Source organism: Castanea sativa, chromosome 5 (assembly GCF_040712315.1).
Source record: "Castanea sativa cultivar Marrone di Chiusa Pesio chromosome 5, ASM4071231v1".
NCBI lineage: Eukaryota > Viridiplantae > Streptophyta > Magnoliopsida > Fagales > Fagaceae > Castanea > Castanea sativa.
The window spans coordinates 374,242-443,304 of NC_134017.1; the positions used below are offsets into that span (position 1 = coordinate 374,242).

Below are 69,063 nucleotides of genomic sequence, written 5' to 3' on the forward strand. Positions count from 1 at the left end.
TATTTTAACATGGTATCAAAGCCAAACTTCGTTGTTGGCATCAAACAAACATCTCTACACAGCAAACAAGATTCCCACACGCGCAACACAGATCCACAATAGTGCCCACGCCTTCTTTCAGATTTGGGCCTACAGCATCACGCAGCTTCCACGGAAACTCTGTTGTTGCCTTGTCGTTGGGTCTTTGATCTCTCAAGAAAGCGTGCCACTCACCTTTCAGATCTGTACATATCAAGCCTTCACCTGATGAAACCAATAAGACATAAGTGCTCCACGGCATATCTCGACCAAAATCGAGGAACTAGGAATCCAATGGCCGCTGCACGCACCTCCACGCGCTGACAAAGCCTCCAGTTACTCCTCCCATGTGCCGCCAAAAATACTCGGATACCAGACTGGATTATGGCACACACGCCGCTCTATCAGTCTCCTAGCCCTCCGATCTACAAAACCCGAGAATCCCGGAAGCCGAACTAAAGATATGTGCCTACACACGCCGCCTATGTTTCTGGTATCTCCTGCACGCACCAGTGGATAACTCACGCGCCGAAAAACTACATCAGCTTAATATGACGTTAGCAAAAAGCCACGTCAGCCCTAGACACGTCGTCAGCCATGTCAGCAATGTCATCTCGTCAACACCATGTCACCTAGCTGATTGTTGACCCAGACCGACCCAACCTGGACCACCCAGATCTGACCCATGAGCACTAACCGTTAAGTTTGACCAGGATCCGTTGACTTTCATTGACTTTGACTTTTGCGTTGACCTTTGACCAAAAGTTAAAATTTTCGAAAAAGGCCTATCTTGCTCAGTTTTTCGCGTAGATTCCAATTTTGGACTTTGTTTCTTCATTTGAAGATCCAAAATTGGTGAATTGGCATATTATTCATTGTGATTTCTTTAAAAGCATTCTTCAAGGCATCTCCAAGGGATCTTCTCATGCTTATCCAACCTCAAGCCTTCATCGAGCTTCCGCCTTGAGTTTGAGGGAGGGTGTTAAAGATATATTAGACATATTAGCCCCATGTAATAGGCCCAAACTCAGTCCTGCTTGTACTAGTAGTCTAGGGTTTAGTCCCCTATATATACTCATGTTAGGGTTCATTGTAACACAGGTTATTATACTACACTCTTTTACAATAAAAATGTAACCCTTAAGGGATTCCTCCATGGATGTAGGCCGACAAGGCTGAACCACGTAGCCCTTGTGTTCTCGATGTTCATATTTTATGCTTCCCCTTCCGCATTCACTCTAGCATACACAACATAGTATAACACATTTGTTACTAATAATAACGTATTTTAACAAATACAAAGCGTGGAGTGTTTTTTTTTTAGGCCGTTGAAGTAATTTTTACCAATTTAAAAGGACAAAATACAAGAGAAGAATGCTTAAACTACTCTAAGTTACTGTGTACATGCTAATAAATTAATTTTAAAATTTTTTTTTATAGGTGACACTTAAACAATAAAATTTGTATTATTTCTAGCATTATTTAATGTAGAAGAAAAAAAGATCATGAAATTTGGTTTGCAATATGCAAATTGAACCATGTGCTAACAATTTTGTATTTGTATTATTTCTAGCATCATTTAATGTAAAAAGGGACCATGAAATTTGGTTTACAATTTGCAAATCGAACCATGTGTTTACAGTTGGTAAGGCTCGGATACTTTGTCTAACCCGCTTAGGTTGAACTCCCACCACTAGCAGTTCTTCGTTAGTGGGCATCTATAAGGATTGGCTTGCAAATCTTAACCTGAGTGTCCTATCCTTGGGCTAGCATAACTTAGCTAACCCTCATTTTTTTTCTTTTTTTCTTTTTTAAAAAGAGACAATTTTTACATTATTGACTTTTGAGGTTTAATAACAGTCCAAATTAACTCCAATTATCCATATTTATCTAATTATACTTGATAGAATATAACCATATACAATACACATATTGTTTTTTTTTAAAACATTATTTTTATAGTAGAGTGGTTACACACCATGTGACTCTTTTGTTATTAGTTATAATTTATAGTTAACAAAATTAAAATAAGGATTCAATTTAAACAATTTTTAAATCTCATAGTCAATAATACGAATATTTTTTAGAAAAGTCAATAATTGATAAAGTTGATTTTTGGGATGGTAAAATAGGATAGAATGATATTTTTTTATTGTGAATGCTCTTAACATAAAGTCAAATTCATTTAGCTAAGATGAAATTTCCTTCTCTCCCTCCAAATTTGACTATGTTCTTAAATCACCACAAACTTCTTCCGGCAAATGTATCATCCAAATTATGGAAATTAGACTTTAGTTAAACTTACAAGTTCTTATATATATATATATATATATATATATATATATATATATATATTGATAAGGATGATTTTATAATTAACTCGTGAACATAATGCAAGGCGACGGATACAACATTCCTGTCAGTTTTTGCCCATTAAACCCCTTCTTGTAAACGTCTACAGCCCCATCTCATACGCTGATGACACTAGGCTAAAGGGAGAAAACTGACGACATGAAGCTGAAGGTCGTAAGCCGACGACCTTTACTGGGATCAATGATATACGCTGACGACCTTATGAAAAGGACGACTCAGCAGGTTGACGGGAACGAAGGCTGAAGAAGACAAGTGAACCCGTCCATAACATTGCATGGTTCCCACGCATACGTGTGTAAGAAGAGTTCTTGCGTCACACGTTTAATCCTAATTAAAAATACTCCTATAAGGAAAAGAGCTCTAAGAGATACACAAAATCTACGAGTTACTCTTCTAGAAGGAAAGTACTTCTTGACTAAGGCGTAGATTTCGGCCTTACACTACTATAAATACCCCAAAGCCCTCATAAGCCAAGGTACGCATAATTCATCCCAGCTCTGGCACTCTAGAGTTACGAACAAGAGATTTTCTCTAACTTGACCGTCAAAGGGTATTTGGCCAGTACCACACTGGTACTCCTCTTAAGGTCTTCAGCTTTTGTGTTGTGCAAGTCTTCTATCGGGAGCACGTGAGGGTCGTATGACTTACTGACGATTTTTGGCATCATCAGTTGGCGCCGTTTGTGAGAACAATAACGACTTGCAAAGCTATGTTATCGCTTCCCGGACAAAGAGTTGCATGGTACTCACTCGCTCGATGGCAACCACCAACAACATTCAAGGAGACGGACCGCACACGACGGCGCTCGAGAGGCAAGTCCAAACTCTGGCCGCCGCTGTGGAACGCCTCACCAAGCAAAACCAAGATTTGGAAGAACAATTGTGCCAAAGGAACGCGGGTGCTAACACCTAGGAGGAGGATCAAGAAGGAACTAGTGCGGAGAGAAGGAACCAGGAAGGGCCGAAAGGTAGCAATGCCCCTAGCAGGCCGGGGCAACAAGACATGAGCCGGCCGTCTGTCACCGATACTGTCCCACCTCACATAGTCATTGATATGCATATGATGAAAGAGCAAATGGACTGCATGATGAACGCCTTCAAGGGATGGGTGTCCAACGATCTTGATGATCTAGTCCAACGAACTGACTTGCCATTCATAGCGTCCATTAGTTCATTCCCCCTTTCGCAAAAATTTCACATGCCGCAGGTAGAAAGCTACAATGGGTCCAAGGACCCCTTAGATCACTTGGAGTCTTTCAAGACCCTAATGCACCTTCAAGGGGTGCCGGACGCGATCATGTGCAGAGCCCTCCCCACCACGCTGAAGGGACCTGCGAGGATCTGGTTCGGTAGACTGACGCTCAACTCCATTAGTACCTTCAAAGAGTTAAGCGCCCAATTCGCCTCGCACTTCATTGGAGGCCACAGGTACAAGAAAACCACCGCATGCCTGATGAATATTAAGCAGCGGGAAAACGAGACGTTGAGGACTTACATAGCTCGTTTCAACAAGGAGGCCCTCTCAATTGATGAAGTAGACGACAAGATACTCGTAGCAGCGTTCACCAACGGGCTGCAGAAGGGTAAGTTCCTATTTTCCCTATACAAGAACGACCCGAAGACCATGTCAGATGTGCTCTACTAAGCGACCAAGTACATGAACGCGGAAGATGCGCTACTGGCCCGAGAAGAGAAGCCCAAGAAAAGAGAGAGGTAGGAAGATGTACGATCAAATAGGGGGCAAAAGATGGCTAGAATTGGAGAACGACGGGAGGACTAATGCTCCAAGCCACCCGAGGGAAAGTTCACGAGCTTCACCCCGCTGACGGCCCCTATCAACCAGGTGCTGATGCAAATCAAAGATGAAGGAGCTCTGACTTTCCCTGGCAAGCTGAAGGGAGACCCCAACAAGAGGTCAAGGGACAAATATTGCCGCTTTCATCATGATGATGGCCACGACACAACTGATTGCTATGACTTGAAACAACAAATAGAAGCTCTTATTAGACAAGGAAGGTTGCAAAGGTTCATTAGTAAGGAAAGAACGGACCCGCCGCAAGAACAAGCTCCCTGATGGGAGAATGAGCGCCCCAAGCCGCCAATAGGAGATATAAGGATGATTGTAGGGGGCACCGCAGCTGCAGCGTCATCAAAGAAAGCTCGGAAGACTTACCTTAGGATGGTTCAGAACATCTAGCTGACGAGTTCCGTACCCAAAATGGCGTGGATTGACAACCCCTTCATTGGATTCTCAGAAGAAGATGCACGACGTCTTCACCACCCCCATGACAACGCACTCATCGTCACCATACAGGCAGGAGACTACAACATGCACCAAGTTCTCGTCGACAACGGCAACTCGGCAGACATCCTCTACTACCCCGCATTCCAACAGATGGGGATTGATAGGGAGTAGCTAGTTCCGACTAACGCCCCGCTAGTCGGCTTTGGAGGGATGAGGCTGTTTCCTCTTGGCATCGTCACTTTGACTGTAACCGTCAGAGACTACCCTCAGCAAGTCACCAAGAATGTAGCATTCCTAGTGGTTGATTGCTCGTTAGCCTACAATGCCATCATAGGACATCCCACCCTCAACTCGTGGAAGGCTGTAACCTCAACCTACCATTTGATGATAAAATTCCCCACTGATTATGGAGTAGGAGAATTAAGAGGAGATCAGGTGGCCACACGCAAATGTTACGTAGCTATAGTGGAGATGGATGACCACCTCTAGGCCATGACATAGAAGAGCGTCGGGCAGCAACGGAGCTCGTTGAAAAACTCAAGGACGTAACTCTTGACGACTCCCAACCAGAGCGGACAACCAAGATCGACACCCTTGCAGACCTGACAGTATGCCAAGTGCTCACGACCTTCCTCAAAGAAAATCAGGACGTATTCGCTTGGAGCCATGAAGACATGCTAGGAATTGACCTGTCAGTCATAGTGCACATGTTGAATGTGTCACCCACCTTTCTGCCTGTTTTCCAAAAGAAAAGAGTGTTCTCCCAAGAGAGAGATCGGGTGGTAGCAGAAGAAGTCCGCAAGTTACAAGAGGCAGGATTCATTAGGGAAGTTTACTACCCTGATTGGCTGGCGAACGTCGTGATGGTCAAAAAGAGCAACAGAAAATGGAGGATGTGTGTCGACTTCACGGACCTAAACAAAGCATGCCCTAAAGATAGCTACCCCTTCCTACAGGTCGACCTCCTAGTGGACTCTACAGCTTAACACTAGCTATTGAGCTTTATGGACGCATTTTCAAGATACAACCAAATCCAAATAGATGAAGTTGATCAGGAGAAGACTTTGTTCATAACAAGCCAAGGCCTTTTTTGTTATAAGGTCATGCCGTTCGGCCTAAAAAACGCAGGTGCAACGTACTAGAGGCTTATGAACAAAATGTTCACACGGCAGATTGGGAGAAATGTCGAGGTATATGTCGACGACATGTTAGTAAAAAGCCAGGGGGAAGACGATCATTTGGAGGACCTCAGGGAAACCTTCGACACTTTTGCTCTTATAACATGAAGCTTAACCCAGGCAAGTGTGCCTTTGGAGTGACAGCAGGAAAATTCTTGGGATACATGGTATCCTAGAGGGGAATTAAGGCTAACCCAGACAAGATCTGGGCTATAATAGAGATGGCACCTCCTAAGAACATAAAAGAAGTGCAAAGCCTCAACAGCAAGATTGCCGTGCTTAATAGATTCGTGTCCAGAGCAACAGATAAGTGCCTACCATTCTTTCGCACACTGAAAAAGTCTTTTGAGTGGATAGCAGAATGTCAGCAAGCTTTCAAGGACCTGAAGGCTTACCTCTTGTCACCACCACAACTAAGTCCCTTACAACCAAGAGAAGAATTGTTCCTTTACTTGGCTGTCTCTCCGGCTGTCTTCAATGCGGCCCTAGTCAGAAAAGATGACAAGGTGCAAAGGCCCGTATACTTCGCCTGCCGGGCACTTCATGGTGTAGAAGAAAGATACCCTCTGATGGAAAAGCTTTCCTTCGCTTTAGTCATAGCAACCCGTAAACTCAAGCCGTACTTCCAAGCGCATACGGTGGTCGTCCTAACTGACAAACCCTTATGGCGAGCAATGAGCAGTTTGAAAGCTGCCGGACGTATGGCCTTGTGGGAAATAGAGTTGAGTGAATTCGACATACAATATCGCCTACGCACCACCATCAAGGGGCAAGTGGTTGCTGACTTCATCGCGGAGTTCATTAACGCAGAAAGCTAAGGGGCAAAGGACCCCCTATGGAGTGTGTTCATGGATGGATCATCCAACAGGAAGGCTGGTGGAGTAGGGGTTGTACTCCAATCTCTAGAGGGTGACGAGATTGAATGCATGGTTCGTTTGGATTTTCCCACAACGAACAACGAAGCAGAGTATGAAGCCTTCATAGTAGGGTTAGACTTCACCAAAGTAGTAGGGGCCACGAACATGGTGATCCACTATGATTCCCAAGTCGTCATGAACCAGGTAAACGGCGATTATGAATGCAAAGGCGAAAGAATGAAAAGGTACCTGGAGCAAGCAAGAAGGAGGGTAAATGAACTACAGGAAAAAGTTGTTCAAATTCCAAGGGGAGAAAATGAGCAAGCCAACCGCCTTGCTAAAGCCGCATCAGCAGAATGCACGACCACCCTCGACAAGGTACTATCCTTTATTTAGCTCTCACCACTAATAGACGTCATCAACATGCAGGAGGTAGGATCCGAAAGCAATTGGACCACCCCTTTAGCTTCTTACCTGAAAGACGGTACCCTGCTTGAAAGGAAGAAGCTGCAAGAATGCTGAAGGCGTAGGTGGCACGGTTTGTCTTGATAAGGGACGTCTTGTACAAAAGGGGTTTCTCCCGACCATACCTGAGATGCTTAGGACCCGAAGAAGCAGATTATGTCATGAGAGAAGTACACGAAGGGATTTGCGGCAATCATTTAGGGTCAAGGTCGCTGGTGCATAAATTAATCCGGGTTGGATATTACTAGCCGACCATGCAGAAGGACGCTTAGACGTTTGTCAAAACCTGCAACAAGTGCCAAAGGTTTAGCAACATTATCAAGTAACCGACGGAAGAGCTGACCCCAATAAACGCCCCGTGGCCATTCGTCAAATGGGGACTGGACATCATGGGCCCATTCCCAATAGCAGTGAAGTAGCTGAAGTTCTTAATAGTCGGCATCGACTACTTCACCAAATGGGTGGAAGCTGAAGCCCTGGCCACAATCACTGAGAAGAACGTACGAAACTTTGTTTGGAGGAACATCATTTATAGGTAAGGGATTCCAAGGGTCTTGATCTCGGACAACGGTAAGCAATTTGAAAATAACTCATTCCGAGACTTCTGCTCACAGTTAGGAGTCAAGAACCACTACTTCTCCCTTGCCCATCCCTAAGCCAACAGACAAGTTGAGGTCACAAACCGATCCTTGATTTGAATCATTAAAACTCGGCTCGAGGGGGCAAAGGGTATATGGCCAAAGGAGCTACCCAGCGTACTATGGGAATATAGGACGACAATCAGGGCTCCTACAGGAGAAACTCCATTTTGACTAACTTACAGGAGCGAAGCGTTTATCCCAGCTGAGATTGGACTCACAAGCTATAGGGTGGACAATCACGACGAGGGAAGAAATGACAAAGCCATACATCTACAGCTTGATCTAGTTGACGTGATCAGGGCGATGGCTAAATAGAGACTCGCAAGATACTAAGACCTCATAGCCAAACACTATAACTTCCGAGTTAAACACCGAGATTTCAAAGTTGAAGACCTCGTCTTGAGGAAAGTGATGGGCGCTGCCAGAAACCCTGAGCAAGGAAAGCTTGGCCCAAACTGGGAAAGACCCTACAGAATAACGTCGTGGCTAAGGAAGGGCACCTACCACTTAGAGACACTCGACGGGTAGAAGCTATACCACCCATGGAACGCCGAACATCTCAGGAAGTACTACCAATAGAAGAAAGCATAGAGAATGCCACTCCTCATTCCCAGTCTATTTTTGTTTAGTCATTTATGTTAGTTTACTTTCATCTACAGAACATTTAAGCCCAAAGGGCTGAAGCTTATTCTTTTTTGAACAATTTTCTACTTATGCATGCATTTATCATAATAAGAGGAGTTCATTTGAAAACGACTGATGTATTTGATGTGTGGACGGATCTACTGCCAAGTAGACGACTTTATCTTTAAGTCCTAAATGGACGACCTTATTATTAAATTTCCACAAAGTGGAAGAACCTACTGCTCGGACCACAAGGTGGACGAAAATTATCACTAAGTCCACGAAATGGACAAGCCTATACTAAGTCCACAAAATGGACGGGTCTACTACGAAGTAGACGACCTTGCTAAGTCCAAGTGGAAGGCCTTACTACCAAGTCCACAAAATGGACGGGTCTACTACGAAGTAGACGACCTTATTAAGTCCGAGTGGACAACCTTACTACTAAGTCCACAAATTGGACGAGTCTGCTACGAAGTAGACGACCTTACTAAGTCCAAGTGGACAACCTTACTACTAAGTCCACAAAATGGACGGGCCTACTACGAAGTAGACGATCTTATCTTTTAGTCCAAGTGAACAACATCATCACCAAGTCCATGAGGTGGACGAAATCATTATTAAGTCCACAAAGTGGACGGCCACACGAAGTGGACGGGCATATTATTAGAGTAGACGAGCCTAAGTCTACAAAGTAGACAACCCCACAAAGTCCATAAAAATGGACAGGTTCACCACAGCGTCCACTAACTAGACGAGTTCATTGCAAAACTTTAACGAGTAAGCTTACAAAGCAAACGAATAGTCAAGGGAGCTGACATCCTTATTCACAAATTGACGGGTTAAAATCAGTAGGGAAGACGAGCCTAAGGACAACTCAGGCGCACGGCTTCACCCTACACTAAACACCCTGACATATAAATACAAGAGATAGACGCAAGCAATGCATATATATACTAACAGTGGCGGGCATGAAATATTACAAATGGAGTAATGTTTTTACAAAAGCCCAAACCAACGAGCGTCAGAACATTAAATTTCATTTACATTTTGCAAAAAGAAGGAAAAATGCTTAAACTCATGAAGCTGGGGGGGGGGGGGGTCCTGAGACTTCCCGTCGCCCTTAGCAAGATTAGGTTGAACGATAGGAGTAGGAGGATCTTTAACATTATGGTCGTCGCCATGAGAATTTGCCAACGGGATCAAAGTGACGGGCTTGTCCACAGCCGGTTGTGCAAGAACGACGCTATCATCTTTCTAGTCTACCTCAAGCTTGTTGACACCATCACTCTCCTTACAGACGGTGTCGCCCATAGGAGATACGGGAGAGGCTCGTCCATATTAACTCTGGATAAATCCAAGTCAGGATAAATGAACTTGACCTGCTTCAAGCAATCCTCAAATCCGTCACCATAGTAGACGGCCCAAGCATCTATGAAGGGTTGCGAGTCCTTGAATTCTGTCACAATGTCGCTCCTGGCCATTTACCTTTAACTTAAAAGGGCCTTTAGTTCCTTTTCTGCCATCAGCTTGGCTTCCTATTCCAATTTCCTCTGACGACCCTCTTCTGCCAGCTGGTCCTTTAACGCCTTCACCTCCTTACTAAGAAGACGGGAGGATTCCTTGTATTTCTCCTGCTCGTCGATCAGATTCTTGATGCATGTGTGCAGACGGGTAATCACCCCCTCTTTAGCAACACACCTATCTTGCAAAGCCTTCATTCGAACCATACCCTACATGGCATAAAACGACGTTAGCTTACTAAAACTCGTCTAACGTTAACATAAGAAAAGAAGCATACCCGAGCAAGATCAAACAAGCCCGACGGCTCTAGCTCTTCCGTTGGCCTATCAGCACAGGGGTCCATCTCTTCGCTCTTTAAGATAGACTCCACCACCTCCACGGCGTAGTCCTTATAAGTGAGAAGGCGACGGTCAGGCCCTTGGCTGACGGGGCCAGATACCGTCATTAGCCCATTGCCTGCCCCATGGGCAAACTTAGGAGACGACGGCTTTTTACGGGGTTTATCCCCAGGTGTAATGGCTGCTTTCTTCCCAGAGCGAAGGTCCTTCTCGTTAGCTTTCTTCTTGGCTCTTGCCTTCCCGGCGGTCTTAGGGACTGACGAAGGTGTTGCCACCCCTTTGGCCTTCTTCTCCTCTTCCTTCTTCTTGGCAGCAACGGCAGCCCGAATTCTTTGCTTGGCTGCCTCCATTTCTGCAAAAGGTAGAGAGTGAAGGTTAGGAAAGAAACGACACAAGGGAGCAGACGGAAGAAATTGAAAAAACACTCATGTCGACGAGAATAGGCATTTAGCTTGCAAGCTTCTTCCGTCGGCTCTGGACCACCACAATATAAATGTAAAACGTCAAGTGTGATCAGGTCCCGACACTTCCGATCATCCAACGAGATAGCCGTCACTCGACGGATGTAATCCTCTTGATCCGCGGTAATACGTGGACGAACGTTAGCTGAAAAGAAAAGCAGACGGAGTTAGGAGTCAAACAAATGAACTAAGTAAAGAAGTAGACGAGATCAACCTGAGTCTTTGACATATGCCCAAGTGTTGTCAAAACCATGAGGCATGGACTCCCACTCCTCCTGACGGCATACCCAGTTCGTCCCCTCTACAAAAAAGTATCTGCCCTTCCACTTCCTATTTGAATCGGGCATATCTGATACTAACTTTAACTCCTTCTTCCTTGTTGCAAAATGATATATCCCCTTTGGCGAGGAGGTTTGCTGGGGGCGGTAGCACCAAAAAAACTCATCTAGGGATAACTGACGGTGTCCACCACTTAGACGACCTCACAGGATCTCGGCACCAATAAATGTTCGCCAGGCATTAGGGGTAATCTAGCTGACGGATATTCCCAAAAAATTAGCTAGCTAACGATGTAATGCCATCAGCGGTAGCCTTAATCCTGCCACAAATATGGCATCATACATGCCAACATCCGCAGTTCGACCTGAATAACATCTCTCACCCTCCTCAGGGAGACGGATTGGGATATCATCCGGTATTTGATAACGGGCGCGCAGGTTATTAAAGACTTTGACGGACATCGACGGCAGGAATTCATTGACGGTCCAATTCGGGGGTAAAATGAAAGGATGGTCGTCCCCGGGGGCTCCTGAGGTGCTCTCTAAGACCTCCTCACCATCGTCGTCATTACACTTGGCACCAAATCCCTCTCTTTCCTCTTCACCCGTCCTTTTGCCTCCGTCACGTAATCCTTCTTCCTCACTTTCATTGTCCTCGTCTTCACCCTCATTCTCCTCACCTTCATTACAACTCTCCACTTCCTCGTCAAAAGAATGGGTTGACGTTCCCCTCTCTGACGACTAGGAGAAGCCCTCCTCATGCTCATGACCTGATTGAAAGACTTCGTCGTAACCCGCTCCCTCGCGGATCGACGATTGTTCACTCGTTACCTTTCTAGACATCTGAATACCTACAAGCGACAAATTCATTCTAAGAACCTAAGACGATGATCTCGCTATAGAAACTAAGCTATAAAGATGAAAGTAAAATGAAGAAAAGGAAAGAGAATTTACAAGTGAATCCTTGGCAAGAGACGCTCCTATGAAAAGTGACAGCGTGCAAGGTGACGAACTCGTGAGACTGACGGGTAAAGGAGATCAGAAAGTGACGGTCTCTCTCTCTATATCAACGAAGGAGAAAAAGTTGGGAATGAAAGAAGAAGAAAAAATATATATATAGGCAATGGGGGCACAGAAGACGAAGCGACACGCTCGTCCAGATGCGAAGCCAATCAGTCCGTGCCACGTGTCCTGGCATTTAAAGAAGGTGGCTCGAATTAACTCATAACCCGTCAACTATAACTGACGGGGTCATGGAGTAGGGGGCAGCTGATGAGGATAATTTTATAATTAACTCATGAATAGAATGAAAGGCAACGAATACAACGTTTTCGTCAGTTTTTGCCCATTAAACCCCTTCTTGTAAACATCTGCAGTCCCATCTCATACATTGACGACTAGGCTGAAGGGAGAAAACTGATGACATGAAGCTAAAGGTCATAAGCCGACGACCTTTACTAGGATCAATGATATACACTGACGACCTTATGAAAAGGACGACTTAGCTAGCTGACGGGAACGAAGGCTGAAGAAGACAAGCGAACCCGTCCATAACATTGCTTGGTTCCCACGCATATGTGTGTAAGAAAAGTTCTTGCGTCACATGTTTAATCCTAATTAAAAATACTTCTATAAGGAAAAGAGCTCTAAGAGATACGCAAAATCTACGAGTTACTCTCCTAAAAGAAAAGTACTTTTTGACTAATGCGCAGATTTCGGTTCTACACTACTATAAATACCTCAAAACCCTCATAAGCCAAGGTACACATAATTCATCTTAGCTCTAGCACTCTAAAATTACGAACAAGAGATTTTCTTTAATTTGACCATCGGAAGGTATTTGGCCAGTACCACACCGGTACTTCTCTTAAGGTTTTCAGCTTTTGTGTTGTGCAGGTCTTCTATCGGGAGCATGTGAGGACCGTGTGACTTACTGACGATTTTTGGCATCATATATATATATATATATAACTTTTTGCAAAAAACAACAAGAACGGAAAGTATTTTTCCAGAAAAGTGAAAACTATGGGTAGAATATACGAATTTCTAACGTGAATTCCTGTTAGTAGAGCTAGATGCCAATCAATGTAAAAAGAGATTTTTATTAGTTTTCCTTTTTTCTGTTTTTGTGAAAACAACAATAGATTATTATATAGTGCTCAAGTATATTCTAATAACCAATAACAATTAACATACAAATATACAAATACATATATCTTTCACACGTGAAGAAGTATCAGACGAGACACGAGAGCATGAAAGAGTGGGCCCCTACTTTGTAAGGCTTATTGACCTTCAAGGCCCAAGGCCCTTTCACTATCATTCTGCGTCCACGTGCCATTATCACTGTCAAAGTTTTCCAGACAAAAATAGAGACATGTCGACTTGTCATTGGTTTAAACAGACTAAGAAAAGTGTCTGACTCGGACTCTAATCTGACGGCTCTGCTTTGGGAACCATCACATTATTTGATCAATTGGCTGATTAATAGTTCCTAAACTGTGGTTAATTAATTGTGACCCTTGTTAGGTTAAGTAAACTTGGGTTTAATTAAATTAAAGTTAACCGGCGAAAGCGGAGGCCTCGCGGCATTGAGATGGATCCCATTGTCGTGGCACAACAACGCATTGTCTGTGGCTCTAAAGCACAGTTCCTCACAGTTTCCATTTTTTTTTACTATTCTTTTGGCCACCGTCACTTTCATGAGTTTCATCCTCCATTACTCTAAATTTCAGAATTTTGTCTAATTTAGTTAAAAAAATTATTGTTAATAATACAATTAACTAATGAAATAAGAATTTTGAAAAATATTCTTATATAAAAATCTATAAAATATTTTTCCATGTAAAAATAATATTTTTTTTATGGGTAATTTTTTAATAAAACTGGTCTAGGCGTGAATTTTATAAATTGAAAACTTAAAAAATTGAAATAAATTTCAATCAAATTTAAAAAATGCAATTTATATTTTAGCCAAAAATAAATAGTCTAAAGTTACACAAATCCACATCATCCAATACTTTAGGTTACATCAATAATTTGAATTTTATTATTAAATTTTACTATTGATTTCTATACACGTACTTTCTCAAGAAAAAAGAGATTTCTATACGCGTACATTGATCAAATAAAAAAGCCCGAGTCAAAATCTTAGCAAATTAAAGAGAGAATACATATATAATTAGCAATTGAAAATATTAGATCCCATGCATGCATATGTAATCAAATCAGGTAGCTTAGCTGCACATTCTTAAAACAAACTCGTGATCATGGATGATAATGCACATATATATGAAACCCAAAAGCTATGTTTTGGCAAAAATGCACTTTCAATTCTTTTTTTATTAGCCAAGCCAACATGTTATATGCCACCTGTGCACTTTATTTGCCACATATGGATTTTTTGTTACTTAGTTTATGGTAGAGACCAAAATGAACATAAATTTTCATTTTTAGAAACTAAGGTAGGTGCAAAATCAAGTTAGGAACCAAAATAAAAATATACCTAAAATGTAGATGTTAGGAACATATTTTATGTAATTGGCATATCCTTTGACAAAATGCATTTTACTTATATTTGAGTAAATCTACGTAGGTTCAAGATGATCATTACAAGTGGTTACACCGAAGACATGAAGATTACTTAAGAACTGCTCAAGAAAATTGCAATCTGCAAGTCTCGATACCTCCTCAACAAAAGCTCGATTTATCGAGATTCATTAAAGCTCGATCTGTCAAGATTTATTAAAACTCGACACATGTTTCGATCTATTGAGCTTACGGGATCCAGACTATAGTCAACAACGTTTTTATCTAAAAGACCATCTGTTTATAAGTTTGTATAATTTTTATAGGACTAAGAAAACCCAAAGTTTGCTGGTTTTTATAATTCTTATTAGACTAGGAAAGCTCAAGGTTTGTGTAAACCTATTTGGAATAGGAGAGCCCATTAAGCTCCTATTTAAAGAAGGTAAAAAATAAGAAAGAAAAACATAACCTTAAAAAGTTTTATAAGATTTTCTTTTTGAAACCCTAGCCTCCTTCTCTAGAAGAAAGAGTTTTTACTGCATTTCTTGTATGTTTTTGGGTTTTGTAACCAAATAAAGTCTCTTGCACCAACATTGAAGATTTTATTGGTGTTTCTATGTGAAGTTGTTGCGAATCAACTACAACAATCAAAGGGTTGTTTTAGAGTTAGTTACGTACTGGGATCCGTGCACCATTAGTTCGTATTGTGATTCATGCATTGATCGGAAAGATTACTATGGTTGAAAAAAAAAAAAAAAGTGTCATAAAAACTGTAACAGGTAGATACACCTACATAGTAACACAAACAAAAGTGACACCAATGCTGTGGACTAAATAATAGGTTGAGACTAAAAAGTATTTTATATATATATATATATATATATGTATATGTATGTATGTATATATATGTATAAAAAAAAGGGGAGTCCACGTGAGGCTGAGACCAAGTGTAGTCTGCCATTACCTATAAAAAAAGGACTAAGAAGAGAAAACCAAGGAACCAAAGGAAAGGTGGGCATCATGAGTGACTAGTCTGCCATTATCCCAAAAAAGAAGGAAGATTAAAGGCTAAAAAGATGGCCGGTAGTAGCAAATAAAATATTAAAAAGCTGAAAGTTGGTGATGGCATGACCATGAAAGAAGTTAATGGCCCGGAAAAAAAGTACTACACTTCCCTTGCAGTTTTGGCCATGATTCGATCAGTTAACAGAAAAAATAGGGAAAAACAGTTTCCCAATTCCTTTATAAATTAAAGGGGCCTTCAGCAAGCAAAAAAGGACGATAAAGAAGAAGAAGGCAGATACACAAAAAAGAGATACAAGTGCACACACACGACAAAGCCATAGGGAAAAGAAAAAAAAAAGGAAAAAAAAGGCATAGACAAAGAGAGCAATATCAAGCAGAGGAAGAATACGCAGTATAGGTTGGTGTATGAGATTTCACATCAATCCATTTCTTCTTTAAATCTCTCTCTCTCTTATTCTCAAATGTGAATTTTTGCTCGGTAATGCAAATAGGATCGAGTTTCATGAGGAGTTTCTAACTCCATGCATGAAGCTTTAAATACGAATCCTTGACTCGTAACTCCTCACTACAAAAAAGGGGGTCTATAGCCGCGTTTCAAAAACGCGGCTATAGACCCCGAAAACGCGGCTATAGACCTGAAGCCGCGTTTTCTATGGCCGCGTTTACAACCCCGGCCTAAGCGGCGTAGCAACAGACCAGACCTGAAGCCGCGTTTTTGAACCACAGCTATAGGCTTCAGGTCTATAGCCGCGTTTTTTAAAAATGCGGCTATAGGTTTGTTAAAAACAAAACAAAACAAAAAAAAAATTCTGGGTGTTGCTGTGCCCCAAGAAATTCAAAATTCAAACAAAAAAAAAATTCAAAATTAAACGCAAACCCAGAAAATTCAAAATCAAATACAAACCCAAAAATTTCAAAATCAAACACAACATACTCACAATACAAACACACCTAAAAAATTCAAAATCAAACACAACATACTAACAATACAACCACAACTTGCTCTAAAATATAAGAACACAAACCCATAAATCTCCTCTCCTTCAACAAAGCCAACCCAAATCTAACACTAAATCCATTCGAGGAACACAAGTACAAGCTCAGAAATACAAAAGAACAAGCTCAGGAATACAAACCCATTTAAACATAAGCACAATATCAGGGACACAGTAGCACAAATTTAAAATTTTCAGCATTTTCTCCATTTTCTTACTAACTAAACATAAAATAAAAAATAAAAAATAACTAGATCTATAGAAAAATTAGTGTCTGAGATGAAGAAAAAAAGAAGTAGCTGCAAAGAAACAAAGAAAAAAAAAAAACAAAAAAGAGTTGTGCTGGAGTGAAGAAGAAAAAAAGATGCAGGAACTCCAAAGAAACAAAGAAAAAAAAAAGATACGTTGGAAAAATGAAGGAAGAAAGAAAAAGGAAAAAAGAAGAAGAAGAAGAAGAACCTGAAGAGTTAGTGAAGAAGGAAGAAAGAAAAGGAAAAAAAAAAAAACAACCTGAAGATTTAGTGAAGAAAGGAAAAAAAAAAAGGGGAAAGAGAGAAGAACCTCTGAACCTGAGTGAAGAATGAAGTAAGAAAAAGAAAAAAAGAAAAAAGAAAGGAACTTATATTGAGAGTGGGGTAGGTGAGGATGCAGGTGGGAAAGGGAGGGGGCACGTGGGAAGTTTTTTTTTTTTTTTTTGTGAGCCGCGTTTCTAAAAACACAGCTAGAGGGGGGCCTATAGCCGCGTTTTTGGAAAACGCGGCTATAGGCCCCCACTGGCCGCAAAGTCGAGGTCTTTCTTTTAAGAAACTTATTCGGCTATAGGTCCCCCTCTGGCTGAGTTTTCAAACGCAGCTCCAGGCCCCACTTTTAAAAAAAATTTATTCGACTGGAGCTGCGTTTGAAAATGCAGCCAGAGGAGGACCTATAGCTGCGTTTTCCAAAAACGCGGCTATAGATTATGTCTATAGCTGCGTTTCCTCGACTCTACCCCATCAATAGAGTCCTTGACTCTACAAAAATAATAGAGTCTTTGACTCTACCCCATCAATGAAATCCTTGACTCTACTAAATTTATGGAGTCCTTGACTCTAATTTTTTTTTTTTGGTGGAGTCGTTGACTCCACCATATTAATCATGACAAATTCTTTGGGATTATTAATTCCTTAATCAAAATTAGAGTTAATAATTCCTAAAATAAAATGACCATAAAAATTGATTTTAGGAAAATCTCCAATTCCAAATATGTTCACAATGATTAAATTGCTTCAAAGGAGTTCTCTTAAATTTGGGGATTTCAATCAAAATGTCATTAAAATTCCTACAAAGAAGCAAATGAAAGAAAAGAAAAATTGCTTGGACATTTAATTTCTCAAAGAATAGAATCCTTGGTTCAATTTCCATAAAAATATGGTCCATAACTTACCCTTGAGATTAAAATCAATTATCTCACCCAAATTCAAAAATTATGTCAATACTTAATTCAACACCAAGTATTGACTTAAAGACCCATCATTTAAAATTGGACAAAACCATATTTGAGAATTTAAATCTAAGATCTCAAATTGAGAACTTTGAAGTGGCTTGATCCCCGCCAAGGGTACGTAGGCAACCTAAATAAAAACACATATCCCCTCAAATATAAAAATAGATAAACTTATGTATAAAGATGACGTGGTTGGAATCAAAGAGTCTTCCCTTGAAACAAGGGATTGTAATTAAGAGATATATTATCTTGAATAATTACTACTCACATCAATAAAACTCATATGTCAAAAAGACCTATGGGTGAAATTATGTTTGACAAATTTGACGAAGTTTGTTAAACATAACTTGACAATATTTTTTAAACATAATTTGACGACATTTGTTGAACATAATTTGACAACTTTTGTTAAACATAATATAACAATTATTGTTAACAATTTTCGTTCAACATAATTTTTGGCACGCCTAGTGGGACTCATTCTCCTTTTCATCTCCAACTATGTTTCTTATACATCAATCTTTGTGTTGTAAATAGGTTTACCAATGGCTCCTCAAGTGACTGTTTACTTCCACAAGCTTCCCGTAACCACACGAGGTGCAAGTGGTTGTCGCATGACATTCGCCCTTGGTTGCCCTTTTGTCAAGCTTGAAGTATTGAATGGTGAATGCATCACCGACATCCAAGTTTCATCAACTTTGAAGACTTCAAAGAAGAGGAGGGCAAGGAAAAGTGCTAAAGTTTTAAGAAATCCTAAACCGAGGGTTTAAATGTGAGTGAGTCTAACACTATAGGTATGGCCCCGAGGCTTCTCCTTATCCAAATCATGATTGGCTCCATCCCAATCAACTTGAATGGGCACTACTCACATCAATAAAACTCATATGTCAAAAAGGCCTATGGGTGAAATTATTTTTGATGAATTTGATGACGTTTGTTAAACATAACTTAACAATATTTGTTAAACATAATTTGACGACGTTTGTTAAACATTTGACAACATTTATTGAACATAATTTGACAACGTTTGTTAAATATAATCTAACAATTATTATTAACAATTTTCGTTCAACAGCCGCTACATCACAAGTTCAATTGGGTATTGGGGTAAGGGTTCAACTACAACTACCCACACCTATTTGAGCATCCCACCACACCCATCCCTGAAATTTTCCAAAACCCATTCCTCAAACCCACCACACCCCATCTATCCCACTCCGCCGAACTCATTAAAGCCCATCCCTGAAATTTCCCACTTAAACCCAACTCCGACAAACCCACCACTCCCTATCCTTGTACCAGGTCCGATATATATATATATATATATATATATATATATATATATATATATATATATATATATATATATATATATATATATATTTATCTTTATTTATAGATTTATTTGTATATAAAAAATATATGTGCATAATGTTATTTGCAATAGTGTTTATGAAGGTATATGGTAGCTTCAAAATATTTTAGTAAATTGAAATTAGCATTGTTCTTGAATTAGGCTTGTTACAATATTTTTATGAATTTGGATGGTTTAGCAACAATTATTGTAGAGACTTTGCTAAGATGATGTTGAATGGGTCTACACTGTCTTGTATTGCATGATATTTTTTTGTTAAATATCATCTTCTTGCTTACACATTTGATTAAATGGTATGTCAAATAATTTCCTATGCTAAAAATATGTATGTCATAACGCCAATTTTGGTTGTTAAACTGTTTATCCTATTGACCACCTAAAGGGTAAGACATATGTTGTTTTTGTTGGTTATGTGCTTGGGGTGTACGACACATGGGAAGAAGTCCATGCCCAAGTTCATCAATATTCTGGAGTAGACCACAAGGCGTTTAAGCATATAATGGATTCAGAAATTTCATTTATGAAGTTTTGGCAGATTGATGGTGGGAGTGTGTAACAAGGTTCTTCATTCAGTACATATTCTACTCATTCTAGCTCAAGTTCTAGTACTCCTTCAACTGAAGAGAGTTCCAGCACAGGAGATGTTAAAAATGATTTATTGAAATATCAATTAGATATTGCAATTGAACAGCGGAACCATGCAATGAAGATTGCAAAGTTGAATGCAAGAATGCTAAACGTAGTGGCATCTCAAGTCCTGCCCAATGATGAGCTCAATAAAATGGCACATCTAAACTTGGGTGAATGACCATGAAAGTTGTGTTAGGGTTGTGATTTTTGTATGTGGATTCCTCTATCATTGTTATGTAAAACTTGGATGTGTATATGTGATGGAAATATGCATATATGCAGCGAAAAAATAATGGATATACTTCATTCATAAATGTTAACATGCACTATGTAAGTTTCAGAATTTGAGAACAAAAGAATGTACCTTGGAGCGGTGAATTTCAAAACCAAAGATCAGAAGCACTTGAGAACGCTTTCAATCTTCACTCCAATTCCACTAACGCCCAAGATGTGTGGTCTCTCAATCATTTTTCAAAAGGAGAATGTCAAAGTGTCTAACACTTACATACACACCATTTCACAATAGTGTTCTTGTTGTTCATCACAGAAAAAATTATGTATGTTTTTCTCTTTGTATTTAACTGATTATCTAATTGGGATGGCCTTTTGGGCCTTTCCAATTGGGCTTAAGTGTGTGGCTTGGAGTGGGACAAAAATGGACCAATAAGATACTAGCTCCAATGGGCCTTGGGCTTTTATATCAACTCTTGACAAATCCAAAATTACCATTAATTAGATTTAATACCACTATATAAATATAATTGCACTCTAGGCTTTATTTATAAATTATATCCCAAGACTTTATTGTACATGCAACCCCTTCATAAAATATTCGTAGTAACACAAAGTCATGAATGTAGACTATCACTTTGTAAATTACTACATTTTATTCTTGAGTACCCGGTTTAATCTTTTAAGTTATTCATCATATATTTATGAATTCCAATTCCATAAATATATACTTTAGTAACTCCTTATTAAAATGGTTAGGCCTAACTTTTTAAATAACCAAACCCATTAAACTTATCTCAAGAGAATATTTTATATCACCGTTAAGAGACTATGAATGCCATTTTGAGAATATATGTTCCATCAACACTAAATGTGATTGCCTAACATACTGAGATTTTGACCGTAAATATAGATCTCACTCATGATATATCAAAACAACCTACACCTCATGATCAAGTCCATTATTCTCTCAGGATTAAGAGTTCATGCAAATAGAAGTCGTGAGATTTATTATTCAATTGACAGTCGTTAAAAGAATAACAAATCTCATAGTGGTCCAGTTTAATATGTCTTAACTCTTAAAACATATCAACTAGAAATCTCAATTTCCATGATCAAGACAAATCATCTTAGTTGATATGTTATAGTCTTCGCAGATGAAATGCCCAATTTCATCACCGACTTCAAACTATAATTCTGAGTTTACAAAGAATTTGTGATTTATATCTTCTGTGACTTTTCACATAAATCACAATACTATGCATCTCATGGACTATATGATAATGTCTCAATATTCATGTTACCATGATTTTTAATAATAATAAAACAACTTTATTAAACACAATATTAAGTCATACATAATGTTAAACATAGCATCATACAATAGGATTTAAGGGCACATATCCTAACAATATGTTCATATTTTTTCTGATTGGAATTTTGTAATGGATGTGCATATATGATGTGTATTGTTATTTTGAGATGCTTAATTGTAATAGAGGTATAATTTTTTGGCATTGTTCTGTAAAATGTTTTACATTGAGGGGCCAAACGTAAAAGAAAATATTTTTCTAGAAAAATGCTTTTACATGCACGATCAAATACTGAAAATACTTTTCTAGTGTATTTTTTAGAACCCAAAACAAATATTTGAAAAATATTTTCCTTTTCGTAAAACACTCGAAAAAGGTTTTACATCTTACCAAACATAGCCTTATTTTCATTCATTTTTAAGTTATACATTTTTTTAAGCCAAATCATAAAATTTTTAAGTAAAATAAATACTTCTAATTTTTATTTACTTATCTCATGCATCACCAGTTGGTGATTAGTTTTAATTTTAAGTAACATGTCTTTGGATACATTCAAAAATATATTCAATTTAGGACCCGTTTGGATACAGCTGAAAACTAAAAATACTGTAACAAAATAATTTTTAAATGTATAATTAGTATCGTGAGACTTATTTTTAATATTTTTTTTCTGAATAAAGTGGTTGTGAGTCTCGTGAATAGTGCGTAAACAATACATAAACAGTAAATTTTGTCTCCTATGAGACTCGTGCAGCAGAAAAGAAAAAAAAAAAAAACGCAAGCCACAAAACGTCATTTCAGTTGAATCCAAACAGTCACTTAAGCTACGTACGAATCTAGACTAGAGTTGCAGCATGCATAAAAAAATTGAGCCCTGACCAAAAAAGAAAGGCAGACGCGTGGATAATGGACACACACTTCCACTTAAGGGGGATTTATAGGGAAACTCTTCCTCAAAAAAGAGGTTTGGTTTTGAGGAAGGGTTGTGATTTATCGCGAAAATCAATTTGCACGTGCGTTTGTAAAAGAAATGGTTTATAAAAGCAAAGCCAGAGTGTGTTCCTGAAGCATCCAGGCCTTTCGATCTTCAGTGCCCATTTTTCAATTCGTTTCCATTGTTTCCGCTTTCCTTCCACCCACTCAACAAATACAATTATTCTATATATATATATATATATATATATTATTCCCCACTGTGCAGACTCCAGTGGTCTTCATCAACTTGTCCTGCCTTCATGGCCCAAGAAACCTGTTCCTCTTCATCCTCATCCAACCAAGCATGGAGTTACGATGTCTTTGTCAGTTTCCGTGGCGAAGATACCCGCTATAAGTTTATCGACCACCTATTTGCCGCATTGGACCGGAGCGGGATTCACAGCTTTGAAGATAACAAAAAGCTTGAGAGAGGGAAAGATATCTGGACAGAGCTAGAGAAGGCAATACAGAAGTCCAGGATTGTTGTTATAGTCTTTTCGAAAAACTATGCTAATTTGAGATGATGTCTCGAAGAGCTGGGGAAGATCATGGAATGCAAACGGAATCTGCAACAAATTGTACTGCCCGTTTTCTACGAGGTTGATCCTTCCCACCTTCGAAATCAGAAGGGGAGTTTAGAGAAAAAGTTTGTTAGGCATGAGCAGCATTTTGGGGCGGGCAAGGTGGACAAGTGGAGGGCTGCTTTAACTGAGGCTGCAAGCTTGTCTGGCTGGGACTCGCAAAATCCTGCACATCGGTAAAATATTTTTAATAAAAATTTTGTTTAGGAGTCACAAAAAAAAATTAAATAAATTTTTTTAAATAAACGAAAATTTGAATATATTGAATTATTATATGATAGTTCATCATAAGTATTTATTGCCATTGTGGGTAGATATGACCATTTTATTTTGTTAAGTATGTCTAATATTTTTATTTTTATGTAGTTATTATTATCTATTTGTCTTTATTTTTATAAAAATATTTTAAACTAAATGAATAAACTTAACTCCTTCTCCAAGATGGACTTCAATTGCCTTACCAATCCCATCCATCAAAACCTTATTTAGGTCCTCCAAATAATCCATTTCTCAACATGGGTTTTCCTTGCAATCCTCAACTATTCTTGGGTTTCCTTTTTTTTTCTCAATTCTCGCTCTTTCACAATCAACACCGGAGCCCCTATCTATGATTTATGGGATTCGATCATATGTAGCTTGTACTATGTCAACGATTATTTCAATTGAGAGTAAGGCAAGATGATGTTAGTCGTAGTCCTCAGATTTCTCACAAATGTTTGCCCATCTTTTCAAACATTTGCATGAATATTGTAGGGACTTGTAGTCCTCAAATTTCTTGCAAATGTTTTCCTATATTTTGAAACATTTGCATGCAAATTGTGGAGACCATGTCACCTATATATAATAATGATGGTCCTTTTTTTTTTTTTTTAAATCAATATTGACAGAAGTCATTCCTAATTAAAATATATGATATATAAAAATTAAATCCATCACATATATGTGATAAAATATGGTATACAAGTGAAAAAGATAAAAAAAATTAAATAAAAAGAAATAATATTAACAAAAAGATGCAACCAAAGATTATTGAATATAATGCAATAATTCTCTATTGATTGAGAGAAAGAGAGAAGATTGCAAATAAATATTAATACAAGTAGGTCTTTATTTATTTCATTTATTTTTATATATAATAACCCATTATGATAATCTATTCATAATAATAAAATGTCATAAATAAATTTAAAAGAAGACCATCCAAGGTTTGCTATTTTGAGGTGGCTATCCGAGCAACCTTGTCTACTTCTGAATTCTCTTCCCTTAGCATTTGGACGAACAAAGTTTTTCAAAATGACTGGCCATTTGGATGGTTAACTTTTGGTATTTTTGCATTCGTTCCTCTTTTCCTTCTTATTCATGGTTCACTTGCACGACGATGGGCTTGGAGTCACTTTTAACCACTGAGCTTTTGAAACCCAAAGTTTTGGCTAGTCTTAAGCTGGTGAGTATTGCTTCATATTCTGCTTCATTATTTGTGGTAAAAAATTAAAGCTGTACTCCATATTTGAGGACGTCCTTATCAGGAGATATTAAGATGATTCCTATGCCTCCCAATTCTTTGACGGACAATCCATTAGTGTGAATTGTCCAAAATTGTGTCTGGTCATCACTTAAAAAAGTGAATTCAACAATAAATTCTGCCAATACCTATTGTTGACCAAGGTCTATACTCGATGTTTACTGACTGAGCTCAATGACCCATTGCACTAGGCATCCAGTTGCGTCTAGTTTATTCATAGCCTTCTTGATAAGTTAATCTGTCATTACGATGATTGGATGTGACTAGAAGTATGGATGGAGCTTAACTTAACACTACAATCAATGCAAATGATACATTCTCTAGACAAGTGTATTTTACTTCTACACCTTGGAAGGCTTGGCTTAGTTTTATAAAGTACCATGTAGTGGGTCTAAGGAAATAGCTCTCATCTAGTTTGGAGCTAAACTTTGTCTATACACATGGATGATTTTATTAGTCATTGTGTAATGGGTTGGAGGAGATCTTCCAAACCGGTTTGAAGAAAAATTTTGTCCATTACTTTTGAAGTAGTTTATTCGTTATCCAAAAATAGACACAACCAATTACATTTTGTGGGATTTTGCTGATTTATTATGTTTTCTAGGTTAGTTTCATCTTATTAAATTATCACTGACTTCTATTTTATGGTGGATACATGTTGGCAGTTGTGAGTCAAAATTTACAGAAGAAATTATTGAATACATTGTCAGCAAACTAAATGAGATGACATACCTTAATGTTGCACCCTATCCAGTTGGGATTGAGTATCGAGTGTAGGAACTTAATAAGCTGTTAAGTAGTAGTTCAAGTGAAGTTTGCATGGTTGGAATTTGGGGGATTGGCGGCATTGGCAAAACAACAATTGCCAAAGCTATATATAACCAACTACAAAGAAACTTTGATGGAAGTTGCTTTCTTGCAAATGTAGGAGGAGATTCTAAGCACCCAAAAGGTCTGATTCATTTACAGGAGAAAATCCTCTCCAGCATCCATGCAAATGACAATACAAAAATAACACTTGTTGATCAAGGAACTACGGTTTTGAAAGATAGAGCATGGTGTAAAAGGGTTCTTCTTGTTCTTGATAATGTGGATCACTAGGACCAATTAGATAAACTGGCCATTAGGCGAAGTTTTTTTCAACTAGGAAGTATAATTATCATTACAACAAGAGATAAGTCTATGCTCAAATTGGCTAAGGTGAATGAGTCTAAGATATATATGCCACCAACATTGGATTACCATGAGTCTATTAAGCTCTTTAGTTGGAATGCATTTGAAAAAGACCATCCTAATGAAGATTATGCAGAGTTGTCAGAGCAAGTAATAGGTTATGCTGGAGGACTTCCATTGGTACTTACAGTTTTGGGTTCCAATTTGTCTGACAAGAGCATGGATGAATGGGAAGGTACATTGGAAAGATTAAAAATAATACCTGACAAAGAAATTCAAGAGTTTTAATTCATTATGTGACACACAGAAAGAGTTGTTTCTAGATCTTGCATGCTTCATTGTTGGAATGAAAAAAAAGTATGCTTTCAAAATACTCCAAGACTCATAGTCAGGCCTTAAAAGTTATCTAGGGGTTTTGGTCCATCAATGTCTTGTTGCATTGATTGCTCGAATCGGTTGACAATCCATGATGTGATTAGAGACATGGGTAGAGAAGTTGCCCGCAGAGAATGCAGCCGACTATGGAATCATGAGGATGTCCTTGATGTATTGGAACATGCGAGGTAAGATTCAGATGCTTATGTTGATTGGATAAGAATTTAGGGCCAACTTAACTTATTTAGAGAAATAATAGATGATTTACTTACTGTATTGCACACCACTAGAAGAACCGTAGACATAGAGGGCGTTTGGATAGCAATTTTGTGCGTCCACGTCCGCGTTTGCTTCTTTTCTTTTCTTTTTTTTTTTCTTTTTTTTTAACCCAGCCGCAAGGTTGGACTTTTCAACCATGAACAGTGCACAAATGCACTGTTCATGGGTCCCACAAATTTTGCTTTTTAACAACTTTTTCATTAAAAATGGGTCCTACGGTACTATTCACACATTTAAAAATTATTTTGCTACAGTGTTTTCAATTTTCAGTTTTCAGTTTCAGCAAAATAAGTTCTATCCAAACGGACACATAGTACCTATTTCTTAAATTGTGTGCTATAGAGTCACTTTGCCTTTGCATCACAATCAGTAATAGGACACTACCCTGGTTTATACACAGTGGTGTGCTTAGATATATATATGTGTGTGTGTGTATGTATGTATGTATGCAATTATGCATGTAAATTACAATTTCCCTAAAATATGACTTTTGCACAATGTTCTGTTCTATTAGGAAAGAAAATTTGTTAAAGGCGTCATGCTGAATTGTCCTGGGGTTCACGATTTGCAAGTTGATGCCAAAGCCTTTTCGAAGATGCATCAACTATGAGTGCTTCAACTAAATTATGCATGCTTGAAGGGGAACTTCCAATGTCCTTCCAAGAAGCTAAGATATCTAGAATGGTATGGGTTCCCTATGGAATCCATACCAGCAGACTTGTACTTGGAAAATCTTGTTGCCCTTTACATGCCCTATAGTAGCTTGATAGAACTTTGGACAGGAACCAAGGTATGCAAGTGTGTATATGTGTGTATATTCTTGCTCATATTATTTATGTATTTTGATATTTTGAATTCATATGGATATTAATTTAGTATTCCCTGGCCTTTTTTGTGTGAGGGAACAGATTTAGAAAAAGTTGAAATTTCTTGATGTCAGTCATTCCTATCACCTAAGGAGAACTCTATATTTCTCAGGCATAGATAATCTGGATGTGCTGCTTCTTAATAATTGTACTAATTTGGTTGAGGTTCACGAGTCTGTTATAGATCTCAGCAAGCTAGTTACTTTGGATCTTAAAGACTGTAAAAACCTTTGGAAGCTTCCCCTGGGTATTTACAATTTAGAGTCTCGTGTAAACCTTTCTGGCTGCACAAAGCTAGACATGGTACCGAGCTTTGGATTCAAATGGCCATTAGCAATATGTTATTCATTTCATATATCTTCTGAAGTTCCATTGGGAAGTGTCGGTTTTATCAGAAAGCTTTTAACTCATCATATATCTTCTGAAGTTCCATTAGAAAGTGTCTGTTTTGACCAGAAAGCTTTCCCCGCAGAAGGTCTCTTCTCTTCCTCTCTTTTGTCTGATGAAAATATAGGCTTTTGGGATTTGGATTCTCTCAATTTCAAATTGAAAAAACTCTCTATTTAAAGTTAGAATAAAAAATCTAAGGTCTAAAGTAGCTCATCAGGGGAAGCGAAGGCACTTGGAGAGTGCAGTAACTCATCATCCTTTTCATTCACAACCACCGGAACTAATTCGACCGAATCTTGAATACTGTGAAAATCTCAACCGGCTTTCCTTCGAAATTTGTCAGGTTGCGGAGATTCTATTTGGTAGAAAAATCGGCAAAAGCAGTCCAATTCTGGCTGGCAAAATGAGACAGATCATCCTGCAGGACCTGCAGTTCCTGCACGACATGAAGTTTACTCTCTCAGCTGGTATTGACATTTCCAAGGGGCTTCCTCCACCAGTTAATGACAATGTTAAGGTTCGTGTAATCCCACATGCTTTTCTGGAAACTTTCTATCATCTACGTAATTTATTGTCCCTAGTACTTTCTATCAAACCAGTTGAAGCATTATGCAAACATGAATCCTATCTAAATGAGTTATAGTAGATTAGTAAAAGAATGAATCAATACCAGAATGGTGGGGATTAAAAGAACTAGAAGATTGGAGAGACAAGGCATGAAAGTATTTGTTTTCATCTTAACGTGTTTTTATCTTTTGAATTGAAATTGATATTAATTCAGAACTTTTCTTTGGGGTGGGGAAACAGATTTGTGTAAAGTACTTGCACTATGGTGTTGTCCTTCATTCCTATCTCCCAAAGAGAACACCGAATATATTCCTAGGAATCACCAATGCCTACTTCAAGGTCCTGAAGGATCTATATGGAGAAATCTATTATGTATCCCCTTTGTGAGAGGTGGATACATGTAACACCACTTCGTCTTAATTATATGGGCCAACTGATAGCTTGGTCGAGATTCATGAGGCCAGAGACTGATTGTGTATAGATTTCAAGGAGGGTTCAACCCAAAAAATATAGAGGAAGGCCATGGGCCCCGGCCTCTGATTTTTCTTCTTTAAAGTTTTTATTTTTTTATTTAGTACTTATAATAAGTTTTTTATTTCTTTAATTTTTTTAAATTTTATATAGTATAAAGAAAAAACATTTAATTCTCATTCAAGAATTAATGAAAAATTATAGAATACTCCAATAGTACCATAAATGTATACTCACTTCTCTTACATGAATTGTGCATTCTAGCTATTATAAATTTAATAGCGGAACTCACTATTATGTGAGAGGAAGGAGTAATCATTTATGGTATATCTAGAGGAGTATGCATTTATGGTATTTTTGGAGTATTCTATAATTATCCAAACTTAAAGTTGTTTTTTCTTTAAAAAAAAAAGAATTTAAGTTTTTTTTTTTGGAGAGAAAAGAAAGAATTAAGTTGGTCTAAAAAGATTCTAAAGAAACTCCTAGATAAAGGAAGAAAATACTTTTAAGTTAATAAATACTTAAAGTTTAGTGGTTTTGTGCATCAAAGAGTTGAACCACCTTAAGAAGTGTCCAAGAACCACTAGTACTTACAGGTCCTTAGTAAGCGTTTGGATATGCCAACGTTTGCGTTGAAGCTGGTGTTTGTGTTTTTTAGTGGGTCCCGTGCACTGTTCACGGGACTCACAAGTATGGAATTTATCAAAATTTTCATTAAAACAGGGTCCTACGACACTATTCACACATTTAAAATTTATTTTACTACAGTATTTTCAGTTTTCGGCAATAAGCGGTATCCAAATAGACCCTTAATACTACCTACAATGCTCGTTGAAACAAAGGCTCTTGCCCATGTTCTTCCATTTTCTCGCTAGAAATAAGCTTGGCTAAAGAAGAAGATTTTTGGATTAATATTGTTAGTGATTCTATTTTCTTGACTAGAAAACGTTGAAAGGTTGGAATTGAAAGAAAATATATACTCTCTTTCAATTTTTTGTATTTTTTTCCTAGTTAATTTACTAAATTCAGTTATAAAAAAAAGGTGAAGGCTAATATGTCTATATATATTCTTGGGGTAAAACATAATGGAGGATAATTTGATAGGTTTAATTTTAATTTTAATTTTTTAGATAGAAAGTGGAGATGTAGGGAAGTGGAATTCAAACCGTAGACATGGAATTCGAAAGAGTTAAATTAAAAGCATTATTTTTGGGTCAAATTTTTTGGTTTTTGCATTTCTCTCAATTTTTTTTTCTCCCACTGTGGTAGTCATTCATTCGTCATTTTTTCCCAAAAAAGCCATATATATCTTTTTTGTTCTCAAAGAAGATTTTTATATTTTGGTTTGAAATTAGATGTTAGATAGGATATGCTAACATAATTTTGATTTTATAAGAGAATTTAAGGTATCATGTAAATTTGAAAGAAATTGCTAAAAAATTAATAAAAAATAATTTTCAGGAATTGAACAATGTAAAATTACATATTGATATATGATCCGGGTCATTCTATATTTCATATTTATAGTTGGACCTCCTTCTTCCCAATTAGTCTAGCTAGCTTAAGCCAAATAGCAACTATCTAACCCCAAAAAAAAAAAAAAAATTATTCACAATTATGATTGTATTTTAGCAAAAAAACTATTTTACCACCAAAGAACAAAAAAATCATGTGTTATTGGAGAAGCTAAAGGTAAATTTTTAGCAACTACAATAAATTAGTACAAATACCAGTTGACTTTAACAAGTTGTTAAAAATAAAATACAATATTTTATTAAGATTATATCTCTTCTTTCAATTTTAAAAAAATCAAATTCTCTATCTTCCTTATTATTTTAATGAGTTGTTTATATTATTTTAAATGAAGTTATAAAACATAGAACATTTAATATTTGGTGAATTGTAAAGTGAGGTGTAAAAATAGATAAAGTAGTTTTTTGAAATACTAAAAGCTAAGGGCATGTTTGGCAACTGTTTTCGTTTTCTATTTTTGTTTTCTTGTTTTCAAGGAAAAAAGAAAAAAACAAATTTTTTCTGTTTTCAAAATGAAAAACACGTTTGGTTAGTTGTTTTGAAAAACACATTTTTCAAAAAACAAAAATCAGGAAATTTGTTTGGTAGTTGTTTTTGAAAAAGTTGAATTTTGTTTTTTTTGGTTAATTTTTTTTTAAAATTATATTTATTCTAATTCAAAAACACATTTGCTCCAACGTATTTAAAATCCTTACACCTAAAGAAATTATAAATCAATTGTTTTGTATATAACATTCAAGCCTAAAACTTTAATCATATAAGTAAGATTGAAGCTATAATAATTATCAAGCGTTATAAAAGATAATCAATAACTAAAAAAGTTTACTACATGGCATCAATGCCCGGGAATCAATTTCATCCAAAAAAAAAAAAAAAACATGGCATCAATGATGCCTATTATTTGCCAACATCAATGCTGCGATTTGATCCCTATAAGCTGCCATAGCTTCAGCGGCTTCATCAGTTAAGTCAATAGTGTGCGATGGCTCACCTGAATTATCCCTACCTTCACCTTCAACAGTTAGGTTATCAATATTGAATTGAGTAAACAAGCGATCATTTCTTGTTGCCATTCGAATGAAGTTATGAATTGTGCAACAGGCTCTCATCACATTCCCTTGTCGACATGGTTTATAACGGGGCATCATTTTTAAGACTGGAAATCGTGCTTTTAAAACTCCAAAACATCTTTCAATTACATTACGAAGCGAGGAATGTCTATAATTGAAAAGCTCTTTAGCACCTTCAGGACGATCCCCACCTCGAAAGTCTCGTAGATGGTATCTCTCCGTACGGTACGGAGGTAGAAACCCCAATGTGCATGGATAACCAGAATCCACTAAATAATAGCCACCTAACCAAAAAAAGAAAAAGAAAAAAAAGATAGAGAAAAGTATGACACGGTGAATGGACTAAACTTAAAAATTGTAAATATGTAAGTGAGTCAAAAATATATCTTACCAGATGGAGGCCATGGAAAATTATTTTCTGGCCTTTGAAGTGCATCTAAGAATACTCGTGAGTCATTGGCTGTACCCTCCCAACCAGTGTAAACAAATGTAAACTTCATATCAAAATCACATGCACACATTATATTATGGGTGATTGTGGCCTTTCTATTTCTGTAACTGACTAGCTTTGATTTTGGAGCCCATGCACTAATATATGTTCCATCAATTGCGCCTATACATTTCTAGAAAAAATATAAACACAAGTATTAACATATGCGAGCAAATAATATTTGTATAATAAAATGAACAGTAACTTGGGATTACCTTGAAATATGGAAAGAACTTGGTATTGTTAGCAATACGTGGATGCACTTCATTGCTTTGAGAAGGACGTATAATGAATTTTCCCAGGCGGCATATTGCTCTTACAGTTTCCTTAAATTGTCTGTCCACTGTTTCAGTTGAGTGTTGAAAACGATCTGCTATTACCCTTATCCTCACATTATGTCCCACTATTAATAGGAACATACCAACTGCCTCCTCCACTGTAATCCAGCGTGAGTTTGTTAAGAATTTATGTATTCTCAAATAGTTACAGAGACTTGTAAATGTTGGCCTATCCATGCGGAATAACTCATAACATGTTCGAGGATTGCCATTCAATATCTCTTTTATAAATGCATCACCAGTTAACATAGAGATACGTTGAGGCTCCTTAGGAATATAGTTGTTTTTATTCTCAACAAACATTAGTAGGAAGAACATATCATCGTCCTCTTCCTCATCTGAAGAGGATGAACTGCTATAATAATTAGGTTCAACATTCATCCTGAAGAATTAAACAGCAAATTTGTTCTCAAATAAATAAAACATTACCAACATAAAAAAAAAAGAAAAAGAAAAAAGATTACCATAAAATAATAATAAACCATCATTTACCAATATTAAATAACAATAGAATAGTACCAAATCATAGTTCAAAGACATTAAAATAAACATAATCTAATAGGAAATTATTGTTTTGACATAATCCCCTACAGCCTACCCAACCAAACCATCCTCCTAGCGAAACTCATGTTAACAAAGATCTCTCTATCATTAGGATCCTGCTTGAACTTCTCAACGGCCTTCATAAATATTTCATCATTGACTTCTGCCATGGTCTCAAGGATATTAATGCACTTGCCTAAGGAGAAGTCATTTGTAGGTGCAATACTGCTACTAACTTCATCAAGGGTATACCTCTTATACCTCTCAGCCTTTGCTTTAGATGCCTCTATCCTAGCCTTAGCGGCCTCAGCCATTGATTGTAAGGCATCATTCATTTGAGAGCTCATTAACTCTCGCTTACTCTTACTAGGACGCTCGTCACAACTATCACTAGGACGCTTGCTCAATCGAGTTGTAATGTCAGACTCAAGAATTGCCATGACAGGATCTTGGGTAGGACTTTCTAAATTAACATGAACTCCCCCATGAATGAGTCGTTCTTCCAATGCATTCTCTTCATCTGAATTAGGAGGGTCTTGGGTGGATGCACAGTGTAGGACCCCGGTAGCTGTAGACTTATTAAATATAAGTCCAAGCAAATTATAATTTGAAAGTCCTTTGGTTCGAAACATCTTTGCATTGGGATGTGCCTAAATATATAAAGACATCTAGTAAGAAAAAAAAAATGATGGGGGATAATGTTTCAAAATAAAATATTGTATTGTCTTTAACGATAATTACCCGACAATAATTTTGCCATGACTCCTCGAGGGCATGAACAGTGTTGGTTTCAGCATCCCAACCAAAACCAGTTTGATTTATGAGTGTAGAAAACTCACGGTGTAGTAAACGCATTCTATTAAACTTCCCTTTGAATTGAGCCATTGTAAAACTCCGATTACCTAATTCATTCAATGTAACTAACATTTTCTTCCAAGTATCGGAACTGAATTGCCCATCTGCCATATTTCCCTTATTGATCTCTTTCAGCATTATGTCAATAAATAGTTTCTCAAGTTGTGGTGTCCAAAGGTTATCTTTATCAATTGAACTGCTTCCTTTCATCTATTATAATACAATGAAACATGAAAACAACTAAGGAACAACCTTTATAAACACAACCATCAAATACAACTAAGAAATAGCTTCCAAGCTTCAAACAAACACAGCTTCTAATTAATAGTGCATTTTGATCACCATGAAACCCAACCTAACCAAAATGCCATTCTTCTTATTATTAGGTAAATGGTTTACTTAATTAAGGGACTACATTCTCTGCTATATAATTACATTCTAGATAAAGTGTCATAAATGATAGAAGATTTTATGTGTAATCTCAGTCAGGCATAACACAATCCAATTTCTTTTTTACATAGTATTATACTATTATTTATGACTTTACAAAGATATATATATATATATATATATATATATATATATATATATATATATATATATATATACATGCAATTAATATATCCATGCATGACTGTAATGTTACATCATGGGTTTTTGGGAATACACAAGTAGTGAAACCTTAAAATGATTGCTTTGTGCATGCGCAAGTGGAGAACAACAAGAATTATGACATAGATACAAAGAGCCTAGGTGTATTGCACATGAAAACAAAAGATGACCTAAGAGACTTGGCCCACCTTCTGATGCAGATTGGATGGTGTGATGCAATTTGATGTTTCCAAGTTTTTACTTTCTGAATGGTAGGTGTAAATGTATCATGACGAACCGGTTCCTCAAAGAAGAAAAAAAAAAGTATCATGATGAACAAAGCTACATTCTGAATCAGTTTGTACTCTTCATGTAACACCTTTTCAGTCATTAATCTATATTCTATCTTCAGTCTCAAGAAAAAAAAGAAAAAAAACCGTTCTCAACAACAACCAACAAACCATTTACACCATGTAAGTGTATACCCTGTTCAGCCACTACCAAAACAGAGGGAGAGACTACCATACATTAATAAACAATAACATAATCCAGTCAAGCCGAGGTTTGTTGCAGTTGGCTTCATGTGCAAATATCAACCAAATTTCATTAATTAAAGCATGATCACTATACATAAACGCGTTTAATTGACCATATATTGTGTAATAATCCATGAACAAAGAAAAAATGAAAAGACCCGTACCTTTGAGTGATTGGGTCCCTAAACTTATGAAATACTTCCCCAAAATTATGAAGCTCTTCAAAAACGTTGAAAGTTGCTCAGAACTGTTCAATCAGGCAAACAATATATATATATATATATATATATATATATATATATATATATATATATATATATATATATAATTAGGAAAGGAGACTAAGAAAAAAACGAGATAAATAATGGTATAATCCAATGAATAACTAAAGGAAATCATGAAGGAGGGTCTGTGAGGACCAATCACTTACCTTACAAGTGGTTCTCTCAACCAAGGTTTTCAATTGTGTCTTTGTGAGGAAGTGGAGGCGCAGAGGTAGACAGAGGAAGTAGATATAAGGGTTTCTAATACGTGATATGAAGAGGAAGGCGCTAAAAATTGAGAGACAAAATTGCAAGCGCGGGAAAGAGTGAAAAATATATTAGAAAGAAGATTTTTGTTATTCATGTGGTTTGAACCTACGTGCTGGCTCATTAAAGCGTGTAATCCTAAGGAGTACTTCCGTGTTTTCTAAAGTTTTTGAAAACTAAAAAACAAAAACAGCTCAAGACCAGTTTTCAGTTTCCTTCACAATATGGAAATTGAAAATAGTTTTTGATTTTTGCCTAAGATAGGTTACCAAACAAGTTTTTTGCCTTAAAAAACAAAAAATTGTTTTTGAAAACAAAAAACTGAAGAAAAAAACAGTTACCAAACATAGCCTAAAATTTTTAGCACCACTACTGTGAATGCTCTAACTTCAAAAAACAAAATCCTAGCCAGCTTAGTATTAAAAACAAACATTATTTTGTTTTTGTTCTTGTTTTTGTCTTTGTTGGTAGATGATTGCATTTTAATGTATTTAAAAACAACAGTTTTGTGTATTTAAAATTTTTTAATACTATATGGATGTTTATTTGGATTTTTTTTTCCTTTATACTCTAGCCTCCACTAACTTAAAATTCTGGATCCGTCCCTGTATATGATTAAGTTTAAATGTAGAAAAAAAAATGACTGTATTCTTTTTTCTGGTTAATAATGAATAGACACTACTTTTATTTTTCATGTACTAATTTGTCTACAATCTTTGTATAGGTGCAGTTATCCCTGCAAAACCCGTTTGAATATATGATTGTTGCAAGCGGTTGGGCAGCTCAAGTTTTTTATCATGGCATTCTCTCCATGAGAGAAAAAGATGGACGTTATCTCAGAACTCGAAAGGACTCTAAAATCTATCCACGTCATTTGAAAGTTACATTCAATTTCCTTAATCAACTCACGAGTCTTGATTTGAGCCTATGCAGAAGATTTCAATCAATTGATGAGCTTCCAACAGGTTTACAAGCGATGGATGCAGGCAACACCATGTCCCTTGTATGGATTTTTACTGGACTAAATTGGGAACTATCAAAATAGCTGCAATGTTTTGGCTGCTCCAAAGTGCTCAAGAAGATATGTCCTAACAATCATTACAAGTTGTTACATTAAAGATATGAAGATGTAGGATTAAACATGGTTCGCATCTCATACAAAACATATGCAGCGGAAATTTAACGAATCTACTTCATTCACAATCGATAACATGCACTATGTAAGTTTCATAATTTAAGAACAAGAGAGCGTACTTTTGTGTGGTGAATTTCAAAACAAAGATCGGAAACACTTGTGAATACTTTTGGTCTTCACTCCAATTCCACTTTACGCTCAAGATGTGTGTTCTCTCAATCAGTTTCAAAAGAAGAATGTTAGAGTGTCTCACTCTTACATATGTCTCATACAATTCTCTACAGAAAATTCTGTATATTTCTCCCTTTGTATCTAACTGATTATCTAATTGGGCTGGCCTTTCGGGCCTTTCCAATTGGGCTTAAGTATGTGACTTGGAGTGGGACCAAAATGGACTAATAAGACACTAGCTCCAATGGGCCTTGGGCTTTTCTGTCAACTTTTGACAAGTCCAAAGTTACCATTAATTATATTTAATACCACTATATAAATATAATTGCACTCTAGGCCTTATTTATAAATTATGTCCAAAGACTTTATTGTACATGCAACCTCTTCATAAAATATTCGTAGTAATACAAAGTCATGAATATAGACTACCACTTTGTAAATTACTACATCTTATCCTTGAGTGCCCGATTTAATCCATTAAAGTTATTCAACGTATATTTTTGAAATTCAATCTCATAAATATATATTTTAGTAATTTCTTACCAAAGTGGTTAGGCCTAACTCTCTGAATAACTGAACCCATTAAACTTATCTCAAGGGAATATTTTATATCTCTGTTAAGAGGCTATGAATTCCATCTTGAGAATACATGTTCCATCAACACTAAATGTGGCTGTCCAACATACTGAGGTTTTGACCGTTACCTTAGATCTCAAACCTGATATATCAAAACAATCTATATTTCATGATCAAGTCCATTATCTTCTCAGGAATAAGAGTTCATGCAAATAGAAGTCGTAAGATTTATTATTCAATTGACAGTTGTTAGGAGAATAATAAATTTCACAGCGGTCCAGTTCAATATGTCTTAACTCTTAAAACATATTAATACATCAACTAGAAGTCTCCACTTCCATGATCAAGAAAAATCTTCTTAGTTGATATGTTATAGTATTCGCAGATGAAACGCCCAATTTTATCACCGATCACGAACTAAAATTCTGAGTTTACAAAGAACTTCTAACTTATATCTTCTGTGACTAAATCACATAAATCACATACTATGCATCTCATGGACTATATGATAATGTTCGAATATTCATGTTACCATTATTTTAGATTATAATAGAACAACTTTATTAATCACAATATTAAGTCATACATAATATCATACATAATAACATACATAGCATCATACAATAGGATTTAAGGGCACTAATCCTAACAAAAGATTACTCAAGAACTACTCAAGAAAAGTGCAATCTGCAGGTCTTGATACCTCCTCGACAAAAGCTCGATTTGTCAAGATTCATTAAAACTCGACACATGTCCCGATCTATTAAGCTTACGGGATTTAGACTTTAGCTAGCAACGTTTTTATTCTAAAAGGCTATTTGTTTATGGGTTTGTATAATCTTTATAGGACTAGGAAAACCCAAGGTTTACGGGTTGTATAATTCTTATTAGACTAGGAAAACCCAAGGTTTGTGTAAACCTAGAGAGCTTTATAAGGTTTTCTTTTTGAAACCCTAGCCTCCTTCTATAGAAGAAAGAGTTCTTGCTGCATTTCTTGTACGCCTTTGGGTTTTGTAACTAAGCAAAATCTCTTGCATCAACATTGAAGATCTTATTGGTATTTCTATATGAAGCTGCTGCAAATCAACTACAACAATCAAAGAATTTCTGTGGAGTTAGTTACATATTGAGATTCGTGCATCATTGGTTAGTCATGTACGGAGATTCGTGCATTGATCGAAGAGATTGCCGCAACATCACAAGTCCAATTGGATATTGGGATAAGGGTTCAACTGCAGCTACCCACACGCATCTCACCACACCCATGCCTAAAATTTCCTAAAACCCCTCAAACCCACCACACCCCATCTGTCCCACTCCGACGAACTCCTTAAAGCCCATCCTTGAAATTTCCCACTCAAACCCAGCTCTGGCAAACCCACCACTCCCCATCCTTGTACCAGATCCGATATATATAAATATATATATATTTATCTTTATTTATAGATTTATTTGTATATAAAAAAATATATGTGCATAATGTTATCTGCAATACTGTTTGTGAAGGTATATGGCAGCTTCAGAATATTTTGGTAAACTGAAATTAGCATTGTTCTTGAATTGGGCTTGATATTTTTATGAATTTGGATGGTTTAACAACAATTATTGTAGAGGCTTTGCTGAGATGATGTTGAATGGGTCTACACTGTCTTGTATTGCAAGTTGTTTTTTTGGTAAATATCATCTTCTTGCTTAGAGATTTGATTAAATGGTATGTCAAATAATTTCCTATGCCAAAAATATGTATGTCATAATGCCAATTTTGGTTTTTAAACTGTTTATCCTATTGACCACCTAAAGGGTAAGACATACGTTGTTTTTGTTGGTCGTGTGCTTGGGGTGTATGACACATAGGAAGTAGTTTATGCCCAAGTTCATCAATATTCTGGAGCCAACCACAAGGCGTTTAAGCATAAAATGGATGCAGAAATTGCTTTTATGAAGTTGTGGCAGATTGATGGTGGGAATGTGTAACAAGGTTCGTAATTCAGTACATATTCTACTCATTCCTGCTCAAGTTCTAGTACTCCTTCAACTGAAGAGAGTTCTAGAATAGGAGATGTTAAATAAGATTTATTGAAATATCAATTAGATATCGCAATTAAGCAGCAGAACCATGCATTGAAGATTGCAAAGTTGAATGCAAGAATGCTAAACGCAGTGGCATCTCAAGTCTTGCCTGATGATGAGCTCAATAAAATGACGCATCTAAACTTGAGTGAATGACCATGAAAGTTGTGTTAGGGTTGTGATTTTTGTATGTGAGTACCTCTATCATTTTATGAAAAATTTGGATGTGTATATGTTCATATTTTTTGTGATTGGAATTTTGTAATGGATGTGCATATATGATGTGTGTAGATATTTTGAAATGCTCAATTGTAATATAGGTATATTTTTTTGGCATTTTCCTATAAAATGTTTTACATTGTGGGGCCAAACGCAGAAAAATATTTTTTGGAAAAATGCTTTTACATGCACGACCAAATATTGAAAAATACTTTTCCAGTGTACTTTCTAGAAGCCAAAACAAATATCTGAAAAATATTTTCAACTGAAAATATTTTACACTTGAAAAAGTTTTTACATCTTACTAAACACAACCTTATTTTCATTCATTTTTAAGTTATACATTTTTTTAAATCAAGTCATAAACATTTAAGCAAAATAAATACTTTTAATTTTTATTTAATTATCCCATACATCACATGGTCAGTGACTAATTTTAATTTTAAATAACATGTCATTAGATACATTCGAAAATATATCCAATTTAAACTACATACGAATCTAGACTAGAGTTGCAGTATACATAAAAAAATTGGGGGTAATCACATTAAAGCAGCGTTTGGATACTGTGTTTCAACGTCCAGCGTCTGCGTTTTTTTTTTTTTTTTTTCTTGGACAACGCCTCTTGCACTGTTCATTGTCCATGAACAGTGCATTTAGGCTTATGAATAATACCAAGCGCATGAACAGTAAATTTTTAATTATTTTTTTATTGTTTTCAGTTTTCAACAAAATAAGCGGTATCCAAGTGGACCCTAAACGCACCTGTGGTTTGGCCTGAAATCACTTTGTCTACCCGTGGTTTAAAAAACGTTACTTTACCCACTTGAGGTATGTTCTGTTTGTTTTCCATAATCCACCTCTGTTAAAATTAGGGGTAAATAAGTATTTTTGCTCAAATTTTATGTCTCTCTCCTCCCAAGCCAAAAAATAGCACAAAAATGAAGAGAAACAAGATCAAAAAGTGGTATTGGTCTCTCTCTCAATTCACATAAATCTCGAACATGAAGAACATGCCCAAAAAAATAAAACCCAAATCAACCTACACAATGAACCGAACAACACAATATTGCCGCAAATTGTATAAATGGGCTCCTTGGTAATATCGAGACAAATTCAATTTGCACCCATTGTTTTCTCATATATATATATATATATGTATATATATATTATATTCCCAACGGTGCAGACTCCAGTGGTCTTCATCAATTTGTCCTGCCTTCATGGCCCAAGAAACCTATTTTTCTTCATCCCCATCCAACCAAGCATGGAGTTATGATGTCTTTGTCAGTTTCCGTGGTGAAGATACCCGCTATAAGTTTACCGACCACCTATTTGCCGCGTTGGACTGAAGCAGGATTCACAGCTTTGAAGATAACGAAAAGCTTGAGAGAGGGAAAGATATTTGGACGAAGCTAGAGAAGGCAATACAGAAGTCCAGGATTGTTGTTATAGTCTTTTTGGAAAACTATGCTGATTCAAGATGGTGTCTCGAAGAGCTGGGGAAGATCATGGAATGCAAACGGAATCTGCAACAAATTGTACTGCCCGTTTTCTACGAGGTTGATCCTTCCCACCTTTGAAATCAGAAGGGGAGTTTAGAGAAAAAGTTTGTCAGGCATGAGAAGCATTTTGGGGCGGGCAAGGTGGACAGGTGGAGGGCTGCTTTAACTGAGGCTACAAGCTTGTTTGGCTGGGACTCGCAAAATCCTGCACATCGGTAATTCATTTTTAATAAAAATTTTGTTTAGGAGTCACAAAAAAAATTTAAATGAAAATTTTTTTAATAAAAGGAAAATTTGAATATATTGAATTATTATATGATAGTTCATCATAAGTAATTATTGCCATTGTGGCTAGCTATGACCATTTTATTTTGTTAAGTATGTCTACTATTTTTATTTTTATGTAGTTATTATTATCTATTTGTGTTTATTTTTATAAAAATATTTTAAACTAAATGAATAAACTTAACTCCTTGGCTTTGTATTAATTATTGACGCACATGTATAAAAAAAATTATTGACACGCATAACTACTCTCATTCATATATAAATAATACACTACGTGTCTACTTGACCAATCAAATACTTGAATAGTCACTAACTTTAGAAATTTTTTCTTAAACTTTTCTGACTTTATAACGAACAATTATTAAAACATGATAACAATACACACACATGCAACAAACCCTCTCTATTACTAAATTACATAAAGTTATCTTATATTTAGGATCATGGTAACGGATGCCCTTAGGGCAATTGTTATATTTCCTATGAAAGTGGTATCAAAACATTTCCATTTTATTTATATTATAGACACATACTTCTACGCACATCATAATTTACACAAATAACATTATAACAAAAAGTAATGCACACAATCAATATTAGAAAAACTCACACGCATATAATATAAATATATAATAAAGAGTGACATTTATAATTCGCAAACACTTTCTCTTACACTTAGAGTTGGAAATACTTGTAATAAGGGTGTAAAAAATTTAAGTCAGGATGTGAAAAATGATATTTTTAAGAATAAATTAAAGTATTAAACTAACAAAAAAATATTAAATAAAAAAATTTGAAGTCAAGGGGTTCATTTGAACCCCTTGAACACTAGTGCTTATCATGAGACGCATATGTTAGAGCATCCACAAGCCATAAAAAAACAGCTTTATCTATTTTACCTTCTCACTTTATAATACACCTAACATTAATACATCAATGGATCTGTATTTTTAGCTATTTGATTAAAATAATATAAAAAAACCATTAAAAAGCAGTTAGAACACAACCAAAAAAAGATTTTTTTATTAAGAAGTAATGTGAACACAATAACTTAATAATAATATATATATATATATATTTTTTTTTACATATGAGCTACGGTGCGCAGACAGTGCACAACCAAAAGTAACTGTGCAATATAGCTGTGGAGCAAAAAAATATAACTTTGGCTCCACCAATGTCGTCACATTTTGGTATTTAGCGGTGCTAAAAAAAGCAATATAGCTTTTCAGCACCACTACCAATACTAGTGCTCTTAGTGAGATATAAGTCTTATGAGATCGACACATACAATATTTTTCTCTCATTTACATTTTACACCATTGATTTTGAATAGGATTCAATATTATATAAAACAACTTATTATAAAACAACTCATTTACTTGGTGATTGATAAAAGAATTTAGATGCACTTTTAGTGGTATATAACTTATTTTAATGTGACAATATAACTTGTTTAAATAACACACATGAGAAAATAATTTAGTTTCAAGTCATTTTAGAGCTATTTTTCTCCAACTCATTATAAGATGATTGAATACATCATTCATGTTTAGTTTTAGTCTTATGACTTTTTTAATAAGTTATGTGATTTGTTTAAATAATATGCATGGATAGTTTTATAAAGTACCATGTAGTGGGTCTAAGGAAATAGCTCTCATCTGGTTTGAAGCTAAACTTTGTCTATACACATGGATGATTTTATTAGTCACTGTGTAATGGGTTGGAGGAGATTTTCCAAACCGGTTTGAAGAAAAATTTTGTCCATTACTTTTGAAGTAGTTTATTCGTTATCCAAAACTACACACAACCAATTACATTTTGTGGGATTTTGCTGATTTTTTATGTTTTCTAGGTTAGTTTCATCTTATTAAATTATCACTGACTTCTATTTTATGGTGGATGCATGTTGGCAGTTGTGAGTCAAAACTTATAGAAAAAATTATTAAATACATTGTCAACAAACTAAATAAGATGACACACCTTACTATTGCACCCTATCCAGTTGGGATTGAGTCTTGAGTGCAAGAACTCAATAAGCTGTTAAGTAGTAGTTCAAGTGAAGTTTGCATGATTGGAATTTAGGGGATTGGCAGCATTGGCAAAACAACAATCGCCAAAGCAATATATACAACTACAAAGAAACTTTGATGGAATTTGCTTTCTTGAAAATGTAGGAGGAGATTCTAAGCACCCAAAAGGTCTGATTCATTTCCAGGAGAAAATTCTCTCCAGCATCCATGTAAATGACAATAGAAAAATAACACTTGTTGATCAAGGAACTACGGTTTTGAAAGATAGAGCATGGTGTAAAAGGGTTCTTCTTGTTCTTGATAATGTGGATCACCAGGACCAATTAGATAAATTGGCCATTAAGCGAAGTTATTTTCAACCCAGAAGTATAATTATCATTACAATAAGAGATAATTATATGCTCAAATTGGCTAAGGTGGATGAGTCTAAGATATATATGCCACCGACATTGGATTACCTTGAGTCTATTAAGCTCTTCAGTTGGCATGCATTTGAAAAAGACCTCCTAATGAAGATTATGCAGAGTTGTCAGAGCAAGTAATAGGTTATGCTGGAGGGCTTCCATTGGTACTTAAAGTTTTGGGTTCCAATTTGTTTGAGAAGAGCATAGATGAATGGGAAGGTACATTGGAAAAATTAAAAGTAATACCTGAGAGTTTTAATTCACTATGTGACACACAGAAAGAGTTGTTTCTAGATCTTGCATGCTTCATTGTTGGAATGAAAAAAAATTATGCTTTCAAAATACTCCGGGACTCGTATTCAGGCCTTAAAAATGATCTAGAGGTTTTGGTCCGTCAATGTCTTGTAGCAATTGATTGCTTAAACCAGTTGACAATGCATGATATGATTAGAGACATGGGTAGAGAAGTTGCCCGCAGAGAATGCAGCCGATTGTGGAATCATAAGGATGTCCTTGATGTATTGGAACATGACGAGGTAAGATTTAGATGCTTAAGTTGATTGGATAAGAATTTAGGGCCAACTTACCTTATTTAGAGAAATAATAGATGATTTACTTACTGTATTGCACACCACTAGAAGAATTGTAGACATAGTACCTGTTTCTCAAATTGTGTGTTGTAGAGTCACTTTGCCTTTGCACTACATATGTTTTGTATGCGATACAAACATATATTTAACCAACAACTTTTCTTTATGCTTACTTGCAACCCGAAATGATTCCAACTTCTTCTCCAAGATGGATTTCAATTTCCTTATCGATCTCATCCATCAAAACCTCATTTGTGTCCTCCAAATCAGTCATTTCTCAACATGGGTTCTTCTTGCAAACCTCGGTTTCTTTTCTTCTCAATTCTCATTCTTTCTCAATCAATGCCAGAGCCGCTATCTATGATTAATGGGATTCGATTATACGTAGCTTGTACTATGTCAACGATTATTGCAATTGAGAGTAAGGCAAGACGATATTAGTCGTAGTTAGATTTTTTACAAATGTTTGCCCATCTTTTCAAACATTTGCATGAATATTGTAGGGACCATGTCACCTATTTACAATAGTGATGGTCCTTTTTTGTTTTGAATCAATATTGATAGAAGTCACTCCTAATTAAAACATATGATATATAAAGCTTAAATCCATCACATATATGTGATAAAATATGGTATACCAGTGAAAAAGATAAAGAAAATTATTTAAATAAAAAGAAATAATATTAGCACAAAGATGTAACCAAAGAAATATTGAATATAATGCAATAATACCATATCGATTGAGAGAAAGAGAGATGATTACAAAAAATATTAATACAAGCGGGTTTTATTTGTATTTTTTACTTTTTATATAATAATACCAAGAGGTAGCAATTAAGCTACAAGAACATTAAAAGACCTATTCTTATTATAGAACACGTAAGATTATGTTGACAATATCTTAAGATGACGTTATCTTAGAAATTATAATGAAAGAAATATCGATTAGCTTCGCTATTTTGGAAGTGTAATTTTTTTTTTTGATAGTTTTTGGAAGTGTAATAAGATTGTGTATTTGCAGCGTTTCTTGCAAGAAGCATTTTCTCGTGTACATCCTCTATATCGGTTTAGCAATTTGAAATTTGAGTCTATCTAGTGGGTCTGTGAATTGTATAAGAAGATTTCTGATTTCACCACGGGCATCTTCTATGACATCCAAGTTCAAAATAGTAGAAATGAGTCCTTGCCTATATAGAAGAGTTGTAGTTCTGTCTAGGTCTTATAGTAAAGCTGACACACAAAAATCGTAGTCCATGGACTTATTACAAACGCTTTCAATAAGGGCTCGATCTGCATTAGAAACATCGTAGAAAAGAGAGGTGACCAGTAGAGGGATTATCAAGATTGATAGGTAACTAATTGGAGATGCCATTTTTTTTAAGGTTCTTTGTCAAGAATGATATTGTTGATTCATGTATCTTGTGGCTTCCTATTTATAAAATATTAGGTTGGCATGAGATAGAGTTGTTTTCCACTAAGATTTGTTGGCATGGAAAACAACTCTGTTCCATGCCAAGTTAAATAAGAGAAGTTAAATGAAAATTTTCCTTTGACCCATTATTTTTATGTACTACTAAACACAAGAAAGTGTGAAAAACCATCGAAATAGGCAACATTGAAATTTATAGAAAAGGAATCATTTCCTAAAAAGAATTTTTTTTTAGAAAACTATCCCATTTTCCAATATTTGGTAACAATCTCTTCGTGCTTTCTTGTAACCCAAAATTTCTTCTCCAAGATGGACTTCAATTGCCTTACCAATCCCTTCTGTCAAAACTTTATTTGGGTCCTCCAAATCATCCATTTCTCAACATGGGTTCTCCTTGCAATCCTCAACTTTTCTTAGGTTTTTTTCCTCGATTCTCGCTCTTTCATAGTCAAGGCCAGAGCCCCTATCTATGATTTTTGGGATTCAATCATACGTAGCTTGTACTATGTCAATAATTATTGCAATTGAGAGTAAGGCAAGACGATGTTAGTCGTAGTCCTCAGATTTCTTACAAATATTTTCCCATCTTTTCAAACATTTGCATGAATATTGTGGGGACCATGTTACCTACTTATAATAGTGATAGTCCTTTTTTTTCTTTTTGGATCAATATTGATAGAAGTCACTCCTGATTAAAATATATGATATTTAAAAATTAAATCCATCACATATATGTGATAAAATATGGTATACCAATAAAACAGATAAAGAAAATAATTTAAAGAAAAGAAATAATATTAACACAAAGATGTAATCAAAGATATATTGAATATAATGCAATAATACCATATTGATTAAGAGAAAGAGAGATGATTACAAAAAAAAATATTAATACAAGCAGGTTTTTATTTATTTTTTATTTTTTATGTAATAATATTAAGATATAGTGATTGAGTTACAAGGACCTTAGCAGGCCTACTCTTATTATAGATCACATAAGATTATGTTGACAATATTTTAAGATGACAATAGCATATTAAGTATAACATTAGAAATATTGATTAGCTTCGCTATTTTATGAGTGTGATCTACTATTGGTGATACATGCGTCGGGGGGCTCGCAAATTGATTATCACAATCTATAATTTTCTGTTTTGCACTCGCAAGTATTTTTGCCTCTTCCGAATAGGATTGAGAACCTGCAGCATTTCTTGCACGTTGCATTATGTCAGATATATCATCTATATAGGTTTGACAATTTGAAATTCGAGTCCTATCCACTGGGTCTGTGACTCCCACAAGAAAATTTCCGATTTCACCATTGACAGTTGATATCATCTTCAAGCTTACAGAAGTAGAAATGATTCCTAGCCTATATAGAACATTTGTAAGACCCTCTGGGTCTGAAAGTAAAACTGACATGCAAAAATCATGGTCCCAGGTCTGTTTGCAAACCTTTTCAAGAAGGGGTCGATCTCCATTAGAAACATCATAGAAAAGAGAGGTGACTAGTAGAGGGATTACCAAGATTGATATGCAACTAATTGGAGAGGCCATTTTTTTTCTTGTTTCTGAAGTTCTTTGTCAAGAAAGATATTGTTGATTCACGTATCTTTTGGCTTCCTATCTATAATATATTAGGTTGGCATGAGATAGTTATTTTCCACTAAGATAGGCTGGCATGGAAAACAACCTTGTTCCATGCTAAGTTAAGTAAGATATTTTAAACGATAATTTTCCTTTGACCCCTTATTTTTAGATACTAAACACAAGAAAGTTCAAAAAACCATCCAAATAAATGACATTAGAATTTATAGAAAAGGAATCATTTCCCTAAAAGCATGTTTTTTCTAGAAAACTATCTCATTTTTCAATATTTCGTAACAATCTCAAAATGAGTTGGAAAATTATCTTTAAATTATCTTTATTTAGCTTGGCAGAGATAGAGTTATTTTCCAAAAGAAAACAACTCTATCTATATTTGAATTACCTTTTTTTAGCTTGATGTGAGAAAGTTTTTTTTTTTTTTTTTTCCGTTTGTTTTCTAACATGGGGATGAAGTTGCTTCTCTTCATGCTTGCTTGCAACCCAAAATGTATCCAACTTCTTCTCCAAAATGGACTTCAATTGCCTTACCAATCCCATCCATCAAAACTTTATTTAGGTCCTCCAAATAATCCATTTCTCAACATGGGTTCTCCTTGCAATCCTCAACTATTCCTGGGTTTCCTTTTTTTTTCTCGATTCTCGCTCTTTCACAGTCAACACCAGAGCCCCTATCTACGATTTATGGGATTCGATCATACGTAGCTTGTACCATGTCAACGATTATTGCAATTGAGAGTAAGGCAAGATGATGTTAGTCGTAGTCCTCAGATTTCTCACAAATGTTTGGCCATCTTTTCAAACATTTGCATGAATATTGTAGGGACTTGTAGTCCTCAAATTTCTTGCAAATGTTTTCCTATATTTTGAAACATTTGCATGCAAATTGTGGAGACCATGTCACCTATATATAATAATGATGGTCCTTTTTTTTTTTTTTTTTTTTTTTTTATATCAATATTGACAGAAGTCATTCCTAATTAAAATATATGATATATAAAAATTAAATCCATCATATATATGTGATAAAATATGGTATACAAGTGAAAAAGATAAAAAAAAAATTAAATAAAAAGAAATAATATTAACAAAAAGATGCAACCAAAGATTATTGAATATAATGCAATAATTCTCTATTGATTGAGAGAAAGAGAGAAGATTGCAAATAAATATTAATACAAGTAGGTCTTTATTTATTTATTTATTTTTATATATATATATATATATATATATATATATATATATATATATATATATATATAATAACCCATTATGATAATCTATTCATAATAATAAAATGTCATAAATAAATTTAAAAGAAGACCATCCAAGGTTTGCTATTTTGAGGTGGCTATCCGAGCAACCTTGTCTACTTCTGAATTCTCTTCCCTTAGCATTTGGACGAACAAAGTTTTTCAAAATGACTGGCCATTTGGATGGTTAACTTTTCGTATTTTTGCATTCGTTCCTCTTTTCCTTCTTATTCATGGTTCACTTGCACGACGATGGGCTTGGAGTCACTTTTAACCACTGAGCTTTTGAAACCCAAAGTTTTGGCTAGTCTTAAGCTGGTGAGTATTGCTTCATATTATGCTTCATTATTTGTGGTAAAAAATTAAAGTTGTACTCCATATTTGAGGACGTCCTTATCAGGAGATATTAAGATGATTCCTATGCCTCCCAATTCTTTGACAGACAATCCATTAGTGTGAATTGTCCAAAATTGTGTCTGGTCATCACTTGAAAAAGTGAATTCAACAATAAATTCTACCAATACCTATTGTTGACCAAGGTCTATTCTCGATGTTGTACTGATTGAGCTCAATGACCCATTGCACTAGGCATCCAGTTGTGTCTAGTTTATTCATAGCCTTCTTGATAAGTTAATCTGTCATTATGATGATTGGATGTGACTGGAAGTATGGATGGAGCTTACTTAACACTACAATCAATGCAAATGATACCTTCTCTAGACAAGTGTATTTTACTTCTACACCTTGGAGGGCTTGGCTTAGTTTTATAAAGTACCATGTAGTGGGTCTAAGGAAATAGCTCTCATCTAGTTTGGAGCTAAACTTTGTCTATACACATGGATGATTTTATTAGTCACTGTGTAATGGGTTGGAGGAGATCTTCCAAACCGGTTTAAAGAAAAATTTTGTCCATTACTTTTGAAGTAGTTTATTCGTTATCCAAAAATAGACACAACCAATTACATTTTGTGGGATTTTGCTGATTTATTATGTTTTCTAGGTTAGTTTCATCTTATTAAATTATCACTGACTTCTATTTTATGGTGGATACATGTTGGCAATTGTGAGTCAAAATTTATAGAAGAAATTATTGAATACATTATCAGCAAACTAAATGAGATGACATACCTTAATGTTGCACCCTATCCAGTTGGGATTGAGTCTCGAGTGTAGGAACTTAATAAGCTGTTAAGTAGTAGTTCAAGTGAAGTTTGCATGGTTGGAGTTTGGGGGATTGGCGGCATTGGCAAAACAACAATTGCCAAAGCTATATATAACCAACTACAAAGAAACTTTGATGGAAGTTGCTTTCTTGCAAATGTAGGAGGAGATTCTAAGCACCCAAAAGGTTTGATTCATTTACAAGAGAAAATTCTCTCCAGCATCCATGCAAATGACAATACAAAAATAACACTTGTTGATCAAGGAACTACGGTTTTGAAAGATAGAGCATGGTGTAAAAGGGTTCTTCTTGTTCTTGATAATGTGGATCACTAGGACCAATTAGATAAATTGGCCATTAGGCGAAGTTATTTACAACTAGGAAGTACAATTATCATTACAACAAGAGATAAGTCTATGCTCAAATTGGCTAAGGTGAATGAGTCTAAGATATATATGCCACCAACATTGGATTACCATGAGTCTATTAAGCTCTTCAGTTGGCATGCATTTGAAAAAGACCATCCTAATGAAGATTATGCAGAGTTGTCAGAGCAAGTAATAGGTTATGCTGGAGGACTTCCATTGGTACTTACAGTTTTGGGTTCCAATTTGTCTGACAAGAGCATGGATGAATGGGAAGGTACATTGGAAAGATTAAAAATAATACCTGACAAAGAAATTCAAGAGTTTTAATTCACTATGTGACACATAGAAAGAGTTGTTTCTAGATCTTGCATGCTTCATTGTTGGAATGAAAAAAAAGTATGCTTTCAAAATACTCCAAGACTCATATTTAGGCCTTAAAAGTGATCTAGGGGTTTTGGTCCATCAATGTCTTGTTGCATTGATTGCTCGAACTGGTTGACAATGCATCATGTGATTAGAGACATGGGTAGAGAAGTTGCCCGCAGAGAATGCAGTCAACTATGGAATCATGAGGATGCCCTTGATGTATTGGAACATGACGAGGTAAGATTCAGATGCTTATGTTGATTGGATAAGAATTTAGGGCCAACTTAACTTATTTAGAGAAATAATAGATGATTTACTTACTGTATTGCACACCACTAGAAGAACCGTAGACATAGTACCTATTTCTTAAATTGTGTGCTATAGAGTCACTTTGCCTTTGCATCACAATCAATAATAGGACGCTGCCCTGTTTTATACACAGTGGTGTGCCTACATATATATATATATGTATGTATGTATGTATGCATGCAGTTATGCATGTAAATTACAATTTCCCTAAAATATGACTTTTGCACAATGTTCTGTTCTATTAGGAAAGAAAATTAGTTAAAGGCATCATGCTGAATTGTCCTGGGGTTCACGATTTGCAAGTTGATGCCAAAGCCTTTTCAAAGATGCATCAACTAAGAGTGCTTCAACTAAATTATGAATGCTCGAAGGGGAACTTCCAATGTCCTTCCAAGAAGCTAAGATATCTAGAATGGTATGGGTTCCCTATGGAACCCATACCAGCAGACTTGTACTTGGAAAATCTTGTTGCTCTTTACATGCCCTATAGTAGCTTGATAGAACTTTGGACAGGAACCAAGGTATGCAAGTGTGTATATTCTTGCTCATATTATTTATGTATTTTGATATTTTGAATTCATATGGATATTAATTTAGTATTCCCTGGCCTTTTTTGTGTGAGGGAACAGATTTAGAAAAAGTTGAAATTTCTTGATGTCAGTCATTCCTATCACCTAAGGAGAACTCTATATTTCTCAGGCATAGATAATCTGGATGTGCTGCTTCTTAATAATTGTACTAATTTGGTTGAGGTTCACGAGTCTGTTATAGATCTCAGCAAGCTAGTTACTTTGGATCTTAAAGACTGTAAAAACCTTTGGAAGCTTCCCCTAGGTATTTACAATTTAGAGTCTCGTGTAAACCTTTCTGGCTGCACAAAGCTAGACATGGTACCGAGCTTTGGATTCAAGTGGCCATTAGCAATATGTTATTCATTTCATATATCTTCTGAAGTTCCATTGGGAAGTGTCGGTTTTATCAGAAAGCTTTTAACGCACCGTATATCTTCTGAAGTTCCATTAGAAAGTGTCTGTTTTAACCAGAAAGCTTTCCCCGCAGAAGGTCTCTTCTTTTCCTCTCTTTTGTCTGATGAAAATATAGGCTTTTGGGATTTGGATTCTCTCAATTTCAAATTGAAAAAACTCTCTATTTCAAGGTCATAATTTAAAGTTAGAATAAAAAATCTAAGGTCTACCTCATTTAAAATTTAACCATGATAAACATTTAACAATGGTTAAACTAAACTAAAGTTAATGAGTTTTAAATGGGGTGGCAAAATTTAGACCCTTGATTTATTGAACATTAAGCCATTGCAGGATTAAACATTAACGACTAACAAGGATGGTGATGATTAGACTTTCGCCTCAACTCATTGCAGGATTTCACCAAAGGTGGTGTTCAGGGGAAGCGAAGGCACTTGGAGAGTGCAGAAACTCATCATCCTTTTCATTCACAACCACCGGAACTAATTCGACCGAATCTTGAATACTGTGAAAATCTCAACCGGCTTTCCTTCGAAATTTGTCAGGTTGCGGAGATTCTATTTGGTAGAAAAATCGGCAAAAGCAGTCCAATTCTGGCTAGCAAAATGAGACAGATCATCCTGCAGGACCTGCAGTTCCTGCACGACATGAAGTTTACTCTCTCAGCTGGTATTGACATTTCCAAGGGGCTACCTCCACCAGTTAATGACAATGTTAAGGTTCGTGTAATCCCACATGCTTTTCTGGAAACTTTCTATCATCTACGCAATTTATTGTCCGTAGTACTTTCTATCAAACCAGTTGAAGCATTATGCAAACATGAATCCTATCTAAATGAGTTATAGTAGATTAGTAAAAGAATGAATCAATACCAGAATGGTGGGGATTAAAAGAACTAGAAGATTGGAGAGACAAGGCATGAAAGTATTTGTTTTCATCTTAACGTGTTTTTATCTTTTGAATTGAAATTGATATTAATTCAGAACTTTTCTTTGGGGTGGGGAAACAGATTTGTGTAAAGTACTTGCACTATGGTGTTGTCCTTCATTCCTGTCTCCCAAAGAGAATACCGAATATATTCCTAAGAATCACCAATGCCTACTTCAAGGTCCTGAAGGATCTATATGGAGAAATCTATTATGTATCCCCTTTGTGAGAGGTGGATACATGTAACACCACTTCATCTTAATTATATGGGCCAACTGATAGCTTGGTCGAGATTCATGAGGCCAGAGACTGATTGTGTATAGATTTCAAGGAGGGTTCAACCCAAAAAATATAGAGGAAGGCCATGGACCTTGGCCTCTGATTTTTCTTCTTTAAAGTTTTATTTTTATTTTTATTTAGTACTTATAATAAGTTTTTATTTATTTTTTATATAGTATAAAGAAAAAACATTTAATTCTCATTCAGGAATTAAGGGAAAATTATAGAATACTCCAAGAGTACCATAAATATATACTCACTTCTCTTACATGAATTGTGCATTCTAGCTATCATGAATTTAATAGCGGAACTCACTATTATGTGAGAGGAAGGAGTAATCATTTATGGTATATCTAGAGGAGTATGCATTTATGGTATTTTTGGAGTATTCTATAATTATCCAAACTTAAGTTGTTTTTTCTTAACAAAAAAAAAGAAAAAGAATTTAAGGTTTTTTTTTGAGAGAAAAGAAAGAAGTAAGTTGATCTAAAAAGATTCTAAAGAAACTCCTAGATAAAGGAAGAAAATACTTTTAAGTTAATAAATACTTAAAGTTTAGTGGTTTTGTGCATCAAAGAGTTGAACCACCTTAAGAAGTGTCCAAGAACCACTAGTACTTACAGGTCCTTAGTAAGCGTTTGGATATGCCAACGTTTGCGTTGAAGCTGGTGTCTGTGTTTTTTAGTGGGTCCCGTGCACTGTTCACGGGACTCACAAGTATGGAATTTATCAAAATTTTCATTAAAACAGGGTCCTACGGCACTATTCACACATTTAAAATTTATTTTACTACAGTATTTTCAGTTTTCAGCAATAAGCGGTATCCAAATAGACCCTTAATACTACCTACAATGCTCGTTGAAACAAAGGCTCTTGCCCATGTTCTTCCATTTTCTCGCTAGAAATAAGCTTGGCTAAAGAAGAAGATTTTTGGATTAATATTGTTAGTGATTCTATTTTCTTGACTAGAAAATGTTGAAAGGTTGGAATTGAAAGAAAATATATACTCTCTTTCAATTTTTTGTATTTTTTTCCTAGTTAATTTACTAAATTCATTTATAAAAAAAAAGTGAAGGCTAATATGTCTATATATATTCTTGGGGTAAAACATAATGGAGGATAATTTGATAGAGTTAATTTTTATTTTTATTTTTTAGATAGAAAGTGGAGATGTAGGGAGGTGGAATTCAAACCGTAGACATGGAATTCGAAAGAGTTAAATTAAAAGCATTATTTTTGGGTCAAATTTTTTTGTTTTTGCATTTCTCTCAATTTTTTTTTTCTCCCACTGTGGTAGTCATTCATTTGTCATTTTTTTTTCCCAAAAAAGCCATATATATCTTTTTTGTTCTCAAAGAAGATTTTTATATTTTGGTTTGAAATTAGATGTTAGCTAGGATATGCTAACATAATTTTGATTTTATAACAGAATTTAAGGTATCATGTAAATTTGAAAGAAATTTCTAAAAAATTAATAAAAAATAATTTTCAGGAATTGAAAAATGTAAAATTACATATTGATATATGATCCGGGTCATTCTATATTTCATTTTTATAGTTGGACCTCCTTCTTCCCCATTAGTCTAGCTAGCTTAAGCCAAATAGCAACTATCTAACCCAAAAAAAAAAAAAAAAATTCACAATTATGATTGTATTTTAGCAAAAAAACTATTTTACTACCAAAGAACAAAAAAATCATGTGTTATTGGAGAAGTTAAAGGTAAATTTTTAGCAACTACAGTAAACTAGTACAAATACCAGTTGACTTTAGCAAGTTGGTAAAAATAAAATACAATATTTTATTAAGATTATATCTCTTCTTTCAATTTAAAAATAATCAAATTCTCTATCTTCCTTATTATTTTAATGAGTTATTTATATTATTTTAAATGAAGTTATAAAAAATAGAACATTTAATATTTGGTGTATTGTAAAGTAAGGTGTTAAAATAGATAAAGTAGTTTTTTGAAATGCTAAAAGCTAAAATTTTTAATACCACCACTGTGAATGCTCTAACTTCAAAAAACAAAATCCTAGCCAGCCTAGTATTAAAAACAAGCATTATTTTGTTTTTGTTTTTGTCTTTGTTGGTAGATGATTGCATTTTAATGTATTTGAAAACAATAGTTTTGTGTATTTAAAATTTTTTAATACTATATGGATGTTTATTTGGATTTTTTTTCCTTATACTCTGGCCTCCAGTAACTTACAATTCTGGATCCGTCCCTGTATATGATTAAGTTTAAATGTAGAAAACAAAATGATTGTATTCTTTTTTTTGGTTAATAATGAATAGACACTACTTTTATTTTTCATGTACTAATTTGTCTACAATCTTTGTATAGGTGCAGTTATCCTTGCAAAACCCGTTTGAATATATGATTGTTGCAAGCGGTTGGGCAGCTCAAGTTTTTTATCTTGGCATTCTCTCCATGAGAGAAAAAGATGGACGTTATCTCAGAACTCGAAAGGACTCTAAAATCTATCCACGTCGTTTGAAAGTTACATTCAATTTCCTTAATCAACTCACGAGTCTTGATTTGAGCCTATGCAGAAGATTTCAATCACTTGATGAGCTTCCAACAGGTTTACAAGCGATGGATGCAAGCAACACCACGTCCCTTGTATGGATTTTTACTGGACTAAATTGGGAACTATCAAAATAGCTGCAATGTTTTGGCTGCTCCAAAGTGCTCAAGAAGACTAGTACTAGTAACCCAAAAAACAGGATTCTTAATGTATCTCTCTTGTCTCTATTCTTGTTTGGTCGAATTTGGTTTTTGGACCAAAATTCATTTCTAATGATTTTAATGTATTAGGAATTGATTGGAACCAATAGTTTTAGTGTTTTCCGCCCCGGGGGTGAGTTTCCAGACTGGTTTGACACCCTGGTGGTGAGTAAGGGATCAATTTTACCTTTTGTTGTGCTCTCACTAGTGAAGCAAGAGATTCGAGGATGGTTTCTATATGCTGTATTTGCAAGCAGCTTTCATGATATTCACGGATTCACTGTTTCCTATAAATTCAAAAATAAAACCAAGGGCATTGAGTGGTAGTGTCAACAAAAAAATAGTCGTGTAATACCATGTCAAGAACATATGTGGTTGCAATTTGTACCGCTACATCATATGCCACATCTGTTGGAAGCCAGAGATGAAGTGGAGTATTCAATATGCGTAAGCGGTGGTTTCCAAGTGAAGAAGTTTGGGGTCAACCTAATTTATGAGAATGATAAGAAAGATTGCTACTCCTATGTTGAAGCAATGGTCAAGAATGCATCACTTCCTTATAAGGATGATTTTCTAGATGCAGATGTTTCAACAGATCAACTGATGGCTGGTGATAAGAAAATCAACCCTTTTGATTTACAAGTCAACTTTAATAACCCTCAAGACTTAGATTGCGTTTGGCATTGGCTTAAAAAATCAGTTTAATAACCCGCAAGACTTAGAAAATCCGACCGTTGTTCCTAAGGACCACAGTGCTCTTGCGGAGGCTGAGGTAATTGTTGTGGAAACACCTATCCTTTACCGTCTTAGCCAAATGGCTCATATCCTATGGTCTTCACATTGTTCTTGCCGAGTTAGAGTTTTCCTAATGTTAGATTAATAATTAAATAATAAAATAGATCATTTCTAGGTTTTTTTTAGAAGAATAGTAATTTTTTATAGTATCAAAACAAGTTTTTTGAATTCAAATTATTCTACCTTTCATTCAAAAGTTAAAAATTTCACGTATTGGATAATAATTCAAAAAATTATTTTTGTTTAATTAAAGGACTAAATTTTCTCAATTAGATTTTGGAGAGTAATACATAAAAAAGTGCTAATGTTATTTCCTATTTATACTTAGTAGAGTAAATGATTAACATAAAAAGAGTATCACTGAGCTCCTACAAGTGCTATGACAGAATTAAAACCAACTGTATTTGTTATAACCACTCTAACTAACTTCCACTAATAGAACTAACTTAGTGTCTGTAACGTGCTTCCCACGGCTGCATTTCCACGTTTTCTTTTTCTTTTCTTTTTTTTATAGCCGTAGTTGTTGACTTTTCTTCAGTGTACAATGCATATAGTGGGTCCCGTGCACTGTTCACGGGACTCACAAACTTCCCTTTTTAGCAAAATTTTCATTAAAAATGAGCCCCATAAAAAAAAAAAATCTTATTGTTAATATGTATACTTACACACACTATTCACAATTTGACATCTCATATACTGTACAAAAAAAAAAAAGTTGTAAAATTTTTATTGTCTTGTTATTTTATTTGACTCATGGCTCACTATTTAATTTTGGGGCTTCCCCAATCCTCATATTCTTATAGGATGGACTTTCCGAATGTTGTAGGAAACGTAGTTGGAGTGACTTCCATGAAAATCAGCCAGGGACTACAGTTTTTGAGGGCGGGGCTCCCTTTGAGCTGAATATGTACTCATCAGGTATTCCATGAATGAACTTTGAGAGCCTAACTAAGCGCCTAAGAAGTCTGGAGGCTGAGCGAATGTCATGGGAGCAGGTAGAGCGCCAAATTCTGCACCATTAGAATGCTACTTTGGAGAGAGAGAATTTTCGCCTTCGTATGGAATTAGCAAATGCCAGGCAATTTGCTCCTCAACTCCACATGGGTCTTCCCCGTCCACACTTGGCATTCGAGAGGGCTTCTTCTTCAGCATCAGCCTCTATTCAACCTACAATTGCAGCCACTACTCTTGTGGCTTCGACGAGAACAAACACTCTTGGTTTGGATTATCCTAATTTCCTTGCCAGACCAGTTCTTGCTTCCAAAGCATCAATAACCCATCAGTATCTTCTCCACCTAATGGAGGCTCTCACCTCCCACAATTGACATGCCTTTTTCTTTTGGCAAGTTGAGGGTTTTGTTATCATTAACTTGTACATTGACTTGAAGTATATATAGAAATGTTTTATTTAAGATATTTTTTTTTTGATATCTCCAATTCTCATAATTTTGTTGTTGGTAATATTGCTTAGGTATGAAAATCGCCAATGAGAGGTAATGATACAATTTTCCGACAACAAAGCTTTGTGGGCTTTGTAATTTTGCACGTACCGATTTAGGACATGCCAGGTATTTAGAGTTCATTTAGGAATAGCTTATTTAGCTTTTTGCTGAAAATATGTTTAAGGATATTTGTATCTTGAAAAAATTTGAAAAAGTAAAAAAATACAGTAAAAAATGAAATTTTAAAAAGTTGTACATAAAAGTTTAAAAAGCTAAAATCTATAAGCTGATACCAAACACACTCTTAGTTTAGTCCACTGGTTAATGATAGGAAATTTTGGAAATGAGAAGATGAGGAGGTCATGGAGATTGTTGAGAAAGCAAAAACCCAAGGAATTGGAAAAAACAAATTTCAAATTTTCACAAGAAAAAACAAAATAGAGAAGGAAAACTTTCTTAGATATTAGGCCATTTCAATAATGAGAAATATGAGTTTTTCTTCTTTGAAGTTATGTTTAAATGGGGAACTAATAGTAACAAGAGAAAAGGAGTTTTATCTTCTACCATTTATCTCAAAAAACAGTAACAATAGCACAGCTAACATAGACTAGTGGAACATAAGTATTTCATTTTTTTTCTCTCTAGGAGAGCCTTCTTCTACCTACGGATAGTCAGCGTTTTCACCCAAAAAACCTTCCACTTTCACCTCTTTTCACTTCCAATCACATCTCATGCACATTACTTCTCACTCGTAGCTATTTAATCCTACAACCACCAACTGTTTCCTTTAATTCTCAAACCTACTTTTTGCATGCCCAAGGAGTGGACTTCTCTTCACTCTTAGATCATCCAGTGGATGCAAACTTTCCATCTATTTTGCACAAAAAAAAAACCTTTTTTTCTAGTTTACACACCCATTTTTACAAAACAACTACATCAGTCTATCTATTCTACACATTTATTCAATAAAATATTCATTCTTTTACAATTTTTTATTATTTCCTTACTCACTACCCCTCTTTCTCACAGACCCAACACTACCAACAACCACTCCACACCCAACCACCATCATCACCCACCAAACAAGCATCATCAAGGAAAACCAACCTATTCAATCCGAAACCTAAATCATCACCCACCCAACGCGAAACCCACTGATCAAACAGCGAGAAATCACCAAATTCGAAACCCACTGATCAAACAGCGAGAAATCAGTGGCAATTGGCGATTGGAGAGGCTTCGTGGCAATGGTGATTGGCGATTTGATCAAGCTTCACGCTGGTTTGATGATTTGATCAGGCAATCGATGAGAGATCAATGCCGGTGGCGATCGGCGGCAGTGGTTTGATGATTTGATCAGTGGTAGTGGTTTAATGATTTGATCAAAGGAGAAAAAGGGAGAGTGAGGTGAGAGTGAGAGCATCCAGAGACAAGAAGAGTGAAAAAATTACTAAAATATTAAATGCAAGTGCTATAGTAACCGTGCATATATATGCAGGGTTATCGTAGCACTTATGCATTTATGCACAATTTTACACCCGTTGATGTGGGTGTTTTTTTTGTTAGAATGTGTAAAATGAAGGGTTTTTTGTATTTTGCAAGACTTTGCATCCACTGATGTGGATGCTCTTAGTCTCTAGTAGTTCGCTGCTTTTTACTCTTTTGGTTTTATCTTTCCTTTTCCCACCCTTTCTTGGTCCTAGTCTAACTTTATTCTTCCTTTTCTATTCCCTTTGTTCCGTGTGGTCCCTACTTTTCTTTCTTTCTCTAAATATACTCTCTGTGTCTCTTTTAGTCTAGGCCTTTTGTGGCATTTTTTTTTTATTCTCATGGAAGATTACTTCACAGCAAGGGAATATGATTGGACAGAGAGCAGTGACTCAAAAGTCAGTTTTGAACTCTTTGCTGAAGAAATTGAAACAGATTCTTAGTCGAGTGAGGGAGAAGAAGTCCCTTTTGCAAGACATGGACTAGTACTTGAAGCAGACCCTAAAGAAATCAGCATGCAACATGATTTTTGGGGTTCATGTGCAATTGGTTTTATTCTAGACTATAGGAAATTCTCAATAGCTCATCTTCAACACATTATCAATGTTGCATGGAGAATCAGGGGCTCGACCATTATTGTGGGAAGAGATTCCTACTTTTATCTCATTCATTTTGAACTGATGGATGATCTAAATCATATTTGTAATGAAGGACCGTGGGTAGTGGATGGAGCTCTGTTGGTGTTGGAAAGGTGGAGACAAAATTTGGTCCTAAGAAGACTTCAATTGAATTATGTTTCCTTATAGGTGCAGTTGCATGGACTTCCACTTGAATATTAGTATCCAAAACTGGCAGAAAGGATGGCCAATTGGTTGGACTCTTTAAGAGGATGGATTGGGAGGATCGTATGCCACAAAATATTTGTTTCATGTGACTCAGGGTTCGTATAGATTCATGGATGCCGTTCATTTCTAGTTTCATGTTAAGGTTGGATGATGGCACTAGAACCTGGATTCAGTGTAGATATGAACGTGTTTAGAAGTTATGTACCAAATGCAGGTTGATAGGCCATACCAGATCTTAGTGCACCTAATGCATAATTGAAATTGAAATGAGTTTGTTCAGACAGATGAGACATATCCAGCAGCTTCATCAGGTACAATTTGGGTTTGATGTTTTGGAACCACACTTTGTTAATGAGCTTAGAGACTTTTACAACAGATGAAGGCGTTGGACCACTCAAATTCGCTTTGGAAACATCCATCATCATCATCTTTGCCACCTAGATAATCAACTCCCCAACATCACCAACTCTGGCAACCCTTCCCCACCACAATCATCTCCAACTCCAGAAAAAAGCCAACAAAATTTTCTAGACCCAGAAATACCACAATACCCCAACCCAAATAACCTTAACCCAAACTCACATCATCCCCCCACGAGACAACCGGAAATTGAAAATGCAACCCTTAACTCAGCCATCCATTCCTTATCAATTGGACATAATGGAATTCCTCCTACACCTTTTAACTCACCAAGATCATCTCTGGACCACCCACAAGATACTATCTCAAACCCTAGCCATCTTCAAGAACCACCCTAAGTCACAAATACTAATCCCAATTCAGAGTAAGCCTCTTGTCCTAACACGTAACTGCAACAATACACTTGACCAGACCCCTGACTTTGATCAAGTAGATTTAACCTTTTCCATGCGACCTCTATGGCTACCCCGTAAATCCTCAGCACTGAAATGAACTTAGGTTGAGGGAGCTGGCCTTTTCATCATAAATGGAGAGATGAGAGATAACCACCCTACATCATCTGAAACAGAGAGCAGATCAATAACAAGAACAATGCTCAACCTCAAAAAGTTGAATGATGATAGACCTGAAGTAGTACGAGGAGTTGCATGGAATCATGGACAAATACCTGAGTCACCTAATTCTCTCATTGAGTCACTAGTCTAAAGGGTTGATAGGGGCAGATTTGGATTTGAGATAGGAAGATCCAGTAATGGGCCTCAACTACTATGGCCACAAGCTTTGCCCACTGAAGTGGTTCAAGATAGGAATAGTAACCTAATAATGGGAATGGACCATATTGGTACAGCATCAAGCCCAAATCAGGAAGCATACATCGACCAACAGTTAGCTTAGACACGGGCCTGGAAAACTTAAACATCCCAGATCCCTTATCCCTTGGACCTAGCCCACCATCACCAATATCGACATGCTCAAACCCTTTTCCACTCTCGAGCCAACAAGATGGAGAACGGTGGGAGTCTAATACTGGCAACCATGGCATTATTGAGTTGACAAGGAAGAGGTTCAGGGCAGAATTTGGAAAACTAAGGAGAAACATAAAACAAAGGCTTTTATGTGGATTCTATTCAAAGGAAGGTAATCTTGATATCCTTCTAGATTACTCAGATTATGCTCGAATCAAAATGAAAAGTGTTTTAGTGTTTTATACCCTATATATCCAAGTGGGCAATAGGAAGCTAGCCCCAATCAGCTTCCCCAAAACCCATGAGGATCTTAAGTTGGAACTGTAGAGGTTTGGGCGAATCCTTTGTAGTTCTAAAGTGCCAAAAAAATAAGGTTTTCAAACTCGGACTGTTCATTGAACCGTAAAAGGGAGAGGTTTCAGATTTTTGAAGTTAAACCGAGGTTGAACTGCGGTCGAACCGTAATGGCGTCATAATTAATTTAATAATTATTTAAAATATAAATTATTATATTAAATTAGTACAAATATTAAAAAAATTAACTAAAATAGTGCAATTAAATATAGAGATCTATTATTCCTTTATAGAAACAAAGAGATCTATGTTTCAAATGTATTTTCTATATCATAATTCATAACTTTAAGAAATATTAAATCCTAGTATTTTTTTCACGTTGATTAGTTAAATTTGTGATAATATCTAATAATATAATAATTAGGATAATATATATATATATATATATATATATATATATATATATATATATATATATATATATAATGGTATTTGTGTAATTGTGTTGCATGTCCGCAATGTGGCACTTAAAAAATTACGAATGCATTATTTTTTTAAGAGAAATGATATGTTCACAACATTTTCACAACATTTTTACAACAAATCCTAAGTGGTAGGTTATTATTGGATGTTATTGTTAGAGCAAAAAAGTAATCTTAGCGTTAGATTCAAATTTGAACCAATAACAACTAACTACCTATGATTTGTTGTGAAAATGTTGTAAAAATATTGTGGACATAGCACCTTCTTTTCTTTAAGTGATGAATGGATGATATTTGTATTGCATTGCATGTCTACAACGTGGCCCACTAGGAATATAAGAATCAACTATTTTCTTTAAATTAAAAGTAAAACATAAAAAGTTAAAAACTTCAACCACTAGCAAACCAAAACGTGGTAACTCCAATAAATTCTCCCACTTACCCCACCTACTACCTTGACCACTTCTCCTACTTTAATTTTGGCCGCTAAAGCAATGAAGCCATAATTCATTATTCCAATCTTTCTCCTTTCTATTCTTTTGTGAGCTTTCAATCTCTACTTTGGTCTTTGTCCTGGAGTAGCCTACAACTGTTTGCTGGGTTTCTTCTCCACAATCAACAATTTGCTCTTTCATCAACGGTCTCTTTGTGTTTGTGTTTGTGTTTATGTTTGTGTTATCAATCAAAAAGAGTTCCTTCTCTTGATTATCAAAAAAAAAAAAAAAAGCTCTGTCTCTCTCTGCGGCATTTGAAGATTGTGAATCAGTGAAACTTAAGCACCTCAAAAAATTATCAGATCTCCTTATGATCTTTGTTCTTCTTTGTGTTCTTTCATTTCTTTTTCATTTCTTCTAGATCTAATCATAAGTTCATACTGGTGTACCCAAAATTCACCGAAAAAGCTAAAGCAAAAAGAAACCGTCTGAACCTCAAAAATCGGTCACAGTTCTCGAATTCGTGAGGTTCGACTGTGGTTCGCACGGGTCCTTGCTTTTTTTCCATAGAGCAGTTCTTAAGGCTAAAAGAACTGCAAAAATAAGCGGTTCAAGAAAACCTTGCAAAAAGAAAGCCCATGAATTTAAACCTAATGTGATGTTCCTTATGGAGACTAAGTTAATGAAAGATAAGGGAAAAGATATTTGGGTCAAATGTGGGTTTTTAGAAAGATGGGAGGTTCCAAGAGAGGATTATAGTGGTGGCCTAATTCTTTCATGGATACCCAGACTAAGTCTTAAATAGTGTATGCCTTAAAAAATCTTGTTCATACAGAGTTATTAGATCTTAAGGGTAACCTACTATCCATTACCTTTGTATATGGTTAGCCTGATTATTCTATAAGAGAGAAAGTGTGGCAACAGCTCAAGAACCTGAAATTTCTAGCTAAGCCTAATTGGCTCTGTATTGGAGATTTTAATCAAATCCTAATTAGAAAAGAAATATTCTCTTTCACTCAAGATACAATTGTGGGATCTAAACTGTTCCAACATGTAATAGATGAGTTTCAATTTTGTGACATGGAGGCTACTGGAGAGACTAGATAGGGCTTTTGCCAGTGTTAAGTGGGTTAACTCTTACCCACATTATGCCCCAAGAAATCACCCTATCTACCATTTTGATCATGGACCTACCATCTTTTGAATTCCAACATCCTTTTAGAAAGAGACCTTTAAGATTTGAATGTATGTGGATCAGCCATCCTAATTGCCAGGACATGATACAAAAAGCATAAATTTTACATACAACTGGATCAAGGGCCACTTAATTAAGAAAAAAACTTTGCAACATAAGGAGAGAAGCTTCTGATTGGAATAGGGCAGTTTTTGGAAGAGTGGAAAGTTAGATTAAGAGGAAACTTGCACACTTACAAGTGATACAAAACACCATAACAACACTAGATGATATGAGAAGGGAGAGAAGCCTCAGGCAAGATGTAATTGGACATTGTTTGGGGATAGAAACACAAGTTACTTTCAAACAATGGTTAAGCAAAGGAGCTAGAAGTAGGATTTTTCACATAAAGGATGGGGAAGGGAACTTAACTGATAATCTAAATGAAATTGAAGATGTTTTGGAGAACCACTTTAAGTCCTCATATGAAGATCCAAACCCACCTAGTGTTAATAGCATACTGTAGACACTTGATTTTACACCCATAATTTAATCTAGGTAGAAGACTAGAGTGACCATTCATATACCCATAATTCAGAGCTACATTACATGCATTAATTTATTCATTGCATATCATAAAAATTATATTAAGCTTCTAACGGTCGCGATGGTATGTCCGATTTCCAAATCGGATCGTCAGATTGAAAGATATCACATGATCAAGTTCACACAGTCAGCATGATTTTTGTTTGGGTGGAGTCAATCACGCATGATTAATTTAAATTAATTCTGATTAGTTAGAAAATTACAATTAATCAAATAACAAAGAAGTTGTAGATTATTAAGTCTTTTTTGGAATATTTATCTACAAGATAATTACCACTTTAAAGACCTAAATATCAAGAAAAATTGATTAATTTTTAGAATACGGATTAAAAATGCGTCTAGGTACTATTCTCAGCTAAATAATCCTCACAAAGGAAGTCCAAATTGGACCAAAACTCAAACGTGGGCCTAACACCCAAAAGGGCCATTCGACACTCTTGGAGTGCCGTCGGCACACGAGAAGTGCCAATTGGCCCAAATTTGCAGCCTAGCTTGGTGACTTTGTGATTAAGATAAACCCTACCTTTTTGACTTTTTAGAGATAAGGACGCATTCCATTTTGTATCTGATCTCATTTAGCATCCCAACCTCTAAAATAGGGGAAATAAATCAGAAATAAGGGCTCTTCTCTTCTGACTTTTCAATTCCTCTTATGTTAAAGACATTTTGGAGGCTTTTGCTTTAGGAACTTCTTTTTTGTAAGCAAAGTATTTTAGATCTGAAAGAGATGAATAAACTTATTTGATTTCTAAAATATTCATTCATTTGAAGAGTACGCACATGCAAGAAGTATTTTTTTTATTTGTTCCTAAAAATAGATCCAATTTTTTTTACAAACCAAATCCCAGTTTTTTTAACCTCTAAAAACATATTTGATTTTTTTTACAAACCAAGTCCTTTTTTTTTTAACCTTTCACATAAACTGATCTGATTTTTTTACAAACCAAGTTTTAGGTTTTTAATTTTCAAAATAGATATGAATATTCTTTTTTTAAAATGACATTATTCATAAGAAAAAATTATTTAAATTATTTTTTTTCAAGTGTCTGTCATGTGTGTTCAAGATATCATTCAATATCATGCAAAAAATGGTATATTGGTCATTAGAGTTTAGAAGACCAGACTTTGTCTGGGCAGAATGGGTGCCTAACACCTTTCCATTCCGTAACCTAGCCCTCGAGCTTAGGATTTTTGGATAGGTAGATTAGTGTTTTGTCTTTTAATTGTGGTAGATTGTAACTAGGACCAAAGTTTTGTATTCTTTTGCCTAGATTGTAAATAGGACCCAAAGCCTTGTAAGGTTAATTTACCAAAGTTGTAATTTTCTTTATTCAATCAATGACAATGAAGTATTTTGATCATGTAATTTGTATTTATTTTTTCTTATTTTTTTGTATAAAAAATAAGTGGCAACTCCACACCACTTACCCAAAAAGAGAGGTGTTCTTAAAAGCACCCAAATCTCTTTTTTGAGAGCACCTAATTTCCCTGTCTCTCATAGTGGTGACTCCGCTAGGGATGTCGAGGGCTAAGCTTCGTGTTAGACTTTAAGTAACCAACTATATACCCTTGTCTTTTGCATGGTTTTGCACGATATTGTTGTTTGTTTGATTATGTCTTGAGATGTTTGTATGATTTTTTTTTTGGTTTCCATGTTGGTTGTTAAGAGCTTTCCCCAACTATCATAATGTGTTCCGTCAAAACAACAAATATGCATGCACCCATCTTACCATATGGTGATAGTAACCATGGATCACCGGTCTTCATTAGATTCGGATACCCAGTGGTGAACTCACTAACTCATAGCCCAAAGTCACTGGATCATTTCTTGTTGACTATAAAGGATAGACCATGCCGTTTGGACCAACGTAATGTTCATTACATTACAAGTTGGGAGGTGTAACGTCCTAGCTATGGGAAACATTGAAACAACAAACCCACCCTACAATGTAATGGCTTAGAACCTACCTTTAGGCCGTTCCATGTTAAAATTGCATTGGATTGTTGCATGTGTTTGTTTGGTTGGTTGATTGATGTAGATGGGGACCTAGCTTTGATTGACCCAACCGAGCCTTTTATTAGGGGAGAACCCAAGATTGACACTCAAGCTAGTAGTTCCAGTTCCAAGCCCATCACTCCCATCATGGTATTGAAGCCTATAAGCATAGAAGATGCTCCACTGCTCCAACATCACAATCCCATATTCGACCTACATGACAGTCTGAGCCACAGGAAGTCTAAAGACTCCATCACTATGGCAGAAGGGGGAGAACGTCCGAACACTAAAGAACCTATGAACACTTAAGAGTTACTGAACACTGTGGTAGCTAGTCAAATTCAGCTGAGAGAGGATATGAACCTCATGGTACAACAATTTCAGAACCTGAAAAGTGGCCAAGAGGAGAACAAGACTGACCATAATTCCCCAACCATGGAGGGTGAGAAGAAGATCAACGAGAGGATAAACAAGATGGAAGAGATGATCAAGAGAGCTCGCAAGATGGAGGACCTCATGGACTACCAATCACTTTCACTTTTCCCTGATGTGAGTTTGCCTCCCATGTTCAAGATGCCAACCTTGGACAAGTTCGACAAGACTGGCTGCTCAAAGTCCCATTTAAAGATGTATATGAGGGCCATGCAGCCCCTAGGAGCAACTAAAGAACTACTTGCTCAAATGTTCCAAAATACCCTAACTAGGGCCGCTTTTAGGTGGTTCCTCAATCTAGATGATTCTAGAGTAAGGAGTTGGGAGGACATCTGCCATGAGTTTCACAATCAATACAAATACAACATAAAAGTTGATGTAACAAGGAGAGATTTGGAGACCATGAAACAAGAGCCAAAACAATCTTTCTTTACCTTCACTACCAAGTGGAGGTCCAAGGCGGCATAGGTGATGAATAGGCCAAGTGAAGAAGAACAATTAACCATGGTTGTAAAAAACTTATTGCCTGTATACCATAAAAAAATTTTTTCCCAATATTTTCCTAATTTCAAAGCTTTGACTGTTGCTGGAACCCAAATTAAGGATGCAATAAATAATGGCACTATGAAGAATGAGGACCCACCAAGGTTTAAAAAGAATTTAGGATCTAGTTCTAAAACTACAGAAGTTTCTAATATATACAAAAATGATCCTTACCAACTTATTGCTCCTATTGCCCCCATGCCAATATTACAAGGCCACCTCCAAGGCCTAAGAGGGAATTTCATGAGTTATACATAACCGTGAGTAAAGTGTTTGAAAAACTAAAAGCAAAAGGGTTACTAAGACCCTTAGACCCAAGACCAATCCCAAACCCATTGCCCGCAAGATTTGATGTGACTAAGAGATGTGCCTACTACAAAACCCCTGGCCATGATACTTACAAGTGTTTTGGACTTCATCATGCTATTCTAGACAATAGATAATAATGTGATTGATAGGACTAACGAGGCTTCCTTCCTTGGATGACCTTATGAAATACCTTTGTCCACCTCTGCACGGTATGGACGAGGGCAGGTAAGTCGTTAATAAGAGGAGTCAATACCTTGAACAGTTACCAACTAGCTATCAGACCGTTTAAGCCTTATCAAGACCTGCATTAATAAGCCCTAAGGAGTTACAAGAAGAGCATTAAAACCACAATTAAGGCCCCATCGGCTAGAAACCACAGAGCTATATATACACACTCATTAGAAGCATAGAAGGTACAAATTCTCATCCAAAAAATACTTTTACACAGATATCTTTGATATTTAGAACTTTCTTATTTCTTTCAAAAGATTTCTATACACTGACATTGGCATCGGAGACATTGTGGCAGGCACCACACCAGTGCCCACCTTAGAAGAGCCTTTGTTCCACTTTGTAGGAGTAGTGACGAAGGTTCAACACCATCTGGACAATCCAACTTGACTGACGATTTATACATCCTCAGTTTGGCACCATCTGTGGCAACGACATTTTCGTACTAAGGTTCGAAATCATTTTCTAAGTCTAGATGGAGTCCAACCAAGATCTTGCAGCACTGGCTTTACGGATCCAAGTACTTACGGCTAGTATGGAAGAACTTACCTGACAAAACCAGGAGATGAGGCAGCGACTCCAGCAAGAAGCCAATCGGTCTAGAGACAATCAAGAAGACGAAGGGGATAGCCCGAGATGAAGCTATCATCGAAGGCTAGCCACTCCAGATGAACCAAGCTTAGAGCTTCTTTGGGAAATGAAGAAGGAAATGGACAAACTGAGGAACGCCATTAAAGAAAAAATGGATCAAAGCTTGGACACGATGGTCAGGACGACAGATTCCCCCTTCACGTCAGCAGTTCTTGAGTGCCCAATAGCGTCAAAGTTTCGCCTACCTTAGCTTGAGTAGTTTGACTGGCTTAAGGATCCCTTTGACCATCTCAATACTTTCAAGATGACACTAGGTCTCCAATAGCCCCCCAACAAAATACTGTGCCA

General features: G+C 35.9%; 2 protein-coding genes and 2 pseudogenes across 2 annotated transcripts; 3 read left to right on the forward strand and 1 right to left on the reverse strand.

Annotated features, from left to right (window-relative positions):
* Window positions 1–3,393: 3,393 nt before the first annotated feature.
* On the forward strand, window positions 3,394–4,035 carry LOC142637204 (uncharacterized). Its single transcript, XM_075811491.1, has one exon. It carries the CDS (start codon window positions 3,394–3,396, stop codon window positions 4,033–4,035), a length of 642 nt encoding a protein of 213 aa, XP_075667606.1.
* An 18,782-nt stretch (window positions 4,036–22,817) lies between these two features.
* Window positions 22,818–28,386, forward strand: LOC142637237 (disease resistance protein Roq1-like; annotated as a pseudogene).
* Window positions 28,387–32,799: 4,413 nt separating this feature from the next.
* LOC142637243 (L10-interacting MYB domain-containing protein-like) lies at window positions 32,800–33,820 on the reverse strand. Its single transcript, XM_075811525.1, has 2 exons — window positions 33,497–33,820; window positions 32,800–33,405 (listed from the first exon to the last, which is right to left on the reverse strand). The coding sequence occupies exons 1-2, from the start codon at window positions 33,818–33,820 to the stop codon at window positions 32,800–32,802; spliced, it is 930 nt and encodes a 309-aa protein (XP_075667640.1).
* Window positions 33,821–40,661: 6,841 nt separating this feature from the next.
* On the forward strand, window positions 40,662–57,814 carry LOC142637249 (disease resistance protein RPS4B-like; annotated as a pseudogene).
* Window positions 57,815–69,063: the final 11,249 nt, after the last annotated feature.

Bases quoted from the DNA above. Each gene is read 5' to 3' on its own strand.
- LOC142637204 (XM_075811491.1), top strand. From the start codon at position 3,394: ATGAGCCGGCCGTCTGTCACCGATACTGTCCCACCTCACATAGTCATT.
- LOC142637243 (XM_075811525.1), bottom strand. From the start codon at position 33,820: ATGAAAGGAAGCAGTTCAATTGATAAAGATAACCTTTGGACACCACAA. The intron at 33,406-33,496 runs GTAATTATCGTT...TTATATATTTAG, and splicing joins CATGGCAAAATTATTGTCGG to GCACATCCCAATGCAAAGAT.